Below are 72,089 nucleotides of genomic sequence, written 5' to 3'. Positions count from 1 at the left end.
CACCTGGGTTGGTGGTTTAATGTCTTATTCACCATGCAATAGACCTGTGGATTGAAATTTGAAAAAAAGGATGCTGAAGATTTGAAACAAAAGTGAAAATTGCTGGAGAAACTCAACATATCTGGGGACATCCATGGAGATAAAGTAGAGTGTACCTTTTAAGTTCTTTCTTCAGGAGCCAAGAAGGGCCACTGGACCCAAAATGTTAACTCTGATTTCTCTCCACAGATGCTTCCAGACCTGTTGAATTACTTCAGCAAATTTTGCTTGTGTTTCAGACATTGCATTGCGAGGGTATCTGGAGTTCTCGCTCAGAACCCTGGAAACTGACTTCAATGCCCAACCTTCTGACATTGAGATGAGGGCTCCGAAGGCCAGCTACATGTGACACTGTTCTGCACTTTGATTCTGTAATACAGGACCCAGTAATATCACCCATTTCAAGCATTACTCATGAGACTGAAACCAGTTATGTTCACAAACGTCATTGAGATTCCTCCAAACAAAACATTGCTTCTTGCAAGGCTGGAAAGCGTTCCTAATGTGCAGTACTTTTAAATCATGAAGTAGTTTTTAAAATTTAAGCTGACACTGAGCTGTATTGGATTGAAATGAATTAGAATTATATTTATTGTCATGTGCACTCAAATGAGTGCAGTGAAAAGTTTATCGTGTTGCCACCTATAGTGCCAGCTTGAGTATAGGAGACTGTGATACACTTAAGTATTTGGTACAAAATTGAAAGAATAATAAATACAAGTCCAGCATAAGAATAAAAAGGAAAAGAAAGTACTCAATTTACAGCCCTTTTACGCCAGTGAGTGCCAGCACCAATCCCCCTGACTGCACCAGGCCAAGTTTCCAGGCCTCATAAGTCTTCAAAACTCGAGGCCTCAGCTCCCTGCTACCGTGTATGGACTCACCTCCCCTCGCCGGCCTCCAGCCTGGGACTGGCCTCCTCTATTCCCCTCTGAGTAAGTTTAAAAAGTTAAAAGTTTTTAAAAAAACCTTTAAGCAAGAGAAGTAAAAAGAGAGAATGAGAAAGAATGGGCGGAGCAGAGCAGCTCCAGCTGGAGTGAACACAGTGTGGAGCTGGGTGAACACAGCAGGCCTGGCAGCATCAGAGGAGCAGGAAAGCTGACGTTTCGGGTCGGGACCCTTCTTCAGATTTCTGCTGTGTTATCCACACCGTGTTATCTCAGACTCCAGCATCAGCAGTTCTTACTCTCTCCAGCTGGAGTGTCCTATTCTGCCACCAAGTTGAAGTGTTTTGATTCTGTAATACAGGACCCAATAATATCGCACATTTCAAACACTGCCCCTGAGACTGAAAATAATTATGTTCACAGAGCTCATCGAAATTCCTCAGAACAAGCATTGCTTCTTGCAAGGCCAGAAAGAATTCCAGCCATGTAGTACTTCTAAATGATAAATTAGTTTTTAAAATGTACATGCTTTCGGAAATGTGTGTGTCATTGACTGGGCCAGCATGCATTACATATTTGCCCATGTGGTGAGCTGCGTTCTTGAACCACTGCAGTCCATGGAGTGTGCAATGCTGCTTGTTTCAGGATTTTGTGCGAGCAACAGTAAAGGAGTAGCAATATATTTCCAAGTTTGGAATGGTCAGTAGCTTGCAGGGCAATGTACAAGTGGGGTGGTCCTATGTATTTACTCCTATTGACTTTCGAAGTATTAGTGTGTGTGAGTTTGACAGGCACAGTTGAAGAGGCTTGGTGAGTTGAGGCAATGCCTCAATGGTACATAGGGCTGCCATTGTGCTGGAGGGAGTCAGACTTTGTGAGTGTATAAGACGATGAGGAGATGCGTAGATGCATCTGCACTAGGTACAGTTAGTTCTTGGCTAACATGCTACTGTGTTCTGAGGAAAGGTCACCAGACCCGAAACGTTAACTTTTGTTTTTCCCTTCACAGATGCTGCCGGACCTGCTGAGCTTTTCCAGCAACTTTGTTTTTGTTCCAGGCTATTGTGTTAGCAGATGCATGAATCTTTTCCTGTTAAGTGTACAAGCTCACCTTTGTTATTGATTATATGTTATACTCTGGACATTACCATTTACCAGTGATTATGCCAATTCCTTTGTTTTCTTTAAGATATATATTACAAAGAACTCAGTTCCACTTTTTCTCTGGTTCCCATGCCTGTCAGTACTAATCCAGCACCTAAACTACCGTACTGGTATTATGCTGCACCTCTCTGTGTTTGGAAACTGATTAAATTCCACATAATCCTTGTACTGTTATTAACTCAGGGTGAATGAGCTACTGCACTTAGTTTACTAAAACTTGCCTTTGCCTATATCTCAAATCAATAGATGACACATGTTGAGGTAGCAATAAGTATTCCAACAAGCTGTAACATAACTTTATATAAATTCCATTCCTGTCCCCTGTTCAGGTGCAATCAAGTGTAGCAGCTGGGAAGAAAAGCCAAAGGGGCAATGTGACTGCATTCAAGACTGAGACAATGAATTAGTGGTAATAACTCCCTCAGCTTCTCCTTTTTGTTAGATGTTTTTCTGCAGCATTAAAGCAGATTGCGAGTAGATCAGAAATTTACCTGAATGTTGAAGTCCTAGTTATTATGGTTAGTCTAAAATCATTGGGAGGTAATCCCCAGTTTATGAACATTCAACTTATGAATGCACATACTTATGGATGAGATCACACACAGGGATTAGATTCCCTACACTGTGGAAACAGGCACTTCGGCCCAAAAAGTCCACACTGCCCCTTGAAGCATCCCAGCTAGGTCCATTCCCCCTATAACCCACACACCCCTGAACACTACGGGCAATTTAGTATGGCCGATCCACCCAACCTGCACACCTTTGGACTGTGGGAGGAAACCAGAGCACCTGGAGGAAACCCACGCAGACATGGGGAGAATGTGCAAGCTCCACACAGATAGTGACAGAAGGGTGGAATCGAACCCAAGTCCCTGGTGCTGTGAGGCTGCAGTGCTAACCACTAAGCCACCGTGCCACCCAAGTTGTCAATTATTAATTTAAGTTAATTAAGTTAATTTAGTAATAATTTTAAACATCTGACCAGCGAATGTTCCCTGATAGTTACAAGTAGCTACTGGACAGTGCACACCCCTTCCCATGACCACCATCTGCCCAGTGTAACACAGCCTGCTGTAGCCATATCAGGCACACTACAGACTCACACTGAGCGTGTAAGTGAATCGTTCTTGTCTGTGAGGGACCACCGATAGTGATGCTGCTAGTATTGCGTGTTGTGATCTGAGCCGTGTATACAATCTGATTTGTGAACAGAGCTCAGAATGGAGCTAGTTCACAACCCAGGGACCACCTTCACCAGGAAATGTGTACTTCAACAGAAACAGGCTAGAAATAAAATATCCTTTATGGATAGAGGGATGCCAGCTAAACTGTTCTTGGGGACAAAGCTGCTTTCTAACTCATGCCACATTATGTAATCTGTCTGATGAACAGGGTGGTGATCAGTAGCTGTGCTGATTTGCTTCAGTTAATAAGGTATCTACAATGTGAACTTCAATATAGGGCAGACCCAGAATCATTAAACATCTTCCGGCCCATCAAATCAACACTGATCCTCGGAAGACTATCTGACCCAGACCCAACCCCACCCTGCAACTGTGCATTTGCCATGGCTAATCCACCTAGCTAACCCATCCCTGAGCACTACAGGGCAATTTACCCTGCCCAGTCCCCCTAACCCTGCACATCTTTGGACTGTGGGAGGCTACCGGGGCACCCGAAGGAAACCCACACAAACATGGGGAGAATGTGCAAACTCCAACAGACAGGTGTTTGAGGCCGAATCAAACCTGGTCCCTGTGAGGCACTAAGCCACTCCTATTCTAGACATAGTTTAGTTTAAATGCATTTCATTTCCAGAACCTGAGAGATTTTGACAGCAGATGTTCTTACAATGTTCTAGGAACTCTAACAGAATGTCAGGCATTTTAAGGTCACGTGTCATGGTGATGGTAAATACTGGGCAAGTCAGGCCCCAGAGTCAAACCTGTCTTCGTAAACCGTAAGTTTAGTTTTTTCTTTTTTTGTTTATGTTGACGTGTGTTACAGAGTCTATTCACAAGATGCTGTCAATGGACTCTTTACAAAAGAACATACAAGTTTTCCACACAAGAGAAAAATACAAATCACTTTACACAAATACCCTTACAGGCACTCAACCCTCAATGAAATGTCCATCTTTCCTCCACCCTAAATATTCTTGTTCTGCTGTCATGGCTGTAACTGGTTTCCTTACACATTCACTTACTGCTATTTTCTTCAGTTAATGTGTCTCCCCACAACCTTTAAAGCAAGCTGCTATCTCAGCTCACTATGCCTTAACATGGGTTCCCTAGACTCATGTCTACAATGGCATTGTGGTATGACTCTGTTTCTGACATCTCCACGGCCTTCTGCTTCTGGAACTTTCTTCTCAGTGACTTCTAAGAACCACACAACTTCTTCTGAGCCCCGATTGCATGGTGCCCACTAATAGCAGCACTTTTGCGGCTATGGGCCTCCTCGCTCTACCTGTATCTGCTCTGGCTCCTCCTCCTCTCTCTCTCTCTCTGTGTCTCTCTCGAAGCCAGAGTTGGCAAACACCAGCAAGGATCTCCCCAGGTGTTTTGCTGATCATTTAGCCGACTTCTTGTCAATTGCTGGTTTGATTTCCATGTACAAAGTTACTTCCTGCTCTTCTTTTTAAAAAAAGGTCAGATCTTCACAAAACTGGAAACAAAACAAACATTTTTCCTCCATTTTATAATGCAACTTCTCAAATAAGGATGATGCATTGTGATCCTTCACAACACAAATCATACAATGGCCATTCATGTATCAATGAATTTACCTCCCACTGAAACCAGCTTCCTGTCTCCTGTTTAATTCCTTCTCCATGTAAAATTCAATGTCTGGCATTGAAACTGCTATCATATTAGTTGCTCCTTCCTGGGGGGATGATGCATGAAAATTCTGAAATTATTTGTTAACTGTAAAATGGAACTTGTGTGCCCCACTCTGTCTAAGCACCCTATGATCTGTCTGTACTGCTTGCAAAACAAAGCTTATCACTGTGCTTAGGTACACATGACTACAATAAATCAAGTTGAACGGTTTTATAGCTCATTCAGAGAGTCTGGGTTATAGTGGTTGTTTTCATGTTGTGGTCTGAAGTGGTAGCTAGTGATAATACAGGCTCTTGTGCTCTCTTTATTACATAAACGCTTACTGCTGAGGCATGTGTTTGGCTAGATTACAAACATGCCTGCCCTGCCCCTAAAGTCTTAGAGTGGGACTTGGACCTGGAGTTGCTGACTCAGAGGCAGGGACACCACCCACTAAAATGATAAACCCATTCATGGTTCAGGATGTCTCTCGTTGGCTGGCTGAGTTTGTCTCACCACTCCACTGAATCTACAGACCAGAGGCTGTGTGTGCGGTTTGAGAGGTATGTTAATGGAGTTGAGGCTTTTGGATAGAGTTTAAGTTTCAAAACTCCATAGAACAGACATCTGACATTTGAAAAAAAAATACACTTGCAACTTCAAAACTGCACCAAGGAGAAACGGCCCATAATAAACATCTTTGACCAATGCTTCTTAATTTGTTTAATTTAACCTATTTTTCTAATCAACTTTTCTAATTTTCCATTCAATGTTTGCATGGATATGGGCCAAGCGCAAGCAGGAGGGACTAGTTTAGTTTGGGATGATGATCAGCATAGACTGTTGGACTGAAGGATCTGTTTCTATGCTGTATTGCTCTGTAATTCTTCAGTAGCTCCACAAAGGCTGGTATCCTGTCACCAAGTCGCTCTTTATTTATGCGTGCATATTAAGTGACAGTGACCCAACCAGCTCAGAGCTGGCTCCCAGATCGAATAAAATCCCTGGCATTCCTGTTTATTACTGTCAGCCAGGGCTCCCTGATTGGACCAGATTGACAGCCCCAATCAGAGAACTCACATTCTGTAAGGTTCACCTGCTAACCTCATTACAAATGCTACAAACTCTATAATCAGTTCAGAGATGTTTTTACACACCTCTGGAGCAGGTCAGCCTTGAACCTGTGCCTCCCAGTCTAGGGGGAGGGACATGCCATCATACCACTCTCCAGGTGACAGAGTAAATTAACCACATCTGTATTGCATTGGATTTTTGAATGACATGGAGTTGGAGGTGAAGTGCACTAGTACAGAAAGCTCACAAAGATGAGGTGTGAGAATAACTTTTGAGCCAAATTCTGCAGGAGTGAAGGCTGATGCATGGAAGACAACTGGACATTTGGGCAATTTACTGTTGTACACCAGGTTTTGCTACAACCACATGAGCTCCAATGTTATGATATGTAAATAGATGCCTTGGAGCAGTAGCCAAACATCACATGGAATACAGAGAATAGGAGATGTTTGAAGGAGGGATGGTGGGCAAACTGATCAATGTTAATATTTTCAAACTCTCAGCTTTCATGGGGGTAGGTTCCTTATCAAATGAAGGGTAGTAGCTAGGATCTGAAACTCCGAGGGTCAGACAGAGAACCTTTAGCATCAGAGGCGCAATGGGTCCTTAGCTGTGTATCTGAGGGATTTAAATGATTAAGGTGTAAACATTTCTGTAGCTATAGAGGTTTCTTTTGAAACAATTTGGGAGAGCTAGTCTCCAAGAACTTAGTTTGGGATTATGGTCAGCAAGGACTGGTTAGACTGAAGGGTCTGTTTCTGTGCTGTATGACTCTATGACTTTGACTCTATAACTAACTGATTCTTATTTACATTGAGGGAGTTTAAGTCAGAATAAAGTACATAGTGTAGTACATTCGGCTTTCTGATGGAAGATTCTGAATTTTTTTGTTTAAACTTGGGAAACAACTATAGCTTGGAAATAAACCTTTCTGATTTAGTTTCATTTAGGGCAATTCTTCAGGGACTTTAGCTGAAGACAGATATGTAAGTGGGTTGCTCCTGAGAAAGGGAGACGATAGTTTTGATTTGTTAAGAAATAAATTATTGTGGAGTTAGGAAATTTAAAAATTCCAGATCAGAGGTGTTTGGGTAAAACCATGATGGAGTTATTTGAAGCTAAGAAAGTTTATGCTGAGGCATAGGAAGGCTTCAGATAGAGGTTATTAGATTGCCCAGACTGGGGTGGGGGGGCGGGGGTAGAGAAGGAGATTCTGTCTGGTGTGAGTACTATCCAGAAGTACTTTTAGAAGCTGTAAAAGAATGTTTTTGCGATTAATGTGATTGTATATGTCATGTTTCTAAATCTCTAAAAATCATGTTTTATGTAAATAGTTTGGTTTATTCTATTTTATTTTAATTTTTTTATTGTAGTAAGTATCTGAATGTCCAGTGATGAAATCAGCTGGGATCATAACACTTCTTATCTGGCTATGTTAATAAATTGAGGCTGGATGAACACAGCAGGCCAAGCAGCATCTCAGGAGCACAAAAGCTGACGTTTCGGGCCTAGGCCCGAAACGTCAGCTTTTGTGCTCCTGAGATGCTGCTTGGCCTGCTGTGTTCATCCAGCCTCAATTTATTATCTTGGAATCTCCAGCATCTGCAGTTCCCATTATCTCTTATCTGGCTATGTGTTCAGTTTTATTTGATAACATTGCTGTGAAACACTAAGATATTATTCTAAATTACAGGCTGTATATACATGTAACTTGTTAGTTTAAAACATCTGTGATATCGTAAAATTCCCACAGTGTGGAAACAGGCAGGTCAGCTCATTGAAGAACATCCCACCCAGATACACTGTCCCTACCCTATCCCATCCCTGTAAGCCTGCATTTCCCATGGCTAATCCACCTATCCTGCACATCCCTGGGCACTATGGGCAATTTAGCATGGCCGATCCACTTAACCTGCACATCCTTGGGATGTGGGAGGAAACCAGAGCACCCAGAGAAAACTCATGCAGACACAGGGAGAGTGTGCAATTTCCACACAGTCGCCGAAGGGTGGAATCGAACTTGGGCCCCTGGGGCTATGAGTCACCAGTATTAACAATTGACTCACTGTGCCACCTCATGTGAGTTCATGCCTCAATAAAGCATTTTTCTTTACCAAATGAATCATGCTTACCCTACCTTTGCATGTTCTGTGTTTTAATAGGCAGCAGTCATTGAATGGAAGCCCAGTTTTCAAGGAGATCAATTTCGATGGTTTCAATGTGTCTTTATGTCATCATTTCAAGACAATGCAATCAGAACAAACGAATGTTCAATGGTTTCTAAACAAATCAAATAAAGATCACTAGTACAACTGTAGTTAAGCCCTATTCTAGTCTGAATCTGATGGTGATTGCATTTCTTTAGACGGTAGCTGTGACATGCTGTGGGGGAACAATAGCTAATCACTGGTTTCTGATTTTTTTTGATCAAAAATTGTAATCATTCCATGCTTGTGCTGTTATCTGATAATAGAACCCGGCTTTCTTCCTCGTACTTCCAGAATGTGGACAAACCTGGCACGATCACATGGGAAGGAGTAGGCAATTCAGCCCATTGAGTATGTTCTGCCATCTCATACAATCAAGGCTGGTTGAATATTTTAGTGCGTTTTCCCCACACTATTCCTGTATAACCTTTTGTATCTTTAATAATCAGGAATTAGTTATTCACCTCCATTTTAATTGCACTCAAAGACTGACCTTCTACAGCCCTCTGGGTTGCAGCATTACAAAGATTCCCCATTCGCTAATTTAAAAATTTCCCCTCATTTTGACCCTAACTAGCATCCTGCTTATTTTTTAAGTTGAGACCCTGGTTCTACACTCCCCAGACATTTTACTTCGTTGTACCCTGCCGAACACTTTTAAGTATTTTATGGGGTTTCAATGAGATTGTGTCTCATTCTTTCAATCTGGAGAGAGTACAGATCCAGTTAAAACTCTGCATTGTGTCTGTGATAGATTCCCCATTGATCACATGCTGTAAAAAAAATTCCCTAACCAATCTATTCAGAGACACTGCAACATACCTCAGGAATTAGTGGGATTTGAATCCTGGATTAGAAGTAGGGACACTACATCATACCAGCCACAATTCTCAATCAATCAAATGTTCCTTCCTTCCTAAATGGCTTTTGTTGGATTTTTGAGTTTTAACAAATGTAAAGTCACCCCACCAGTGGTGTCCTTCCTTCCTAAATGGCTTTTGTTGGATTTTTGGGTTTTAACAAATGTAAAGTCACCCCACCAGTGGTGTCCTTCCTTCCTAAATGGCTTTTGTTGGATTTTTGGGTTTTAACAAATGTAAAGTCACCCCACCAGTGGTGTTGATCTCCATGTCCATTAATAGAAACACTAGCGATGGGACACAGCAAAGACAAAGGAGGGATAGTGCAAAGCTGGGAGAGCTGTCTTATATTCTAGTCAAGCAACAGCCTGATATATTCATAGTCATGGAATCATATCTGTCAGATAATGTCGCAGACCATCTCTGGATGTTACCATCCTCCCTCATCTGATGAATCAATATGCCTCCATGTTGAATAACATTTGGAGGAAGCACTGAGGATAGGCAGGGCACAAGGTATACTCTGGGTGGGGGATTTCAATGTCACCACCAAGAGTGGCTCGGCAGCAGTACTACTGATTGAGCTAGTCGGGTCCTACAGGGCATAGCTGCTAGACTAGGTTTGCAACTCGTGGTGAGGGAACCAACAGTGGGGAAAAACATACCTAATCTCATGCTCACTAATCTGCCAGATGCAGCTGCATCTGACCATGACTATATCGGTAAGAGTGACCATCGCACATCCTTGTGGAGACAAAGTCCTCCTTCACATTGAGAACACCTTCCATCATGTTGTGTGGCACTATCACCGTGCTATATGGGACAGACTTTGCACAGATCTAGCAACTCAAGGCTGGGCATCCATGAGGCTCTGTGGGCCATTAACAGCAGCAGGATTGTACTCCAGTGCAATCTGTAACCTCATGGCCCCCACTCAACCATTACCATCAAGCCAGGGAACTAACCCTGATTCAATGGAGAATGGAGGATGGAATAGCAGGAGCAGCACCAGGCATACCTGAAGATGAGGTATCAACCTGATGAAGTCACCAACCAGGACAGCTTGCACACCAAACAGTGAAAGCAGCAAGTGATAGGCAGAGTTAAGTGATCCCACAAACAACAGATCAGATCTAAGCTGCACAGTCCTGCCACACCCAGTCATAAATGGTGGTGGACAATTAAACAACTCACTGGAGGAGAAGTCTCTGCAAATATCCCCATCCTCAATGATGGAAGAGCCCAGCACATCAAAAAGTTTCACAGCAATCTTCAGCCAGAAGTGCTGAGTCGATGATCCATCTTGGCCTCCTCCAGTGGTCCCCAGCATCACAGATGCCAGTCTTCAGCCAATTTGATTCACTCCATGTGATTTCAGAAATGGCTGAAGGTGTACTAAAGTTAATGGGCCCTGATAACATCCCAGCAATAGTACTGAAGACTAGTGCTCCAGAACTTGCTACTCCCCTAGCCAAGCTACAACAGTACAGTTACAACACTGGCATTGACCCAACAACGTGGGAAATTGTTTCAGAGATGGTAGGAACTGCAGATGCTGGAGAATCTGAGATAACAAGGCGTAGAGCTGGATGAACACAGCAGGCCAAGCATTGTCCAGGTAGACCCAGTGCACAAAATGCAGTGCATGAAAAATCTCCTTTCATCTCTCCCTTATTGTTTCAATCTTGAAAGAATCTTCCAGTAAAGATTTATCAATAAAAAGTTTCATTTCTTTGCCTTTTACGGACGTTGCTTATCCTGGTTTTTAATGCTGTCCACGTATGAAGGATCTATACCATCTCTTACCAGTTGGCTAGTTCTAGTGTTCCTGCTGGAATGAACATGTGACTTTCATACCTAAGTGTGATGTTGCTATATATCTGATCAGGCCATCAGGCCTTAGGGTTTAGACTAAATTAAGAGCTTACATGTATTTCTCAATCAAACCTTCATTTCTGGCCAAATATTGTTACAGCTTCTTTGGATGTTTATTGCATAAATTTGTGGGCCTCAAAGAATGAACATAGAATCTTTAGAATAGTCACACCACTGAGCTATTAATGACTTTCTGGAGGGAATTAATCAGCTCTAAGGTGGTTTTAAGCTAGTTGGTTTTAATTTAGTCGGATCTACTGATACACCCATATAACATACACCATGTCACTATCTATCGTGAGATAACAATGTCCCTATTGATGTAGCTAACCAGACTTGAGCAAATGTAACTAGTTTTTGTAGTGACTGCAATGAGGTCTGCCAAGTGGGCCTCATAGAGTATGAGTCCCCTGGTTGAGGCTGTTAATCTGGCCCAATCAGGGAGCCCTGGCTGATGGGTAAGAACAGGGCTTTTAGACTTGCTGTTCACTCTGAGAGCTGGCTCTGAGGTATCTGGATGAGTGTCAAGCTCTCTCCATGTGTAAATAAAGGGTGGCTTGTTGATAGAATACTGGCCTCTGTGGAGTCATCTGTTGACTGCATCAATACTTCGCACTACCCCATCAAAGCAACCAACATAATCAAAGACCTCTCCCACCCCAGTTATACTCTCTTTCACCCTCTTCCATCGGGCAGAAGATGCAAAAGTTTGAAAACATGTACGATCTAATTCAAGATCAGCTTCTTCCTTGTTATCATCAGGCTTTTGAATGGACCTCTCAAATGTTAATGTTGATCTCTCTCTCTCTGTCTCTGCACATTCGCTGTGACAGTAATGCTGTATTCTGTACTCTGTTCTGCTGCCCTGATGCACTTTGTATGATACGGCCTGCCTGTATAGTATGCAAAACAACATTTTTCCCTGTATCTTGGGACATGAGACAATAATAACTCAAATTAAATCAAATCAAGACAAATCAATTCAAGTGCTTCTCGTTAATCAAGGTGGGCGCTTCTTCTGACTAATTACTGATTAATCTTTCACCGTTTAACATGATTAAGCTCCATGGAAGAAAATTACAGGAATGTTTAGTGCAAGTCGAGAAGCACAGAATCCCTACAGTGCAGAAAGAGGCCATTGGGCCCACTGAGTTTGCACTGGCCCTCCAAAGACCAGTGAGGCCTTGACACTGTTTCTCCCTGCTGTCCATCAAAGGTATCGGTACATTTACCACAAGCAGTCATTCCATTGAGAAACTGCTGTGGCACATTGGCAGCTCAATCAGAACATCAACATGTGATCATAATTTCCACACGCCCTCTCTATTAATTGTAGACATCGTCGTAACAATACAATCAGTATCACACTAATAACCACAGCACAGGGACTGATTTTACTCTTAACATGTTCCACAGGAACTGGCTGGTAGCTGATTGGCAGTCTGTGTTCCAGTCGGTGAAATAATTGAAAGGGAAATTGGGTGGAATATAAACACATTCAGGAGGACAGATAGTGTAACAGACAAGAACTGAAATGGGTGGGGTATATAAAATGAGCAGTGGATAAAAGGGGCAGGGTGTGAGTGAAGAGGTAGAATGTAAAAGGGGGCAGAGTGTAAAGTGGGCATTGTGTTATGGGGGACAGTGCATGATTGGAACAATGTGTAAATTGAGAACCTGTTTAAAACTGGCAGAGAGCAAAAATGAGCAGCTGAATGTTCCTGTTGGCATCTCAGTGATTAAGTTAGTCTAGGATTACCCCACAAAACACAATATCTTGCATGAAGCCAAGTCTTGGGTACCTAAGCCCAGAATTGTTGTGTAAACAAAGCCTTAAACCATTTGGCAGATTAAAGTACAGGTGAAATAATAAAACCAGAAGGATTTGGCATAGCTTCAGGTCTTTTCGAGCTGTTCAGTGAAGTTTCCAGTTCTCTTTGTCTCAGAGATGTGCAATGGCTTTTACTGACCCTTGTACAAATTAACATATAGGTGTGGAGATATTTGGGTGGGGTTTAGACATGCAAGGAAGGATAGTTTTGGAACCATACACCAGGTTAAAGACAGGCTTTGTTTTTCCAACATTTGCTGAAACACGCAGAGCTCAATTTTATCAGAAAGTGTCAATTTCAGGGGGTTTTGTGGAGGCTTCTGTCCATGAGCTCCAGCAAGATTTTTTACGCTATTTTCCTCATTAACAACGCAATGCACCCCTATGATGCCTCATGTGTGTAGCACTGGCAGAAGTGTACACCACTGCTGGGACATCCTACGACTCAAAGCACTGGCTCCATGTTTAAAACCCAGGATGTGCACCAGGCCAAATGTGACCATCATGAATTATCCTTCACTGTGCGCGCTGTGAGAGGCTATATAGGTGGCATACTTGGCACCTGTAGGAGCATGCAGTGAGCTGGCATGACCAAGTAACCATTCTGAACCTCGCGTTGGGAATTGTCACTGGAAACCACATATCAATGAAGTCAGCAGAGGTGCTAATGGCATGCAAATAAACCTCTTGTTGCTTACAATTGGGATTCTCATCTCACTGTTCAAAACCTGGTTGCAGAATTGAAGAGAGATAATGGGAACTGCAGATGCTGGAGAATCCAAGATAATAAAAATGTGAGGCTGGATGAACATAGCAGGCCCAGCAGCATCTCAGGAGCACAAAAGCTGACGTTTCGGGCCTAGACCCTTCATCAGAGAGGGGGATGGGCTGAGGGTTCTGGAATAAATAGGAGGCTTGGGGACCGCTTTGCAGAACACCTCCGCTCGGTTCGCAACAAACAACTGCACCTCCCAGTCGCAAACCATTTCCACTCCCCCTTCCATTCTTTAGATGACATATCCATCATGGGCTTCCTGCAGTGCCACAATGATGCCACCCAAAGGTTGCAGGAACAGCAACTCATATTCCGCTTGGGAACCCTGCAGCCTAATGGTATCAATGTGGACTTCACCAGCTTCAAAATCTCCCCTTCCCCCACTGCATCCCTAAACCAGCCCAGTTCGTCCCCTCCCCCCACTGCACCACACAACCAGCCCAGCCCATCCCCTCCACCCACTGCATCCCAAAACCAGTCCAACCTGTCTCTGCCTCCCTAACCTGTTGTTCCTCTCACCCATGCCTTCCTCCCATCCCAAGCCGCACCCCCATCTCCTACCTACTAACCTCATCCCACCTCCTTGACCTGTCCGTCTTCCCTGGACTGACCTATCCCCTCCCTACCTCCCCACCTATACTCTCTCCACCTATCTTCTTTTCTCTCCATCTTCGGTCCACCTCCCCCTCTCTCCCTATTTATTCCAGAACCCTCACCCCATCCCCCTCTCTGATGAAGGGTCTAGGCCCGAAACGTCAGCCTTTATGCTCCTGAGATGCTGCTTGGCCTGCTGTGTTCATCCAGCCTCACATTTTTATTATGCAGAATTGAAGTTTTACTTCTTAAAGTGAAAAATCTGATTTCTGCCAACCACATCATGTTTTCTCAATTGACTCGCCATTGATCATGCTGTGGAGGAAGTTGAGGGGCCATCTTATAGAAGTGTATAAAATCATGAGGATGCTTCGGGCCTAGACCCTTCAGAAAATCTGAAGAAGGGTCTCGGCTTGAAACGTAAGCTTTCCTGCTCCTCTGATGCTGCTTGGCCTGCTGTGTTCATCCAGCTCTACACCTTGTTATGTCAGATTCTCCAGCATCTGCAGTTCCTACTATCACTTAAATAGTTAGAATCTTTACAGCCATATATATAGCTTTCAGAGATAATAGGAACTGCAGATGCTGGAGAATCCAAGATAACAAAATGTGAAGCTGGATGAACACAGCAGGCCAAGCAGCATCTTAGGAGCAGGAAAGCTGATGTTTTGGACCTAGACCCTTCATCAGAAATGGGGAGTGGAAGGGGTTCTATAGCTTGCAGCTTTTTTTGTCTTCTTTCCTATAATAAACTTATGTTTTATTGCTAAAGAACCCCTGTAACCTCATGTAAATATGTTTGAGTTACTAACCATAAGAGTAGCCAGTGATAAATGTCAAGCATACAATGTATGTGAAGAAGGGTCCCGACCTGAAACATCAGCTTTCCTGTTCCTCTGACGCTGCCTGGCCTGCTGTGTTCATTCAGCTCCACACTGTGTTATCTCTTATGCATGATCTGTCTGGGTAATATTCCTTCTGGGATCTGACTTCTCCAGTATTACCATTAGCTGGAATGATAGCAAAGTGTAGCTCATGTCGGTCAGAGCTCATTGAATTTAAGAGTGGTCTGTATCTCTTTAAAAGGAATGGTTTTGCGGATGTTTTAGCGGCTGGGTCAATAAGTGTATTGAGATAGACACATGTTTAATCAATAAAAGAATCAAGGGCATAGAGAAAAGGAGGAAGTGAAGTTGAGGATTATTAGATGAGCCATGATCTCACTGAATGGCAGAGTAGCCTTGAAGGACTGAATGACCTACTTCTGCTCCTGTTTCTGATGGTCTTACAATTTCATGTCTTCCAAGCTCAACATTTGTTTCATTCGCCCTGCCCCATCTACCTGATGCAGCGCAGCCCTTTTTACATTCTGCTCCTAGGATCTTAATTTGTACGCATTTTATTCATCTCATTACAGTGCTTCGCGTACCCCTGACATTAAATTCAAAAGCCTTATTTTCATTTACAGACTGGGTTTTATCTCACCTCACTTTTCCTTTGAAACTGGAATAGAAAGATTAACTCTTGGCATTGTTGGTTTGTGGAATACTTTCAAAATGATAAAAGGACCAATTTTTAAGTCTCTGGCTGTCCAGCTCTGAATTTTGAAGAGTAATCACTGTTCTAATGAGGGGTACAAAGTAGCCAGCTGTCAGCTATATGTCCAGGTAGTTTACTTTGGTGGTATTAATTGAGGTTTGGATGTTCACTAGAACATTTGGAAGGATGTTCCATGCTTCCTGAATATGATGGGATCTTTAATATTCATCTGAGAGGCCAGTCAAGGGCTTAGTTTGAAAAGCATTGTTACTGGACCACACTGAAATGTTAGCCTGGGTTCTGTGCTGTCCAGTGGCGCTTCAGTGTACAATCTGAATCAAAGCTATCAATGAACCAAGGTAATTTTGTAACAAAAGGTAAGTTCTATTGCTGAGAGAGTGATCCATCTCATCTTCATTTCTTCATTTTGACTGTATATTCTGGGGATGTGGTGAGTGATTAATGGAAAAATTAATAAGTTTGCCTAAGGAACAGGAGGAAACGCTGCCTGACCACTCCCATCATGTCTCTCGGTGCTCAGCTTCCACTTGTTCCCAGTCACCTCTTTGAATTACAACTTCATCACTCAAAATTAGCCCCGGCCCTCCAGCTCAGTCATTCGGCTACATTGTCCTCCCTCCCTCTCTTTGATTGTGACTGTTATAAAAAATGCTAGAGAAACACAACTGGTCTGTGGAGAGAGAAAGCAAGTTCATGTTTGGAGCCTGGAATGTCTCCCTTTGTATCCAAAGTGTCTCCAAAGCTTTATAGTCCTGCATTTGTTGCTCATCCCTGATTGCAGTTGAAATAATTGGTTTACTAGGTCATTTCAGAAGTCAGTTAGAGTCAGCCATGTCACTGATGGTTTGGAGTTACATGTAGGCCAGACCAGGTAAGGACAATAGATATTACTTCGGTAGTCACCGTGATTGAGACTAACTTTCAATTCCAGATTTTAAGCGTCACTTGTCTTGTGGTGGGATTTGAACCCATGTCCCAGGGCCTCTGCTTTACTAGCCCAATGACATTATCACTTTGCCATTATCATGCAGGGATCCCTAGCAGCAGTGTGGAGATTCTTGGGTGCAGATCAAGCTGGGTGGAAGACCTTCCTCAAAGCTCCATCACTGTGCTGAGGTGTTTTAAAGAACTCAAACCCAAACCCTATCAAATGGCTCCAGGCCTCGGAACCCTCTCTCCCACACCCTTCCCATGTCAATCCATACCTCTACTGCCCTCTATAACCCCTTATACTCTCTGTGCCAACCTATGCCCTCCACCTAACTCCATTGCCTTTTATACCTATGTACCATGCGCTTTACTATGAACAGATCTCAGGAGCCCAGGCTGAGCTCTGATGAAATACCATTTCAATCTTTGAAGATTTCATTGTTTATGAAACACATGCATTGACAAAAGCCCGTTTAGTACATTTAACCTCCTCTAACCTCAATAAAGCAAGCGTTGGAATTCATAGTCCCACTTCAAAGAGCCTGTGACTATTTGGCACAGTGAAATGGCACATTAAATGGACAGTTGTGAAATTAGTCAGACTTGCACTAAGCCTGTAATGATAACCACACCCCAGACATATGTCAACTGACAGATTTATTTCTTCCTTTTCCAATAAATCTGATTTGTAAGTTGGTGGACTGTGGAGCCCAAGATTTGTCAAGGTCCCAGATGCTCTGTTGTTTTTGCAGTAAAGTTATTACTCCATGCTTGCAGTAATTACACAGGCACAACCACTTTGAACTGAGATGTGTGGAAACTATTGTGGTCCATTGTCTGCCCAATATTTATAATTTGTGATTTTGCATATTAGAAATGAATCCTTTTCCAAGCCATTACATTATAAAATAATTCTGGAGGTTTGTGTTGCTTTTCTGCTTCCATTGGCAGTGTTTGTTTGGAAACAGTTCATACAAGAGTCAACACAGTTATTGAGAACTTACAGTTCTTCCACCCTTGGCAGAATTAGAGATGTAATGGCTGGAGGCACAGAATAGTTGGTAAGCTAAATCAGAAATGTTTGTCTTTAATATGCATAATTGATCACTTGATTCTGAGCCAGCTAACATAGCATCGTAGACTCACACAATGTCCTGTACAACTGCAACATGATGTCCCAACTCCTATAACTCAACGCTCTGAGCAATGAAGGCAAGTGTGCCAAATGCTTTCTTCGCCACCCTGTCTACTTGCAACGCTGTCTTGGATCACAGCGTGTATCCAAGCGGTTCTTTCCAGATTCGGATAAATATAATTAAGAGAAGGCTCGACAACAGCAATTTGCTGAAGTATGAATGTCTTTTAAGTAATAATAACAATGATAGTGGTAAAATGAATGGAAAAGAAAAGCGAAAAAGCCACAAGTCTCATGCCGTGCTGCCCGTTGAGGATCCCTCAACCGATGGCTGGCCTGGAGGCATAGGTTCGTTCATAGCACCGTTTACCATTCTGAGCCGAGACAAAGCCCAGCGACTTTGGAGAGAAAGTCACCCTCTCTTATATAGTGTAACAAACAGCCAGCACAGATACAGAAAGACCAAACTCCTGGCTGGTTCAGTAAACACAGGATGGGAAAACAAGCTCAGTGTGTCGCCTTCGGCTCGTAAAGCAATGTTCACAGGACTCATTCAAGGCTATGCAGCTTGTTGAGAAGCATCAACTACTTTAGCCCTTCGGCCCATCCTGTACAATCTATTCTCTCATGCAGCTGTCGAATATCGCCGTTAATCTTTAGCCCTTCAGGCCATTTCTGTATGGATGCCACTTTCAATGAACTATGTACCCGAACAACCTAGATCTTTCTGTTCGACAACACTCCCCAGGGCTCTACCATTAACTGTATAAGTCATCTTATCAAAACGCAATACCTCACATTTATCTGAATTCAACTCCACCTGCGTCTCCTTGGCCCATTGGCCTAATTGATCAAGACCTTAGATAACCCTCGTCATTGTCGACGATCCCACCAATTTTTGTGTCATCAGCTAATTTACTAACCATGCCTCCTACACTGTCATCCAAATTGTTATAAATGACAATCAGCTGTGGAACTAGCACTGATCCCTGTACTAGGCCTCCTGTCTGATAAACAACTGTCCACCAATACCCTCTGTCTCCCAGCATCAAGCCAACTTTGTATCCAATTGACCAGTTCTCCCCTGGCTCTGATGTGACCTAACTTTACTAACATTTGCTTCCTTATTTATAAACCTTGATGTCTTTCTCTAGATTCACAAAACCCATCAGAGGCAAGGGATTGTCGTGATGTCAGTGAATGTGTGAGCTCATCTTTGCACAGTAAGATCCCAAAACTATCGCTAACATACCTGACGAATACCAGTGATGCATATCTCAAATCCACCAAGAGACGTTCATGCATTCATAGATATAATAAAACTGGAACACAGGCAAGAATTTAAGCAGAATAGTATCTGCAGATAGAAGATGCACCAAAGAAATAAGAACAAGATCACAATGGGAAGTCAGTATTAAGGAAGAAGAAATGACTAATAACTAGAAAGTTGAATAAACAGGTGTAAAAGTGACTGAGGAAAAGGTTTGATTTGGAGTGTTCTTTTGTATGTATAGAAGACATGAATCTTAGGGAAGAAACCAACATATTTTGGACACTTGATATCAAAGTTTTCTAAAAAGAGGCCAACACGTTGATGAAATGAGAGGACACAAAACATTTAGCAATGAGAGAAGGTGGAAAGCATTCCTCAAATATTGTCTTCAGTAACCTAGTTGATAATGAATGTACCATTTCCCAATAAACTATCCTGAATTGTGCCCAAATCTGTTAATGAGCCTGGACCAGATTATCAAAATTACATTCCAATCTGGCTAGGGACTAGCGTTCAATGCTAGAACAGTCCAATGCTGTACAACACTTGCACAAATTATATTCTAACACCCAGAATTAACATGTAATTGAAAACACACCAATTAGTAAATGGAATCCAGTCAAGTCACAAGGATTTGCCAGCAACTCCCCCCCACCCTGAGATGTTAATCAAATTGTGGCTTGTCAAATCTTCAGTAAACTTCGCAAGGAATTACAGTTCTTCATTTTCACTGATCTGATTCTGAAACAGGCATTCTGTTATAGATTACCTCAATGACTGTACACTGTGTGATTACTCAGCACACTTCACTGCAGAAACTTCACTCCCTGTACCTATTCAAATACACAGCTGACATCTAGCTTCACCAATCTAGAACTACTCTTGAGTCTTCTCCTGAGCTCTAATTTCACTCAGTCACATCAAGGAAACACCACTTGTGGGCTTCTCATTCCCCATTCTCAGCAAAGTGAGCGATTTAAAGTGGTGAATCTGTGGACCTCACAGTGCAGAAAGCTGTGGAGGACAAATCATGAGTGCATTTAAGAAGAAGACAGATAGATTCTTGAACAGTAAGGGGATCAAGGGTTACGGGAAGAATATAGGAGAATCGGGTTGGGAAACAGTTCAGTCATGATCGAATGGTGGAGCTGACTTGATGGCCGAATTCTGTTGCTATATCTCATGGTCTTTTGGTCTGTGGTCTGTCGGTGGCAAACAGCTGCTTTTGATTCCTCAGTTCCAAAAGTTTATCCCAAAGCCTGCTGCCAACACTTAGTTACCTAATCACACATAGGTCTTCCTGGATTCTAACGCGTGGGTACGTCTGAGATTTCTCACTGAGTTCACAACAATAAAACTTTTCCAATCCACTACAAAGAAGTTTAGGACTGTTGCAGTGAGTACCTCCTGACTCCACCCGGCCTATTGGTCATCTCCAAGCAACAAGTCAGAAGTGTGATGGAATACTCCCCACTTGCCTGGATGGATGCAACTCCAACAACACTCAAGAAGCTTGACACCATTCAGGATAAAGCAGCCCCCTTGATTGGCACCATATCCATAAACATTCGCTCCCTCCACCATTGATGCTCAATAGAAGCAGTGCATACAATCTACAAGATGCGTTGAAGAAATTCACCAAAGATCCTTAGACAGTACCTTTCAAAGCCACAGCCACTTCCATCCAGAAGGTCATGGGCAATAGTTACATGGGAATGCCACCACCTGCCAGCTCCCCTCTGAGCCACTCATCATCCTGACTTGGAAATATTTCACCGTTCCATCAGTGGGGCTGGGCCAAAATCCTGGAACTCGCTCTCTAAGGGAATCGTGGGTCTATGTACGGTACATGGACTGCAGCCGCTCAAGAAGGCAGCTCACCACTGCTTTCTCAATGAGCAACTAGGGACAGGCAAGAAATGGTGGCTCAGCCAGTGACATCCACATACCATGAGAGAATGTATTGTTCTGAGGAAGGGTCACCAACCCAAAACATTAACTCTTTTTTCCTCCACAGATGCTGAGCTTTTCCAGCAACTTTGCTTTTGTTCCTGATTCATGGGGCCCGCAGTTCTTTTGGTTTTTAGTAGAAAAAAGACATATTGTTCAGTTGTCTTTATAGCAGTACAGCTCACAGCAGCCTAACACTATATTTTTATGTGTGTGACTCTCTCTCTCACATACTCGCTGACTTCCCCAGTGCCTGTAACCTTTGACTTTATCTATTAAAGACTTTGCAACTAGTCCTCGCCTTACTTCTAGGCAGAATTGTATCTAAATAATATAAATCTGAATAGTCAAGTTAAATGTATTTGAATGTGTTTTCTATTTTCTCACAGAGTTCTGGCATCAGTAGCACAGGAAAAGAAAATGCTTACAAAGAGAAGGATATGTTCACAATGAACAGTTATGCCTAGTATAAGAATAAAGTTGCCAAGTGAGCTGTCCTTGTCGGTTGTCTATGAAAATATTCTGAACTTCATTCTATTACAGCAATGAGGTCAAAGCGATGCCAGGTGAAGTGAATAAGTTCAAACATGTCTCAGCAGTGACACTGCTCTGCCAAAAGTGTTGCCTTAGTATCAAGAGTAGCATCATATTTCACCAACAGCATGTGCGTTGCTATTCTGGAGGTGCATATTAGTTTATTCCTTAAATTTTGTTGCAAATTTTATTCTCAAAGTTTGAAGATCCCTTTGGAGGTTGTTACAATCCTAGTCCAGACCACCAACCTTTCTATGATGATCCAGGATGAGATCACCAAATTAGATTGCAATTTGGTCAGAAATCTTTATTTATAAAGTAGATGAAAGGTGAATTCCTGGGATTGTACTAAGAGAATGAAAACCACAAGATTTCATGGAATTGTTTGAACAAAAATAAAACTTCCTATATAATGACAGAACTGTATGACAGCTAAAAATCTTTGTACAACTTATTTCGGGCGTTAAGATTTAAATAATATGAGATTGTCATTGAACACCTTAATTTTAAAATTCAAATTTCACAGACGTAAACAAGACATATCCTGCCAATTTCTCAACAGCTTTTCCCAAATGTGCCTGTTATCAAATCTCATTAAACTGCTTAAGGGATTATAGTTCTTCACTTTTGAACGTCTGATCTTGAAAATCCCTTCATGATTGCTCTTATTCTGGTCAAGCATCCTTCTGTCCTGAGTCTATACTCCCCTGGACTCCGAAACTAGACTCCAGTCCTCATTCACTAACACAACTCCAATTGTTCAGCTAGCTTCACTCAGCTGTAATAAAACAAGGAACTGTGAATGCTAGCTATCTGAAACAAAAGAAACTACTGGGTAATCTCCACTGGACTCCTCTGATGAAGAGACACCAGACTCAAAACCTTAACTCTGCTTTCTTCCCATGGAGGCTCCCAGACCTGCTGAGTTTCTCCAGCAATTTCTGTTTTAGTTTCACTAAGCATGTAACCTGCTCTTGGGTTTTCCCTGAGCTCCAAGCTTATCAGGTATATGAAGCAAATAATGTTCCTTCAACTTCCACTGTTTCAGCTGTAAATGAAGCATTAGTGTTTGCAGCCTTATCCCAAGGTCCTCACAGTTTTCCCCAATACAAAGCCAATGGCCTTCTCACTTTTGCAGCTCCTCAGAGTCCTGACTCCAATTCTTAGCTGTTTGCTCATTCTTAGATCTTCTTCAAGAGATCATTCTAACAGTACAGAGCCACCCAATTCTCTGACAGCTTCTGTACAGGACAGCAAAAAAAAGGTAGGCCTAATGCAGAATCTGAGATAACAAGGTGTAGAGCTGGATGAACACAGCAGGCCAAGCAGCATCAGAGGAGCAGGAAAGCTGATGATTCGGGCCTAGACCCTTATTCAGTAAAAGAATTTTTCTGAAGTGTGTTTTTCTGTGTTCATCCAGCTCTACACCTTGTTATCTCAGATTCTCCAGCATCTGCAGTTCCTCCTATCTCTAATGCAGAATCTGCCCTCTCTCTATCCCTTGATTGAATTCTGTCAACCTCAGAACTGTTTCTCAGTGACTGATTATAAACCTTGCAATGAGAAACCTTCCCCTTTTGCAGGACAGAATTGAATGTTCTAGAACATTCTGCACCCCTGAATTTCATGATGCTGCAATACCCACAGCATTCAGTTGTGGGCTGTGGGCATCGCTAGCTGTGTCAGCATTTATTGTCTGCCCCCAGTGGTCTCTGAAAAGGGTGGGGGTGTGAACTGCTTTCTTGAACTGTTTGGTCCTACTGCTGTAGGTAGACCCACAGTGCCCTTGGCCTGCAGACTGAAACTTAAGGCATAAATTCCTCTTTAAAAATGGCTTTGGGCCTCTCAGTCGATCTTATTGTGTTGACTATTGCACACAACTGACCAGACCTGCATTCAAGACTCACCTTCTCCACTACTGGACAATTGGAGATTGATTGGCATCAAGGGCTGTGTACAACATGAGATTCAGCTAGCAACAGGTTGCCAATTGGTCTGTGGAGTTGTGACCAACCGATGGATGACAAAGACCATCAACCTCACAACAAATATCTGATTGGCTCCTGGATAGCTAAACAGTTTGTGGGTGAGAACGATATGAGTAGAAGCCTTAGGACTGCTGAAAGGATTCGTGGTGTCTCCTTCTCTTGAGTAAAATACCTAAAGCCTGAAGAAAGCCAGTTTATTTTCCTCTACCAATTCCTGAAAGTAGCAGTCTTTAACCAGTAACTAAAATTTTTTACAGGTAGTACACTGATGACCTGTGCCATTCCTCTCATCTGTTTTTTTGCTCTTTCCCAGTAACCTCCGATTCTTCTAACTGATCCAGATCTATCTCTCTTGGCCTACACAGCCTGGGGCAAGGAGTTCCAAAGACTCCCAACCCCCTGAGAGAAAAAATTCATCCTCAGCTCAGTCTTAAATTGGTGCCACTTTATTCCGAGACTATGCCCTGTGGCCCTAGACTCTCCCACGAGGGGAAACACCCTCTCAGCATTTACCCTGTCAAACCTGTTAAAAATCTGTGTCTCAATGACATCACCCCTCGTTCTTCCCAACCTGTTTAGCCTTTGTTCATAAGACAATCCGCCCCTACCAGGGATCATCCTATGCCAATGGCTGGTGGTAAGAGAAGGAGGGGTTCCTGGTCATAGTGAGATGAAATTGTCGTCAATGCCATCACTATCCATCACCCCAAATAACAACTTAAAATGTTGAAGTGTATTTTGCCACGGAAACACCAGACTCCCAGTGTTTGACTCAATTAGCTGACTAGCTTTTAAAATATGTATCCGATCCGTAAGGTCAGTTCAGGGGCAATGGAGATTCAGAAATACAAAAGCTACATCATGACATCAGAGTGACTGCAAGGAGATAATGGATATGAGAAGGCTTGTGTTTTGAACAGACTGGGGAGAATAATGCCCAAAATTTCTCAACACATGATCATTATTGTGCAGACATGTTAATGAGATTAACTAGATGTTGTTCAAACATGTTTAAATAATGGCATTACATTAGAGAACATAATCAAACGATTACAGATAGACACTGGGTCTCCTCGTGAACTCTCTGTTCTGGTCTTGTTGAATCTGGTAGAAGCAAACTAGACAGCACAGTTTCTGTTTTTTTTTCTGTGTTTTGCTACCTACATTTCCAATCACTGTAAGTGAAGGAATGTGTTTTGTCCTCCCTTAATAACTCCACATAGATGTGTATCAATGTGTAAAACTGTTGCAAATACATTCCGGTATGAGGTCTTTGAATTTGGACGTAAAATATATTGAACAGGATACATCCTGAATGGTGAGAATTGGAAAATACTGGCAGTTCAAGGAGTCTTGAAGGTTGAGGTACATTTGATTGCAAAATCAAGAGGCTACGGAAAATAATCCAAAAGACTAATGGAATGAATGTAAATATTGTGTTTAGGTTCTGGATTAAACATTAAACAGCTGAGGACCTGAAACTGCACCAGTGTAAATTATTAACTAGTAATTTCTAATTTACACCATTTACAGAGACAATAATCAGCAGGATATTGTCTGACATCTCTCTAGCACTGAGCGGAACAGTTATTAATCCCTTAAACTACATGTCCCTCCTCAAGACTTTCTCTCCACCCATAAATCATTCGCTATCATAAACTCTTTACATTTTGATTCTGTTCCATTTGACCCACTGTATGTCCTCTGAAGGGACAGAAGGGACAATGATACAGTGATTCCATTAATCTGCCCCTCCTTCTCTTCATTTCTCTTGGAGAAGCTAAGGGAAAAGATGGATCCTGTGTAGTAGAATGTCAGTAGCCCATTGATGTGTCAAGAAAGCTTCGCTTTTATCTGGGAGCCAATGCAGATGACACGTGGTCAGTCTATTGCATTGAGGATTCTGAGATCAACGTTGACAAAATGAGAATGAGCATGAACCGAAAGGGCTGTAAATTCAGCCAAGTTGGTTCTGGTTCCAAAGGCAGAAGGAATCCGAGGGACAGAGTGCTCTCTTTTTTGTACATTCTGTTGGTCTGCCCTGTATGATACAGAGCCTTCCTCTGCTTGACCTTAGCCAAGTCATCTCTATGATACCTGGCCAGAGTGTGTGCAGGAGTCTGGGAAACTGAGTTCATAACCTCTTACCCATTAGGAGCTCTGAAGGAGCCACTATGTAAAGTTATGGGCATGTAACAAAGCAAAGCCAGGTTAATAACAAAGTCAGAAGTTGCTGGAAAAGCTCAGCTGGTCTGGCAGCACCTGTGAAGGAAAAATCAGAGTTAATGTTTCGGGGGATGGGATAGGGAGTAAAAGATCGGATAAAGACCGAAAATAGAGAAGAGCAGTTGGATTGGCTGTTAGTGACTAATGATAGGTAATGCATAATGGCAGGCTATGTGGTAATGAGGCCTGCTTTGTGGGGCAGGGGCCTGGAACATGGGAGAGTTTAGGCCCTGAAATTATTGAATTCAATATTGAGTCAGGAGGGCTGTAGGGACCCCAAGTGGAAAATGAGGTGTTGTTCCTCCACCTTTGTGCTTCATTGGAGTGCTGCAGCAAGCCAGAGACAGAGATGTTGGCCAGGGAGCATGGTGGTGTGTTAAAGTGGCAGGCTAAAATTGTGATCAGAGATAATGGGAACTGCAGATGCTGGAGAATCCAAGATAATAAAGTGTGAAGCTGGATGAACACAGCAGGCCAAGCAGCATCTCAGGAGCACAAAAGCTGATGTTTCGGGCCTAGATCCTTCATCAGAGAGGGGAATGGCGAGAGGGTTCTGAAATAAATAGGGAGAGAGGGGGAGGTGGACTGAAGATGGATAGAGGAGAAGATAGGTGGAGAGGAGAATATAGGTGGGGAGGTGGGGAGGGGATCGGTCCGTCCGGGGAGGACGGACAGGTCAAGGGGGCGGGATGAGGTTAGTAGGTAGGAAATGGAGGTGCGGCTTGAGGTGGAAGGAGGGGATAGGTGAGAGGAAGAACAGGTTAGGGAGGCGGGGATGAGTTGGGCTGGTTTTGGGATGCATTGGGGGAAGGGGAGATTTTGAAGCTGGTGAAGTCCACATTGATACCATTGGGCAGCAGGGTTCCCAAGCAGAATATGAGTTGCTGTTCCTGCAACCTTCGGGTGGCATCATTATGGCACTTCAGGAGGCACAGGATGGACATGTTGTCTAAGGAATGTGAGGGGGAGTTGAAATGGTTTGCGACTGGGAGGTGCAGTTGTTTATTGCGAACCGAGCGGAGGTGTTCTGCAAAGTGGTCCCCAAGCCTCCACTTTGTTGCTGAGAAATACCCAATGAACACAGTCCGCCAATTTCTCAGCAACAAACCCAAACAAACAGACAAAACGGGCCCAGAAACCATAACCACTCTCCCCTACATCAAAGACATTTCCGAAATGACTGCCAGACTACTCGGACGTCTTGGTATCAGGGTAGCCCACAAACCCACCAACACGCTAAAACAGCAGCTAATGAACTTAAAAGACCCTATACATACAACAAGCAAAACGAACATCATCTACAGAATACCTTGCAAGAACTGTGACAAACACGACATTGGACAAACAGGCAGAAAGCTAGCCACCTGGATACATGAACATCAACTAGCCACAAAACGACATGACCCACTATCACTCATATCCTTACATACAGATGAGGAAGGACACCACTTTGATTGGGACAACACATCCATCCTAGGACAAGCCAAACAGAGACACGCACGAGAATTCCTAGAAGCATGGCATTCCAACTGGAACTCCATCAACAAACACATTGATTTGGAGCCAATCTACCATCCTCTGAGAAAAAGAACAGGAAATGACATCACCAACCCAAGGAAACCTAAACAGATAAATAGAAAGTGGGACATAACACCAGCGCTTCTTCAGAGGCTCACTGATGATGTTACCTAGAATGGTGACGAAACGTCTGCAAACTAACCTTCCAGCTCAGCGAGCAAACTCACATCCATGGAAGTCATCTTCGGGCCTGGGATGGGCCTGAGGGAGGAGGTGTGGGGGCAAATGTAGCGGTTGCAGGGGAAGGTGCCGGGTGTGGTGGGGTTGGAGGGGAGTGTGGAGTGGACAAGGGAGTCCCGGAGAGAGTGTCTCTCCGGAAGGCAGAAAAGGGAGGGGATAGAAAAATGACTTGGGTGGTGGGGTCGGATTGTAGATGGTGGAAGTGTTGGAGGATGCGCTGACCTATACCCTCCTCCCACCTCAAGCCGCACCTCCATTTCCTACCTATTAACCTCATCCCGCCTCCTTGACCTGTCCGTCCTCCCTGGACTGGCCTATCCCCTCCCTACCTCCCCACTTACACTCACCTTTACTGGCTCCATCCCTGCCTTCTTGACCTGTCTGCCTCCTCTCCACCTATCTTCTCCTCTATCCATCTTCAGTCCGCCTCCCCCTCTCTCCCTATTTATTTCAGAACCCTCTCCCCATCCCCCTTTTCTGATGAAGGATCTAGGCCTGAAACGTCAGCTTTTGTGCTCCTGAGATGCTGCTTGGCCTGCTGTGTTCATCCAGCTCCACACTTTGTTATCTTGGATTCTCCAGCATCTGCAGTTCCCATTATCTCTGATCACAATTTTAGCCTGATGTCAGTGGTGGGTAACTCATTGGAAGGAATCCTGAGAGATTGGATTTACATGTATTTGGAGAGGCAAGGACTGATTAGGGATCGTCAACATAGCTTTGCGCGTGGGAAATCATGTCGCATTAACCTGTTTGAGTTATTCTGAAGAGTTGAGCAAGAAAATTGATGCAGACAACGCAATAGATGCTGTCTAAATGGACTTCAGAAAAGCATTCACCAAGATTTCACATGGTAGACTGACTAGCCAAGTTGGATCATATGGAATCCAGGAGGAGCTAGCCAATTGGGTACAAAATTGGCTTGAAGGTAAGTAACAGAAAGTGATGGTGGAAGATTGTATTTTGGATTGAAGGCCTGTGAACAGCGGTGTGTCACAAGGATCGGTGCTGGGCCCACTGCTTTATGTCATTTATATGAATGATTTGGATGGGAATACAGGAAGCAAGGATGGCACCAGACTTGTTGGTGTAGTCGAGAGTGAGGAAGATTATCTCAGAGTACAACAGGCACCTTAATGAGATGGGCCAACAAGTCAAGGAGTTACACTTGGAGTTTGGATAAATTTGAGATGTTGCATTTTGGTAAGGCAAACTAAGGCAGGACCTGTGCAGTTCATGGTAGGGCCCTGGGCAATGTTGCTGAACGAAAAGCATTCAAAAAAAATTTACAAGGATGGTGCTAGGCCTGGAAGGTTTGAACTATAGGAAGAGGCCAAATAGACTGGGGCTATTTTCACTGGGGCTTCAGAGGATGAGGGCTGACATTACAGAGGTTTATAAAATTACGAGGGGCATGGGTTGGGTGAATAAGCAAGGTCTTTTTTTCAGGGTAAGGGGGTCTAAAACTAGAGGCTATAGGTTTAAGGTGAGAGAGAAAAGATTTAAAAGTGGCAAGTTTTTGACACAGAGGGTGATGCGTGAGGGAGTGGCGATGGCCTAGTTGTATTATCGCTGGACTGTTAATCCAGAGACCCAGGTAATGTTCTGGGGATCTAGGTTTGAATTCCACTGCAGCAGATGATAGAATTTGAATTCAATAAATATCTGCAATTAACAATCTAATGATGGCTATGAATCCATTCTTGATTGTCAGAAATACCCAACTGGTTCACTAATGTCCTTTAGGGAAGGAAACTGCCATCCTTGCCTGGTCTGGCCTACATGTGACTCCAGACCCACAGCAATGTAGTTGACCCTTAACTACCCTCTGGGCAATTAGAGATAGGCAATAAACGCTGTCTAGCCAGCAACGCCCTCATCCCATGAATGAATAAAGTGAAAAAATAGGAAAGGTTTAGGGGGATGACAAAGTGTGGAGCTGGATGAACACAGCAGGCCAAGCAGCATCTTAGGACCACAAAAGCTGATGTTTCGGGCCTAGGCCCTTCATCAGAAAAAGGTTTGGGGGTTATGGGCCAAATGCTGGCAAATGGGACTAGGTTAATTTAGGACCCACATGGGCCCCAACTATGCCTGCCTCTTTGTAGGTTACGTGGAACAGTCCCTCTTCTGCACCTACACAGGCCCCAAACCCCACCTCTTCCTCCGTTCCATTAATGACTGTATTGGCGCCGCCTCTTGCTCCCCAGAGGAGCTCGAACAGTTCATCCACTTCACCAACACCTTCCACCCCAACCTCAAGTTCACCTGGGCCATCTCCAACACATCCCTCAGCTTCCTGGACCTCTCAGTCTCCATCTCAGGCAACCAGCTTGTAACTGATGTCCATTTCAAGCCCACCGACTTCCACAGCTACCTAGAATACACCTCCTCCCACCCACCCTCCTGCAAAAATTCCATCCCCTATTCCCAATTCCTCCGCCTCCGCTGCATCTGCTCCCACGATGAGGCATTCCACTCCGCACATCCCAGATGTCCAAGTTCTTCAAGGACTGCAACTTTCCCCCCACAGTGGTCGAGAACGCCCTTGACCGCGTCTCCTGCATTTCCCTCACACCCCGCCCCCGCCACAACCGCCCAAAGAGGATCCCTCTCGTTCTCACACACCACCCCACCATTCTCCAGATACAACGCATCATCCTCTGACACTTCCACCATCTACAATCCGACCCCACCACCCAAGACATTTTTCCATCCCCACCCTTGTCTGCGTTCCGGAGAGACAACTCTCTCCGTGACTCCCTTGTTCGCTCCACACTGCGCTCCACCCCCACCACACCCGGCACCTTCCCTTGAAAGTGCAGGAGGTGCTACACTTGCCCCCACACCTCCTCCCTCACCCCTATCCCAGGCCCCAAGATGACTCTCCATATTAAGCAGAGGTTCACCTGCACATCTGCCAATGTGGTATACTGTATCCATTGTAACTGGTGTGGCTTCCACTACATTGGGGAAACCAAGCGGAGGTTTGGGGACTGCTTTGCAGAACACCTCCGCTTGGTTTGCAATAAACAAGTGCACCTCCCTGTCACAAACCATTTCAACTCCCCCCCTCATTCTTTAGATGACATGCCCATCATGGGCCTCCTGCAGTGCCACAATGATGCCACCCGAAGTTTGCAGGAACAGCAACTCATATTCCGCTTGGGAACCCTGCAGCCCAATGGTATCAATGTGGACTTCACCAGCTTCAAAATCTCCCCTGCCCCCACCGCATCCCAAAACCAGCCCAGCTCGTCCCCTCCCCCCACTGCATCCCAAAACCAGCCAAGCCTGTCTCTGCCTCCCTAACCTGTTCTTCCTCGCACCCATCCCTTCCTCCCAACCCAAGCCGCACCCCCATCTACCTACTAACCTCATCCCACCTCCTTGACCTGTCCGTCTTCCCTGGACTGACCTATCCCCTCCCTACCTCCCCACCTATACTCTCTCCACCTATCTTCTTTTCTCTCCATCTTCGGTCCGCCTCCCCCTCTCTCCCTATTTATTCCAGCACCCTCACCCCATCCCCCTCTCTGATGAAGGGTCTAGGCCCAAAACGTCAGCTTTTGTGCTCCTGGGATGCTGCTTGGCCTGCTGTGTTCATCCAGCCTCACATTTTATTATCCTAAACATTTTGACCCTTGTTTTAAGTTGTTTCTTTTCTTCAATAACCATTTCTGGTTTTGATGTGAGGTTCCCTTTGACCCTTCTTGGGGTACGCTTGAAGGTCTTGATTGCTACAAGATGACGGAAACCTTTGGAAATCCTATCATTGGAATGCCAACACTTTTCACCAAGCCAAATATTTAAAACCAGCAACTGAGGTCCTGTTTACACAAACCAAGGATTCCACTTTCACCCTTGTAAGGATGATAGCAACATAAGAAGGTTGTTTACAAATTGGCTGAAATTTTGCCACCCCAGGAGAGCAGAGATTGTACACACTGTCCCTCTGCCCTCTCTCTTATAATGCCATCACCTGGATTATTAGGAATGTTTGCAACCATTGCCATCGCAATAAGTTGGCATCATTGCTATGTTTCAGTCACCAGTGCCTAGCCCATCTGATGGATTGTATCAATGTTAGTGGGCACACATCCAAGGGAGCACAACAGCAGAAAATAGATTGTACAATGTCTACTTCAATCAGCATGGTTTTTGATCTCTTACTCAACTGTGTGAGGGAGATTGCCACTTCTAATAAAAATGAATCAATTGATACCTATTGGGGATGGCTTTATTCTGTTGATTTAGAGGTTTTCGGGCAGAGTTCTGAATTGGGCTATAGGCTAGGATCAATCCAAACTCACCACACAACATAATGCATTTGTCGGTATTGCTAAGTGCATTGTTTGAGTTTGTCAGGCTGGAATTTTCCGGTTAGGTTCAACTTGTAGTAACACATTTTCACCGTCATGCTCAAGGTCAGGCAAATTATAGTTTACTTGCCTTTCAATTTACAATTCTGCTGTTTTTCTTTCAGTGCCGAGGCATTAAAGGTATACAATTGGTTTCAGAATATGGTATTGGAGATACATGGCTACCTTCTAAAACTTCATTGATAGCAATTTCACCCTGAACCTGTTACCAATAATTTTCACTGAGCAACACATGATTGACTTCACTGGTTAGAAATTTACAGCAGAACAGCCTATGTCCTCTGGTTTTGGACTGAAGAGCGGCTAGTCTAATCAGTGAGGCAATAATAATGCCAGAGACCTTTAAAAGTATACACAGCAAGACAAAACTGGTGAGGCTGCTATGATCGATATAGCTATGACCTCCTTGTGATTTTTGTGTAATCATGTTGGGGCTCACGATAGATGTATCCACACTGTTGTCAGCAAGCACCCTGTGGTGATTGGAACCGTGGCCAGAGGAATCAAGGAGTCAATGAGATCAGCCTGGCCATGGTTCCAATCATTACAATCCACAGATTTAATGGGTGGTGTAACGGTGGTACAAGTAGTCCAGCAGGGCCAGGCTTTGTCCCGTATGTGTTCCAGTCCCACTGTGGAAGCTGATGGAATGTACTTGCAATCAATGAAATCAAGATTTAAAAACTGGAGTAGACAAACAGGAGGCTGGAAGAACACAGCAAGCCAGGTAGCATCAGGAGGGAAGGAACATTCAATGTTTCAGACTGCTCCTTTCCTCCTGATGCTGCCTGGCTTGCTCTGTTCTTCCAGCCTCCTGTTTGTTTACCTTGGATTCCAGCATCTGCAGTTTTTTTTGCTTCTAATCAAAAATAGACTTGATGGTGACCATGACAACTATTGGTCATTATTCATCTTGCAATTCTATGTTTTATTGTGTTTTGAATTCAAATTCTACCAGCTGCCTTGGTGGGATTTGAAACTGCAGCCCCACAGCATTGCCTGGACCATTCGATTAACAGTCCAGCGGCAATGAATACCAGTGGGCCATCACCTCCCCTCAACTTCTTTAGGGATGGCCATAACTAGAGGCATCAAATAAAACAGTCAGCATGAAATTCAAGCAGGGAATTTAGATGTAACAATTTCAAGTGAGTGGTGGGAATGTGGAATAGTCAAAGTAATGGTGTGATTGTATTTAAACAGATGCTAGGGAAGCATATGAGGGCAAAGGATTAGAAGGTTACAATGTTGATGAAGAAAATGGAAGATGTAGTGATTGTAATGAGATCAGCCCAGTTGACCTCAGAGAATAACAGTTCCCTGATTTGGGGTTGTTAATTTGGTCCAGTCGGGGAGCCCTGGCTGACAGGAATGTCAGAGAGTCTGTTCACTCTAGGAGCTGGCTCTGAGCTAACTGGGTCAGTGCCATGCACTATGTATGTGTAAATAAAGGGTGGTTTGTTGTCCCGGCCTCTATGGAGTTATCTCATCCTGAGCAGAGCACAAATACAATAATGGGACTGGACTGTCTCCAATCCATTTCCGAGTTTGTGTGAGCGGGACTCTGTGCTGCTGTCAGACTGCTGTATCTGCCCAGAAACCCATGAAATCTGGCAAGTGACAACTCCATGAACGCAGGTAAAATAGACTCATACAATATGGCCCACTCTGGGCACCCATTTTCTCCACTTACCCTCTTTCTGCTGGCTGACTTCAAGCAGTTGATCAACCATTGTCTGTCTTCATCAAAGTAAGAATTCAGGGTGACAATGTTTGAAGGAGTAAGGTTTCTGTGTTACCGAGAAGGTTCAGTCAGAGGAATTCCTGGGAATCAGCAACAGAGGATCCTAATGATGTTTAGCAACATTCTCCAGGTCAGGAATAGAGGAGTTAGAAAGAAAGTACAGTCTTACCCTGTTTTCCCTTGCTTTGAACAGAAACTACTATTTCCCTGAAATATCCAGAAGGAAGCTTGTGAATCCCCATTCCTCCTCCATCGTTCAGCTTCATGTGAAGGCAAAACTTACTGGTATGTTACCTCTTCACATTCTCAGCAACTCTACTTTCTCACACTTGGGAGTGCTGCACTGTTATTCATAGAATTCCTACAGTGCGGATGGCCATTCAGCACTTTGAGTCCATACTGGCCCTCCAAAGATTATTCCACCAAGACCCATCCCCCTACATTTCCCATGGTTAATGAACCTAATCTAAACATCCCTGAACACTACGGGTGATTTAGCATGCCCAATCCACCTAACCTGCACACCTTTGGACCGAGGAAAGAAACCAGACCACCTGGTGGAAACCCACACAGCCAGTACCCCAAAGTTGGAATTGAACCCGCGTGCCTGGCACCATGAGATGGCAGTGCTAACCACTGAGCCTCCATGCCACTGCTTTTTGATGGCAACCCTGAGTTGGAAGTTAATCTCAGTGATGGTGAGCATGAAATGATCATACATTATTGTAAAAGCCATCTGATTCACTTATGCCCTTTAGAGAAGGAAATCTGCCATCCTTACCCAGTCCAGCCTACCTGCATCTGTATCTGCTTTCCAGAGGGACCGCTATCTCCATGACTCTCTTATGCGCTCCACACTCCCCACTAGCTCCACCACACCTGGCACTTTTCTCTGCAACTGCAGGAAGTGCTACAGCTGCACCCACACCTCCCCCCATCTCCATCCCAGGCACCAAAAGCATTCCACATCAGACAGATGTTCACCTGTGGTATACTGTATCCGCTGTTCCCGATGTGGCCTCCTCTACATCAGGGAAACCAAGCAGAAGTTCAGAGACCTATTTGTGGAACACCTATGTTCTGTTCAAGACAAACAACTGCACCTCCCAGTCGTGAACCACTTCAACTCCCCCTCCCACTCCTTGGACGACATGTCCATCCTGGGCCTCCCGCAGTGCCACAACGATGCCACCCAAAGGTTGCCAGAACAGTACCTCATTTTTCGCTTGGGAACCCTGCAGCCCAATGGTATCAATGTGGACTTCACAAGCTTCAAAATCTCCCCTTCCCCGACCTCATCCCAAGACCAGCCCCTCTCATCCCTGCCTCCTTGATCTGTCTGTCTTTCCTCCCCCCTACCCACCCCTCCCTCCTCACTGACCAACCCCCATCCCAACTCCCTACCTACACTCACCTGTACTGGCTTCAACCCTGCCTGCTTGACTTGTCCGTCTTCTCTACTCCCGTCTGCTCCTCTGTCCACCCTCCATCATCGCCCCCACCCCCGCTATTTATTTCAGAGCCTCCTACCCCTCCCCCATTTCTGAAGAAGGGTCTAGGCCCGAAATGTCAGTTTTTCTGCTCCTCTGATGCTGCTTGGCCTGCTGTGTTCATCCAGCCCCACACCTTGTTATTCTCAGACTCCAGCATCTGCAGTTCCTACTATCTTCGGCTAAACTTTCTGTTTTTGCTCCTGACCAAACAAAGCTTCCATATATTAACATCACTCACAAAATCAACATTAAAACATCAACATTCCTCCTAAAATTGAAGGAAAAACACACAATAAATAATCGAAATGCAATGCAGGGAGGTATACACATCACTGTTATAATTTATTTACAGTTTATATCCTGGGACATCGCAGTAGGCCGTGGTATTTAAGTTTTTTTCTGGTTTATTAAGAGAGACTGTTAGACAGGTGCTGGTTAAAACAAAGTTTGCTGTGGGTTCTGAAACACATCTTTGAATGTTTGCATCTCTCTCGACCCATCTGCGAACCTAATTTGTCAGTTCACTTCAGTGCCTCAGTTTTAATGTCCTCATAGTTGCCTTTTTTTAAGTTTAAAATATTTGTTTAAAATATTAAACACTAAAATACCACACACGCATAAAAGAGTGGTTTTTCTGTCTATTTTGAATATATAGCTGTGGAAATAATCTCAGCATAAACATATTAAGGAATGGTCAGGAGCTGCTGACAAGGTAGATTAGGGCCAGAAAAGGGCAGCCAGGGGTTGAAGTGGCATTTGTGCATCCACGCAGATGTAGCATTGCTGTTCCCTTATCAAACTCACAGGTATTGCACCCAACCTCTGCTCTGTTTTATAGGGCAAGATTCTGCCACTCAGAGGTGGCCTGTTAATATTGCAATTAAACTGGGAGCTGGCAACATCAGCTGCGAGAAACTCAAAATGTAAATAAAATCCATAAGTGTATTGAACTCATCAGTTCTAAATATGCATACCTCTCTGGCAGCTATTCCTAGGCAAAGTATTGCTTGGTGGCTTTACTGGTGGGTTAACCTGCTTGAACAGTTATCAGCTTCTGAGATTATTTTGTGACCAAATTTAACATTAACTTAGAAAAAGAAGACTTTCATTTACAAAGCACCTTTTATGGCCACAAGTGCTGTCTCTGTACTGACGATGAAGCATAAAGAAACAGAAGCAAAACAGCTTCTGCTGTTTTTATTTTATTTATGTACTTTATTGGTTATATAACACACAGTTGGAAACATGGTAGCATAATGCAACAGGAAGTTTAGTACTTCAATACCAGATGAACCTTGGTGGCATAGGAGAAAGCTGGTTGTCACAATATATGAGGAAATATAACATAGAAGGAAGCTCAGTTCTGTCATTTGTGAGGAAGATTGACATTGTAATACAGCAGGAAGCTTGACGCTGTAATATAGGACGTTCAGAGCTACAATATTTCATAGGGAACAAAAAAAACTCATTAAAAATACTGGGAGGAAGATGTTTGGTCATATTGCTAGAGTCCAGTTGGTGACACACACCAGTTTTATAGATTTTGTTTTTCCTTCTGCGATAGGAAAAACCTTGGTGATATAACATAGGAAGAAGGTCAATATATCAATACAGGAGGAATTCTGAGGAATGTAGCTCTGAGGAAGGGTCATTTGACCTGATATGTTAACTCTAATTTCTCTCCACAGACCTGCTGACCTCTTCCAGCAATTTCTATGTTGTAATGTATGAATGAATCTTGGTGCTATAATATATGGGGAAGGTGAATGTTGCAATAAAGGAGGTTGCTCAATACTGTAATGTACAAGGAAACTTAGGAAGTAAGTCAGTGCTGTGATATAGAATGCTTGATGCTGTATTATAAGAGGAAGCTCAGTACTGTAATGTCGGAGAATACTTTCTGTTGCAAAATAGGAAGAAACTGAATATGCTACTATTGGAGGAAGCTTAGGATTAAAATTCAGCAATAGTTTCACAATCATCTTTGAATTTAATCAATCGTGAAAGAGTGAAGATGCAAAACCCTGCTGTTTCTGCTCTGTAGTAAATGGTGTGTATGGATTAAATGTGTCTGTCCCCACACAGCAGGCACTTAGTTTTGGTTTTCACTTTGTCTATGCCCAGCTGACTGAGTTCTTCCTTAAAAACTGAAATCAACCGTCTCTCCTCGGTGTAATTGTAGAGTGCATCTTGGCACAACCTGGGAAAGTAGGCAGATGCTGGACCACTTACTGCTGTGGAACTCGCTGGGAAAAGAACATAGAGAGCATTAGGAAGTTTATTCATACTGAGCTCTATGAGTTAATTGTATCACTGGTTGGATCTCCAAAGAAAATTTATCAAAGATTGTCCCCAGGTAGACTATTGTATAGGGCAATGGTTTCTGAAGGGATTGGAATTTGCATTGAGCTCTATCCAGTTTGATGATGCTATGAGGGCTTGAATTGGGAGAAGCTAGAGCAGCTCACAATCTCGGGGACTGAAGGCCTGTATTGTAGCTCTCTTGATCGTCTTAGTAACAACATTTATATCGTTAATGTAATTAGTCCCTGATTCTGACATGCAATAAACTTTAAGATGAGATCCTCTTCTCCTTAAGAATCACTTGGTGGCAACAAACGACCCTAGACATCCAAAACAAGCATAATATCTGTGGTGAAGAATGAAATTTGATTTAGTGGCACTATGCAACAACGTGACAATGAAAATTTTAGTATCTCCAGGAGCAGTAGAGTCACAGAGTCATAGAGACGTACAGCACAGAAACAGACCTTTCAGTCCAACTCGTCCATGCTGATCAGATTTCCTAAATTAATCTAATCCCATTTGCGAGCATTTGGTCCATATATCTCTAAATGCTGACTCAAAACAGAAGTTGCTGGATAAGCTCAGCAGATCTGGCAGCATCTGTGGAGCGAAATCAGAGTTCATGTTTCGGGTCAAGTGACCCTTCCTCCAAACTCTTCTAAACCCTTCCCATTCACATACTCATCCAGATGCCTTTTCTAATTGTACCAGCCTCCACTACTTCCCCTGGCAGCTCATTCCAGACATGCTCACACATGCTCTGTGTGAAAAAGTTGTTCCTTACATTGCCTTTAAATGTTTCCCCACATAACTTGAACCTATACTCTCTCGTTTTGGACTCCTGTGCCTTGGGGAAAAGACCTTGACTATTCACCCTATATATGCCCTTATATACTGAATGTTTACAGCTTTATGGCTTTAAGGCCATACTGATAGCTGTAGTTGATGAACAATAAAGCAGTTCAGCAGTTACATCATCTACAGAGAAAAGATCGACAAAGAGGAAACAGCATTTCATGGTGAAACCTTTCACTCATGACATGGAAGGAAGACCAGAAGGAGCTAGAAGCAAGTCACCTCTGCCAATTAGAGATTTGTTGGAGTGAGAATCTGTAGGATTCAGGAAGCGAATGGACATTGGGCTCTATGAGAAAAACTAAACATCCCAACAGAGTAAAACTAAACTTGAAATTATTGGAGTGGAGTGGGGAATAAGGCTAGAAGTTAAAGAAGGCGTACTTACAGCTCACAATGTGTGCCATCACAGTGAGTGAACATCACAATTCACGGCTACAGTAACAAGATCAAGGGCCATGGAAGTAATTTCAACAAGGGTCACAGAAATGTTAACATTATGAAGCCAGAATTAAGATGACAAAGAGATATTCAAAGCCTGAAAAAGGCAAAGTCTAAGAAAAGAACATAGTAAAAGGTCTACTGAAGCTGCAGGAGAAATGAAATTCTTTCTTAGGCCATGGTTGGCATGAAATCATCGATTTTGTCTGCAAGAAAGTGAAAGCTTCCAATTCACCTGTGAAAGTCAGGAAACACACATAAAGCAATAGAGATGTTAAATTAAGGGGTTTAAATGTATGTAAGACAAGAAAAATGTAACAGTCTTGTTGTAATGAGCAAGTCAGAATCTTACTTGGAGAAAGAGAAAACAATCTTGAGACACTCTGAATTGAAAAGTTTTAAATGAGAAGAATTCATAATTACAACAGAAAGATACGACAAAAAAGTAATATCGTCCAGCAAATTTAATTTCAGACATCTGCCATGTAGAGCACAAGTTTTGACATAGAGTCATAAAGTCATACAGCACAGGAAACAGACCCTTTGGCCCAACCAGTCCATGCTGACTATAATCCCAAATTAATCCCACATGCCTGCTCCTGGCACATATCCACTAAAACTGCTGCTGTTCATGTAATTATGCAAATGTATTTTAAACTCTGTAATTGTACCCACATCCACCACTTCCTCAGGAAGGTCATTCCACACGTGAACCACCCTCTGTGTAAAATATTTGCCTGTTATGTCCTTTTTAAATCTCTCTCCTCTCACCTTAAAAACATGCCCCTTGTCTTGAAATCCCCCATCCGAGGGAAAAGACAACTCCCATTAACTCTATCTATACTCCATTGATTTTATAAACCTCTGTAAGGTTGGCTCTCAATCTCTTATGCTCCAGTGAAAAAAGTCCCATTCTATCCAGCCTTTCTTTACAACTCAAACCTTCTATACTTGGGGACATCCTGGTAAATCTCTTTTGTACCCTCTCAAGTTTAATAATATCCTTCCTATAACTGGGCGACCAGAACTGATCACTGCACTATGGAAGAAGCCTCCCCAATGTCCTGTACAACCTCAACATGCCTTCCCAACTCCTACGATTGAGCAATGAAGGAAAGCATGCCAAATGCCTATTTAACCTCCCTGTCTATATGTGACACAAACTTCAAAGCATTATACACCTGAACTGTTAGGTCCATCTGTTCTAGAACACTGTCCAAGGCCCTACCATTAATTGTATAAGCACTCCTCTTGTTTGTTGTACCAAAATGCAATACCTTGCATCTTGGAAAAAACAATTCCTAAGATAAAGAATTTCTTCCAAGCTCAACACTAAGTCACAAGCTGAACAAGCTAATAATGGAGGGTTAATGGAGAGTTCAATGGTACAGCATTTGATTGCAGATCAAGAGGTTCCCTGGATCAAATTTGGGCGTCCCCCTCAATGAACTTCAATGGGACGGTATGGTGGCTCAGTGGTTAGCACTGCTGCGTCAGTGCAGGGGACCTGAGTTCAATTCCACCCTCAGGTGACTGTCTGTGTGGGGTTTGGACATTCTCCCCGTGGCTGTGCGGATTTCCTCCAGGTGCCTTGGATTCCTGTCGTAGTCCAAAGATGTGCAGGCTAGGTGGATTGGCCATGCTAAACTGCCTGTAGTGTTCAGGGATGTGTAAATTAGGGGATGGGTCTGGGTGGGATGCTCTGAGGTTGGTATGGACTCGTTGGGCCAAAGGGCCTGTTTCCACACTGTAGGGATTCTATTTAAAAAAATCCAATGAACCTTTAGATTATAGAATCCCTACAATGTGGAGCAGTCCATTTGGCCCATTGAGTCCACACTGACCCTCTGAAAAGAATTCCAGACTCACCCCAACCCAGTAAATCCATATTTCCTTTGGCTAACCCACCCTATCCTGAACACTACGGCGATTTATCATGGCCAATCCAAATAGCCTGCATATCTTTGAACTATGGGAGGAAACAGGAGCACCTCCAGGAAACCCATACAGACATGGGGAGGTGATGGCCTAGTGGTATTATCACTAGACTATCTGGGGACCAAGGTTCAAATCCTGCCACAGTAGATGGTGGAATTTGAATTCAACAAAATATCTGGAATTAAGAATCTAATGATGTTGGAACAACCCATCTGGCTCACTAATGCCCTTTAGGGAAGGAAAATGCCATCCTTACCTGGCCTGGACTACATGTGACTCCAGGCTCACAGCAACGTGGTTGACTCTCAACTGCACACTGGGCAATTAGGGATGGGTCCTAAATGCTACCTAGCCAGCAATGTCCTCATCACGTGAATGAATAAAGAAAAAATAAATGTGCATAGAGACAGGGGGGCACGGTGGCTCAGTGGTTAGCACTGCTGCCTCACAGTGCCAGGGGCCCAGGTTCCATTTCAGTCTCAGGCGACTGTCTGTGTGAAGTTTGCACATTCTCCCTGCGTCTGTGTGGGTTTCCTCCCACAGTCCAAAGATGTACAGTTTAGGTGGATCGGCCATGCTAAATTGGGAGGTATAGATTAGGTGGGATATAGGGGAATGGGTCTGGGTGGGATGCTCTGAGGTTTGGTGTGGACTTGTTGGGCCGAAGGGCCTGTTTCCACACTGTAGGGATTCTATGATATTCCTCACGAGGCTGGAATTGAACCTGGGTCTTGAGCTGTGAGGCAGCAGTGTTAACCATTGAGCAGTTGATGGCATTATAAGTTGTTAAAAGATAAAAATAATTTTGATGAGGTTCTACAAGTTATTGCAATTCAGAATTCTTAGGTGGCAGAATTGTCGTTGGAATTATCAATGATGTATTTTTTAATTAGGTTTATACTGTCCAAAGAAGGTTTGACTTTGAAGAAAGCCATTCGTTGTGCGATGGAAGCAGTGTCGTGGAAGAATAAATTCTCACAAATTGTGCTCAACTTACATATAAAAACACTTGCACATGCAAAACAATGGTTACTTGCAATGTACAGAAGTAGGGCACATTTCAGTCCAGCAAAAAGTCAAATGGTTACAAATACCCAAAGTTGACGCTGTAGAGCCACCAGCAATAGAATAGATACCCAATACATGCTAAGGGCAGTAGGTGTTCCAACCAATGGAAACTATTCATGTTAATGGACATCTCATGAATTTTAAGCTTGATACTTGGGAGGGTGTCACTGTCTTATCAAATAGAAGTAACAGAGATGCAACTACATGGCTCATATGGAACAGCTATCAATGAAAGCTATTTAAGAGAAACTTTGCAACTCAAAGGATGTAAGGTAGTTGAGGATGTATCCATAATTCATAATGAAAGAACTTCCCTTGTGTATGTATATTAGTCTTAACCTCAAAATGTTTGAAATTCAACTCGTTACAATGTAAAGCAAAACTAGTCAACAGAATCTGTTCAGTGGAAGGGTCACCAGACCCAAAATGGTAACTCTGTTTTTGCCTTCATAGATGCTGCCAGATGTGTTTTGCTTTTCCAGCAACTTTGTTTTTGTTCCTGATTTATAGGACCTGCAGTTCTTTCAGTTCTGTTTTGAAGAGAGTCCACCTTACGTCAAGTTTGTCCAAAAACTGATCAGTTAGAGATCAATTGTTCTAAGAACAGATTAAACAATTGGCTCAGAGTGATTGTGTAGAACTTTTAATTGGGTTGCTGTGGAGGAGCCCAAAAAGAAGAAAAATTGTCCTGGTATTGTGCTACAGGGTATACACATCAGTGCAGTGGATGAGGATATATACTTTAAGCATTGGCAGTTTTTCACACGGGCCACTTACAAATGCGTGACAAAAGATTGGTTATTCCATTGGTATGATGTTCTGGAAATGATACATGGAAATGATACTTAGTAATTGCCATGTGCACATCCAGATTCAACCAACAATGTGGTAAACACAATATCACATAACTCATTGTGAAATCTGAGATCACTGGAAAATATTCCCATCATTATTGAAGAAAATTCAATTGGTAGATACCAGCAAAGTTTGCAAGAAGACATAAACAAACATGAAAAGAATGAGCAGTATTACCCATTTGATCTCATTGCTCAATTGCTTCACTGCAATGTCTCAGGCGCCAGAACAGCCTGGTGAATGGACTGTTATAGCAGATTTAAGTTTGAAATTGGAGATGGTACGATACAAGATCAAGAGGAATATTTCAATAATTCTTTCTCCATTTGTTTTCAGTCCAAATGACACAGCTAATTAAGCAGCAATCCTCAATTAGCATGACTGAGGAAATGAGCATGCTGGGTTCACTAGTCAAAAAACCACAGAGACTACATGGAAACTTCAACCTTCGCCACTTCTAAAATGAAACCCCTGCGTACTTCAATAGAGATGTATCAGCACTTTACAATGAAGATTTCCTTGCTCATGGACGGAACATGATCCCAGGGAGCCCACATTGCAGTGCAATGATCAACATCCTCAGATTCAGGAGATAATAAAGAATGAACTATCAGACACAGAAATATACGTTATTGTCTGAATATATTGCCTGGCTTAGACATCCAGAATGCTGCAAAGAAAGAGAATATCTGTTTCATCAGGCCACCATCTTCCACGAAATGCATTCAAGAAATTAAAGGTCCCTGTGATGGCAATAAAGGGCAAGCACCTGATTCAGAAGAGAACAGTTCCCCTGAGACAGAAATTCCAGAGATTAAGGTTCCTGAAGAGAAGCTGGTGCTTAACTATCTGGCTTAGAATGGGTTTTTTTTCATTCACAGGATGAGAGGGTCACTGGCTATGTCAACATTTATTGCCCATCCCTAATTGCTCAGAGGGCAGTTAATAGTCAAACACGTTGCTGTGGGCCTGGAGTCACCTGTAGGCTGGGCCAGGTAAGGACGGCAGTTTCCTTTCCTAAAGGGCATTAATGAACCAGATGGATTTTTCCAACAAATGACAATGGATTTGCGGTTATCATCAGATTCTAAGGTCCAGATTTTTTTTAAAAACTGAATTCAAATTCCACTATCTGCTCTGGCAGGATATGAATCCAGATCCCGGAACATCACCCGAGTTTGTGGATTAATGGTCTAGTGATAATACCACCAGGCCAAAACCTCCCCAAGGTCGTCAACATTATGTTGAAGACCAGAGCCTTTTCCCATTAACACTCACTTTAGTGACATTGAAAGCTGCCAGAGGCTGGCATCATAAATTAAACTCAACGTCAGCTCCTGGGCCTTTACTGATTGAGGGAATTAAACATGGGGCTGGTAGCTAGAGTTCGGCATGAAATTAGTCTTTTTTTCTCTCTGTTTTGATGCACTTCCTGTCAGGCAAGGACCCACAACCACAAAACGGTCCCAATCTGTATCACATTGTCAATCTGATTCATTAACAGACATATGTCAGCTGTAGCATATTGGTCCTGATGTGAGGCTGAAGCACTTCAGTGCTGCTTCAGTCTGCAGTTAAATTTTAACCAAAGTTGTTCATCATTGGTCTATGGTACAAGGTTTTTTTCAAATGCAGCAAAGACCATTGATTCTTACAAAGGGCCAGGGGTTTCCTCGATCTTTGAGGCCTCCCTTACTGATCTCCTGAGGACCTTAATTCTCCTTCCTTTATGGCCTCATTACAGTCTCCCTCAAAGGCCTGAATACTCCCTTAGTTGAGAGTCTCTGCTTCCCTCCTTGAGGACCTCAATACCCCACTCTCCAAAAGCCTCGATCCTTGCTCAGCCAATAACAGCCCTTTCCCTGAGGTCTCCACACACCCATGGAGGTCTCATTGCTCCCTCTTCTGACGGCTCAGTCCCCTGTGGATTTATTTCACCAACAGCTCCATTACCACAACAAATGCCATGGCACAAAACAGTGACTTGGTGCCAAAGACAAAAAGACAACACGGGCTGGGAAGTACACACCAGCCTTGCCAAGGATGCTCACACTGAGACAGTCAAAACAAAAGGCATGTTGCGCAGGTAATTGCAACTGACATCCCTGGTTGTAATACTGGACGTGGGCACTAATTCCACCCTTTTACAAATAATCCCAGTTAAAATTTAAAATGCTGGCAGCGTGCACAGGAAATGCTTTTTTACACTTTTCAACTTTGCCTGTAAGTATTTCACTCTTCACATTATTCATGTGTATAATGGCTGTTGGTTTAGGCCAACTCAGCCAGCGAGGTACACCTCAACACTGGCATGTGCTGATGGCCAGAACTGGGAGTTATGGGCATTTCTATTGTGTAAAAGGAATAACAATGTCTTCATTCTGCATCGAAAGTTTGTGTTGAAGACCAGTGCAGAACATGCTTGAGCTTGTAGGTTTTACTGGGTCTCCCTTCTATGAAAAAGACATAGTCCCAGAACAAACTCAGGGGGAATGATTGAAATGTTGTAGATTAATTCAAACAAGAGCTTTATAATCTATAAGCATTGGATAGGCCTACGTGTGGACAGTTCAGAAAACTGCCCTTTAGGTTAGTCATTGGCTTACGTTTACTGAATGTTTCCCCCATGAACACCCAGGACTCCAGCCTCTTCTCTCTCCCACACCCTAATGCCCCCAGACATACCCCACCCAACACCCACTCCTCCATCCCTGACTCACTCAAGCCCCCAGCCTCCATGTGATCTGTCCATGACCTGCTGCCCTCTTGCAGAATTTAGCCCAGTCCCCTGGCAACGACCACACACAACACTTTCAAACGATTGCAAACTGTCTGCTACAAGGGTCCTGAAGACAGATGGTAATCACAGGGAGCTTTATACGAAGGAGCATGCATCGCTCATAAATTATTACACACGGGAACCCGCCACATGACGCGGTGAAACTCAACAAGATGCTGACATAATCTTTTCACCTCAAACCACCAATGGTAAACCAGTATTTCACTTCCCACCCCATTCAGCCACCATGAGTTACTCATAGAATCATGCTACATAGAAATAGACCCTTTGGTGCAACCAGTCCATGCCGACCGTAATCCCAAACCAAACTGCTCCCACCTGCCTTCGCTTGACCCATATCCTTCCAGACATTCCTTATCCAAACGTCTTTTTAATTTTGTAACTGTACCTACATGCACCACTTCCTCAGGAAGTTCATTCCATGCATGAACCACTCTCTGTGTAAACAAATTGCCCCTCGTGTCTTTTTAAAATCTTTATCCTTTCACTTTTCCCCAGTCTTGAAATCCCCCACCCCAGGGAAAAGCTGTTCACCTTATCTGTACCCCTCATTATTTTATAAACCTCTGTAAGGTCACACCTCAACCTCTGATGCTCCCAGCCTATCTAACCTCTCCTTATAACTGAAACCCTTCATTCCTGGTAACATCCTGGTAAATCCTTCAGCTTCCACAATATCCAGAATCTACCTGCACTCCCCTTCTCCCAACCCATGGCCTCTTAAGGTCTGGTTGATGTTGAGAAGTTTTATCGTGCTGTGAATTGTGGGTGTTTCTTTGCTCAAGCGCCTCTTCTTCACTAGCAACTCTTCAAGGGGAATTAGTCTGTAATATTGTGTTGAGGGGCGTTTAGAAACACAGCCCAGGGCTGGGGTGTTGCCATGGAATTCAAAGACACACACACACACACACACAGACACGCACAGACACAAACACACACATACAGACACACAAACACACACGCAAACACACACATATACAGACACACACACAAATACACACACATATACAGACACACACAAACACGCACATACAGACACACACACAAGCGCACACACATACAGACACACACACAAACACACATACACACACACGCAAACACACACATACAGACGCACACACACAAACACACACACATATACAGACACACACAAACACACACACATACAGACACACACACAAACACACACACACAAACACACACACATATACAGACACGCACACAGACACATACATATACAGACAGATACACACACACTCACACACACAAACACAAACACACACACACACACACGCACACAAAGTTACACATACAGACAAATATACACACACATAAATATGGACAGATACACACGGATACACAAACACACATACATGCACACAGCTGCACACACATAGATACACATACAGACAAATGTACTCACACATATATTCAGACAGATACACACACACAGATACACAAACACACACACACAGCTGCACATACACAGACACAGAAATACACATACACAGACACACACATGCACATGGACACACACACACACACACACATACACATACACAGACACACACAGACACATGCACACACACACACAGCTGTGCACACACAGACACACACATGCACATACACAGACGCATGCACACACACACACAGCTGCGCACACACAGACACACACATGCACATACACAGACACACACAGACGCATGCACACACACACACCAAGTTTGCGACACTGTAACAGAAAGACGTACCTGAGCAGACAGCCAGCCTATTTCCTCCAATGTACTGCGTGCTCCAGCTATAACCATTGCTTTCTCCACACGTTTCATACAGTCGTGTTCTTCTTAAGAAATCAAAATCATAACCCTGTACAAGCACGGTGAGTATATTTCAGCATGGGTTTGACTTCCACTTTGCAAAGAAAAAACTTTTACAGCCTGGGCCTGTGAAATTTTACAGCCTGCAAGCCTGAACTCAAGTGGTTTCAGAACTGTCAGGCTGCAAAATTGGCCATAATGTCCCAGATTCATCAAGCTATCTCTCAAATGTAAATGGCAACAATATAAGGAAATCCTCACATTTTCTTATCACTGACCAATTCCCAATGGAGACAGACGTATTGTCTCTGGCTCCTGATAAGTTTGTAATTACACCTAACTGGTCAATGTAAATTGTCTCTACTGCTGTTTTGTAATAAACCATATCTTGCTGTGTAAACCAAGTGCCTCTTCTTGTTAAGGTTCATTTGTGCATTATTATGTACCACTACCAATCAGATCATAGGATCCCTGCAGTGTTGAAGCAGGCCAATGAAACCATACCAAACATCAAAACAACATCCCACCCTGACCCATACCTCATTCATGTAACTCTGCATTTCCCATGGCAAATCCACCCAACCTGCACATTGTCAGACTGTTGGAGGAAACCAGAGCACCCAGAGGAAACCCACACACACAGAGGGAGGATGTGCAAACTCCACACAGACAGCCACCGGGGTAGAATTCACCCTGGGTCCCTGGGGCTGTGAGGCAGCAGTGCTAATCACTGAGCCACCATACTTTGACAAAGCTGTAAAAGGAGTAATGAGCGCCATGGGGACTAGAATGCCGCATCATCTAACAAAATGACTTTTAATTTAAAATTCTGTAACATTCCTTTGTGCAATTTTGTTACAATGCGCTTAGGAGCTGTTGATCCTAATTTGGTCCAATGTGGTTTAATTTGATCAAATGTTTCACTGGAAGGGGAGATGTTAAGGCAATGACCTAGTAGCATTATCCCGGACTGTTAATGCAGAGACCCAGATAATGTCCTGGGGACCTGGGTTCAAATCCCACCATGGCAGATGACGGAGTTAGAATCCAATTTTTAAAAAATCTGGAATTAAGAATCTAATGATGACCACGAATCCATTGTCAATTATCGGGAAAAACCTATCTGGTTCACTCATGCCCTTTAGGGAAGGAAGCTGCCATCCTTACCTGGTCTGGTCCATATATAACTCCAGACTCACAGCAATGTGGTTGACTCTTAACTGCTGTCTGGGCATTTGGGGATGGGCAATAAACGGTGCTGACCCAGTGACACCCTCATCCCAAGAATGAATAAAAGAAAATTTTACATACCAGAATCTAGGTTTGGTGATGGCTACCTATCCCAAACATAAGTTTTGGGACTTCACAATATAACACATCTGTTTGCGTTGGAACATACAATGGAATTACACTTCTGTGTGCATGCACTGTGTGTGTATGTTCCTCAGAACGTTATTTCAGATATTCTCTCCTGGGATGTGAGAGTTGCTGTGGAGAAAACAGTTCCAGGACTATGACCCAATGGCAGTGAAGGAATAACGGTATATTTCCAGGTCAGGATGGTAAGCGGCTCGGAGGGGAACTTGTAAGGGGTGGTGTTCCCATGTAGCTGCTGTCCTTGTCCTTCCCAGGTTTCTAAGATGATATTGAAGGTGCCTTTGTAAGTGATTGCAATTTATCTTATAAATGGTACTCACTGCTGCCACCTAGTGGCGAAGGGACTAATATTGAAAGTGGGGGGTAGGGTGCCAATCAAACGGGCTGCTTGACCTCAGTGGTACCAAGCTTCTTGAGTGTTGTTGGAGCTGCTTATGACCAAGAAAGTGAGGAGTATTCCATTACGCTCTTGACTGGTGCCATTAGAGATGGTGGACCGGCTTTTAGGGGTTAGGAGGTAAGTTATTTGCTGTCAGATTGAGAGCCTCTGATCCTGCTATAGGAGCAACAATATTTACATGGCTAATCCAATTCAGTTCCTGCTCTGTGCTAATCCCCAGGCTGTTGATAGAGATGGAAAAGTTTTTAAAAGTCAAAGGCCGGTGCTTGGATTGCTTCTCTTGGAAGATGGTCACTGCCTGGCACTTGTGTGGTGGGACCGTTGATTGTCCCAATCCAAGCTGATAATGTGTGGAATGTTTCGGTACAGATCAGCGTCCTATGTATGTGAATGTTATCTCAGGCTACTGCAGGCAAGCTCCGAGTTTTATTTAATTAATTTATCAATGTTTTTCACACGAAGGGTGGTGAGTTTGTGGCACACGTTGCCAGAGTCAGTGGTGGAAGCAGACACAATAGCAGCTTTCACAAATCTCCTGAATGAGCACTTGAAAAGGAAGGGAATAAAGGGATATGGACACTGTGAAAGGAGACTATTTTAGTGTGGAAGGGCAAAATGTGTCAACACAGGCTTTGGACGGCTGAATGGTCTGTTCCTGTGCTGTATTGTTCCTTGTTCTTTGTTCATTCATGGGACGTGTGCATTGGCATCTGGCCAGAATTCATTGCATAATTATCCGGGGGCAGTTAAGGGTCAGCCACATTGCTGTGGATCTGGAGTCACATGTAGGCTAGTCATGTGTAGCAGACTTCCTTCTTTAAAGGACACTAGTGAACCAGATGTATGTTTCCTGACAGTTAACTAAGGTTAGATGAATGACAAAATGTTGGTTTGCAGGTGCAGCAGGTGATTAAGAAGGCAAGTGGAATATTGTCCTTCATTGCTAGGGGTGTGGAGTTTAAAAGCAGGAAGGTTATATTGTCCTGTATAAGGAGCTGGTGAGGCCATACCTGGAGTATTGTGTACAGTTTTGGTCTCCTTACTTGAGAAAGAATGTACTGGTACTGGAGGACCTGCAGAGGAGGTTCACGAGGTTGATTCCAGACTTGAGAGGGTTGGCTTATGAGGAGAGATTATGAGTAAATTGAGACTATACTCATTGGAATTTAGAAGAATGATGGGGGTGGGATCTTATAGGAACAAATAAAATTACGAAGGAAATAGATAAGATAGAAGCAGGGAGGTTGTTTCCACTGGCAGATGAAACTAGAACCAGGGGGTATGTCCTCAAAATAAGGGGGAGCAGATTTAGGACTGAGTTGAAGAGAAACTTCTTCACCCAAAGGGTTGTGAATCTGTGGAATTCCCTGCCCAATGAAGCAGTGAGGCTACATCTTTAAATGTTTTAAAGGAAAAGATTTTTGAACAGCAAAGGAATTAAGGGTTATGGTGATCAGGTGGGTAAGTGGAGCCGGGTCCACAAAAAAGTCAGGCATGATCTTATTGAAGACAGAGCAAACTCGATGGGCCAGATGGCCTGTTCCTGCTCCTATTTCTTATGTAACTATTGGACCACCTTTTAAAAAAAAATTCCAGATTTTCATTCAAATCTGCCGCAGTGAGATTCAAACCCATGCTCCCAGAATATTAGCTTTAGATTTTAGGTTAAACATTTAGTATGCTGACCATCTCCACCGATGCTGCTACCCTGCTGTAACTTGTCACCTCTTCACTCGGTCCTGTAACCATCTTGGTGCTGTACTTCTGTTTGTCTGACCTTGAACCTTGAATTAACTAACCACATTATCCAACTAAACATCAACCAGATTCCTGTGGGAAAGTCTGCACCAGTGCATTCCAAGTGGTTTGACAATGATCAGTTTAAGTTATAAATAGCCAAACTCTAATTTGACTATGATTGTAAGGGAGTGGATGAATCTTGAGCTGAGCCGTACTCCTGGAATGGCTATTTGCTTTCTCCACAGACTGCGAGATTACCTCAGAACCATCAATGTTAACATTTGGCTCCCATGTAGTGGATCAGTCATGAACTAGTCTCTATTGTGGTAGCTGCTGATATCTACAGAAAAGTCATTGGGATACCAAGTGCAAGGAAGATGAGGAATGAAGAAGATTGGAAATGTTTCTGAGAGGTCAAAGATTGGTGTTGCAAAACTGTGAGTTTGTACCTGGTTACACATTGGCTTGCAATAGCGGGTTTTATCATGAGTCATACATATCAGGCCTCCATTTACAGGGATCTGTGGAAAGCTGCAGTTCTTGGGATGAACATTCTGGCAGGCTGTAACAAAAAGAGACACAAGAGAACTTTACACCTTCGCCAGCATAGACTGAAAACAACAGCTCACCTTTCTCAGCAGCCATTCAGAACATCAGCATTACCCAAAGCAATTTTCTGAAAAACTTTCGCAGTGCAGTCATCATTGTAAAGCAGGAAACACAGCCAAATTCCGCACAGCAAGATACCACAACCAGTAAAATGATGGTGATCATTAATATGTTTTAATGATGTTAGTTGAGGGGTACATAATGGCTCAGATCACTGGGGACACCTCTCCTATTTGTTTCTAAAGTGTGAAGGGATCTCCAATATTCACTTGACTTTAACCTGCAATAACAACAGAAAACATTCATCTCTCTCCCTGCAGTGTAAAAAAGGTTTTTATCATTTTTCATTTTACCCATCCTAGATGTCACACTCTTCATCTCAGTTGTATTGACTTCAAAACACCGCCGCCCCCTTCTCTTAACTCAGTCATACAGCATGGAAGCAGACCCTACTGTCCAACGTGTCTATGCTGACCAGATATCCCAATCTGACCGAGCCTCATTGCCAGCATTGGTCCATATCCCTCTAAACCCTTCCTATCCATGTACCCATCAGATGCCTCTTAAATTTTGGAGATAGTAAGTACTGCCGATGCTGGAGTCAGAGGTAACACGGTGTGGAGCTGGAGGAACACAGCAGGCCAGGCAGCATGAGAGGAGCAGGAGAGTTGACATTTTGGGTCAGGATGGTTCTTCAGAAATTAGCAAGGTTCCCTACTAGAAATGTCAGCTTCCTGCTCCTCTGATGCTGCCTGGCCTCCTGTGTTCCTCCGGCTCCACACCATGTTATCTCTGCCTTTTAAATGTTATAATTGTACCAGCCTCCCCAACTTTCTCTGGCAGCTCATTCCATACATGCACCATCCTCTGCACGAAAATGCTGCCCCTTAGGTCCTTTTTAAATCTTTCCCTTCTCACCTTAAACCTATGCCCCTCTCGTTTTGGACTACCCCCACCATTGGCAAAAGACCTTGGCTCTTCACCCTATCCATGCCCCTCATGATTTTATAAACCTCTATAAGGTCACCCTTCAGCCTCTGACGCTCCAGGGAAATAAGCCCCAGGTGGTTCAGCCTTTGCCTGTAACTGAAACCCTCCAATCCTAGCAACTTGCTTGTAAATCTTTTCTGCAACCTCGAAAGTTTAACAAGATTCTTCCTATGGAAGAGTGATCAGATTTGCATGTAATTTTCTAAAGGTGGCTTCAACAATGTCCTGTGCAGCTGCAGTATGACATCCCACCTCCGATGCTCAATGTTCTGACCAATGAACGCAGGCATGCCAAACGCCTTCTTCACCACCCGGTCGACCTGCATCTCTACTTTCAAGGAACTATGCACCTGCACCCAGAGGTGTCTTTGTCCGGCAACACTCCCCAGGCCCCTAACATTGACTATGCAAGTCCTGCCTGGTTGGCCTTTCCAAAATGCAGCATCTCATATTTATCTAAATTAAACTCCATTTGCCACTCCTTGGCCCATTGCCCCTCTGATCAAGATCCCATTGTACTCTCAGTTAATCTTCTTCACTGTCTACTGCACCTCCTATTTTGGTGTCATCTGCAAATGTACTAAACCATACCCCCTAAGTTCACATCCAAATCATTTGTATAAATGACAAAAAGCAGTGGACCCAACACCAATCCTCATGGCACACCGTTGGTCACAGGCCTCCAGTCTGAAAAGCAACCATTTCACAATCTTCAAAATTTCCCCCTCCCCTACCGCATCCCAAAACCAGCCAAACTTGTCCCCGCCTCCCTAACCTGTTCTTCCTCTCACCTATCCCCTCCTCCCACCTCAAGCTGCACCCCCATTTCCTACCTACTAACCTCATCCCACCCCCTTGACCTGTCCGTCCTCCCTGGACTGACCTATCCCCTCTCTACCTCCCCACCTACACTCACCTTTACTGGCTCCATCCCCGGCTCCTTGACCTGTCTGTCTCCTTTCCACCTATCTTCTCCTCTATCCATCTTCAATCTGCCTCCCCCTCTCTCCCTATTTATTTCAGAACCCTCTTCCCCTCCCCCATTTCTGATGAAGGATCTAGGCCCGAAACATCAGCTTTCCTACTCTTTAGATGCTGCTTGGCCTGCTGTGTTCATCCAGCTCCACACCTTGTTACCTCCACCACCACCCTCTGCCTCCTACCTCCAAGTACAGAAACATAGGAGCAGTAGGCAATTCAGTCCTTCGAGTTTGTACCACTATTCAATGAGATGATGGCTGATCTGTGCCATAACTCCATACACTTGCCTTTGGCCCATATTCCTTTATACATTTGCTGAATAAAAATATGTCTATGCCAGATTTAAAGCTATCAATGGATCCAACATCCACTGCAGTTTGTGGGATACAGATCCAAACATCTACCATCCTTTGTATGTAGGAGTGCTCTGAACATCTCCCCATGAATGGCCTGGTCCTAATTCTTGGACTACATCTTTTAGTTCTAGAATCCCCAACTAGTGGAAATGGTTTATCTTGATCTTTATCTACCCTGTCGTTCCCTGTTAATATCTTGAAGACTTCAATCAGATCACCCCTTAACCGTCTAAACACTCAAGAAAATAGGCCTAATTTGTGTAATCTCTCCTCATAACCCCTGAAATCCAGGTATCATTCTTGTAAACTATACTGTACTCCCTCTAAGGCCAATATAATCCTTCCTAAGGTGTGGTGCCCAGATCTGCTCCATGTGGGACCTAACCAGGGTTTTGTATAACAGTAGCATAACTTCTACATCCTTGTTCTCCAGTCCTTTAGATATCCCTCCACCATTAACGCTCAGCAGCAGCAGTGTGTACTATCTACAAGATGCACTGCAGAAATTCACCAAAGAGCCTCAGACAGAACCTACTAAACCCACAGACACTTCCATCTAGAAGGACAAGGGAATCAGACATGTGGTAACATCACCACCTCCAATTTCCCCTCCAAGTCACTAGCCATCCTGACTTGGAAATATATCGCCGTTCCTCACTGTCACTGGGTCAAAATCCTGGAATTTCCTCCCTAAGGGCATTGTGGGTCAACCCACAGCAGGAGGACTGCAGTGGCTCAAGAAGGCAGCTCACCACCACCATCTCAAGGGGGAAACAAGGGATGGGCAAGAAATGCTGGCCAGCTGGCAACGCCCACATCCCACAAATGAATCAACAGCAAAAATAAAGGCCAGCATTACATTAGCTTTCTTAATTATTTTCTCCACCTGTTTGTGGTATTTTAAAGATCTATACAGCTAAACCCTCAAGCCTCTTGTATTTGACTTCATAAAATCTAGAAAGTACCCTAATCTGTGCTTTTTTGGTCTGAAATGGATAACAACACAGTTACTTAACGTGAACTCCATCTGCCACTGTTTTTCCAATTCTCTTCGCCTATGAATATATTTTTGTACTTTTATGCCATTATCTACACTAGATATAATGCAAAGCTCCCCTTCAAGACATCAATCGACAGTTTAATCAGATTTTGAATGATCTGAGTTTGCTGAGCTTTCATTTTGTACCTCTCTGGGAATTACAATGTGCCTCAGCTGTGAGTTGAAAACTGGAAACAGTACACCAAATTTCCTGATGCTGATACACAGTGGATTTAATATTCTCCCACTCCTTCAAATTCGTTGCCTATCCCCAACTTTGTGCCGTCTCTATGAAGCCTACCTCACTAAATGAGATACCATGGTGAGGGAAGCATCCAATGTTGCCTCAAAACCCAACCCACAATTCTGGAGAATTGCTAAGCCTTTTCAGTGTTTGGACGTAATATGTATGCCAAGAAAAATTTCCAGTATCTTAGCTGAAGGTATCTTGACATTTTAGATGTTAACTTCTGCCAAGTCATTCCCATAACCCCAGCACGCTCAGTTGTCGATTTGCACTGATAATCTTCAGGGTGCTTTGCCAAGCTTGACTTCATCTTGTTACCTCCTCATCTTCACACTCAATTCAAATTCTCATGCCCCGAGAGAAAGGTCAATCACTGTAACAAAGACAGAGGTTGGGAATTCTGTGTTGAGTAACTAACTCGTCTCCTGACTTCCCCAAAGCCTGTCCACCATCTACCAAGCACAAGTCTGGAGTGCGAAGGAATACTCCCCACTTGCCTGGATGAGTACCGCTCAAATAACTCTTGAGAAGCTTGACACCAGCCAGGACAAAGCAGCCCGCTTGATTGACATTGTATCCATCACCCGCTGCACATTCCATACTCCATCACTCATACACAGTGACTGCAGTTCCTTTGACAGTACCTTCCAAACCATAGCCTCAATCAAAACATAGGGCAAGGGCAAGAAAAATAGGAACACCATCGTCTGCAAATTCGCCTTGAAGCCACACGCTACCTTGACTTGGACCTATATCACTGGTTTTTCACTGTCGTATAAAAATTCTGGAACTGTCTCCCTGACAGTACATACCTCTACACACTAAGGACTGCAGTAATTCTGGGGGCGGTGGGGTGGGGGGTCATTACCACCAAGGGAATTAGCGATGGACAATGTATCTACTCTGTACATTCTGAAATATCCCTGTAAATGGCTGTCATTGCATCTCTGTTGACCTATCAGTTAACATATTTTAAGACCCAGAAACCATAAGACAGAGGAGCAGAAATTAGGCCTTTCAGCCCATCAAGTCTGCTCTGCTGTTCATTTATGGCTGATAAGTTTTTCAATCCCATTCTCCTGTTTTCTCCCCATAACCCTTGATCCCCTTGACAATCAAGAACCTATCTATACCCGTGTTAGGTATACTCAATGACGTGGTCTCCACAGCCTTCTGTGGCAGTGAATTCCATCGATTCACCACTCTCTGGCTGAAGGAGTTTTTCCTCATCTTCTTATACGTAAAATTCAGTTACATTATGGTCATTGCTACCCGGGGCCAATCTTGTTTGAAGCTTTTGCATTTATCAATTTGAATTGAGTTTGAGTGGCGATTTGAACAAAAGATTAAGGTGAAAATGTGAGGACCATTTTGAAGTGCAATTTGAAATTCTTTTAAATAAATTATTGGTTATTTGTATTCATGGAATGTAAGCTTTGCTGACTGGGCCAGCATGCCCTTGGGAAGGGGTTGGCAAGCTAACTCTTTGAAATCCTATAGCTTGTTTGTTGTGGGTATACCCAAAGTTCTGTCGGGGGTGAAATTCCAGGATATTCTAATCTGGAATGTTTCAATAAGGGAACAGCTTAAGGTATGGTCCATCTTGAACATCCAAACTGACAAAATCCAACAGGCCAATAATATAAATACAAACAGCAGTGAGTTCCTAAGGTTGTGAGAGCCTGGTTACCAGGTTACCAAGGATGAGGACCAAAACTAAGAAGAGGTTCCATAGATTGAGAAAGTTCATACCTTTTACACGCAGAAATTTCAATTGGTCAGCAGCATTTTGCAGTAGCCCCAGAAATTCACTTTGTTCCTCAACAGTCAAATGCTCTGTAAAATTGCCAGGACATTTGGCCAGTGCCTGATGACAAAGTGGAAAAGAGATTTGAAGAAGTGGCCGTTGAGTGCCCACATGACAGAAGCTAACTTAGGTCTTTCTCCCTGTCTCCTTCTCTCTGCTCAGCTCTTTAAATATCAAAATGCTTCTGTGAGCAATTGTACAGCAGATGTTTGGCGGAGTTTGAGTTGGTGAAAGATTGAGGGATATCTGTGTATTGCTCAGTTCATTACATATTCAGCCTGTGGTATTTCTACATGTCACTGAATACCAGTGCAATAGTGCACAGTGAATAAGATGTTACTGTGTCTCTGCCTTTGTGTTCAGGGATTGGCAGTTAGTACTGGTCATAAAGAATTGATCCCATGAGCAGGCTTTATTCCCTTCTAGTCAGGCTGTTCCCTGATGACATGAAAGCATATGAAGAGGAGAAGGTTCATCAATGGCGGCACGGTGGCTCAGTGGTTAGCACTGCAGCCTCACAACGCCAGAGACCCAGGTTCAATTCCAGCCTCAGGCTGTGTGGAGTTTGCACATTCTCCCTGTGTCTGCGTGGGTTTCCTCCCACAGTCCAAAGATGTGCAGGCTAGGTGGATTGGCCATGTTAAATTGCCCGTAGTGTTCAGGGGTATGTGGGTTATAGGGGAATGGGTCTGGGTGGGATGCTTCAAGGGATGGTGTGGACTTGTTGGGCCAAAGGGCCTGTTTCCCCACTGTAGGGAATCTAATCTAATCTAACCCTCTCATACCTGCTCTGCCATTCAACAAAATCATGGCAATCACATCTTGAGTCCAGTTCTTCAAAGAGTCAAACTGACACCTGCTAGATTTCTTCAATATTTCTTTTTTCCTTCCTTGACAACAGTTACGAGGTACAATTACTGAGACCTGCTTTCAATTCCAGATTTATTGATTTGATTTAAGCTTTTCCAGGCACTATGATAAGATTTGTCCCAACATTCCCATGGCATTAGCCTTGATTATTGGTCCAGAGACATTACCATTATGCCAACATCTCCCCCATCTACTTTGATAACCAAACATCTGTCTTGCTTGGCCTTTAAGGTATTCAATGACATAGTTTCTACTGCTGTCTGTGGGGCAGAATTCCAAAGGGTAACAACCTACTGGACATCTCCATCTTAAATGGGGAATGTCTTACTTTGAAACTGAGGTTCCTCAGCTTTAGATTTCTCCACAAGACAGACATGTTTTCAGCATCTGTTCTCTGAAGCTCTCTCAGAGTTTGCACCTCACGTTCTTATAAACTTCATCACAAACAGACTCAACATGTTCGATCTTTCCTCATTAGATGCTCCTTTAGTCTCAGTAATCAGCTCAGAGAATTGTCTGAACTGCCGTTGATCCCTCCTTAGGTAAAGCTGTTGAAATCTGCCCACAGCTTTTCCTTTGCAGTTTCAGTAGTGTCCCATGCAGTTGTGGAACAAGCCACACTCTCAACTGCTGGAAATCCGGGAGCTGCCTCAGGATGTTGGCCATTCCCGACTCAGGTCAGGCTGAAATCAGGAATGTGACCTCCTGAAACAGGCCTGAGGCAGAAGCCAAGGTGTGCAGCTGGCAATGCATGCTGGGTATTACATTGTTTCTATTCACTAGGACATTGACCCAACATGTACACAGTTGTTAGGTCTTCTTGGTCTCAGGCCTTAATTTCTTGACTCGCGTCGACACCCACGCCCCCTCATACACCCACTGTCTCCCATGTCCATATTCTTCCATTCCCCTTCTATTACCCACTGGGTCTACTCGGAGGGCTGTTTGGACTCGATGAGTTGAATGGCCTGCTTCCACATTGTAGGGATTCCACAAAGTGGTGAAATGAGCATTGAGAGAGGAGACATTTAAATGAATGGACCAGTCACTGAATTAAAAACCGAAAGAATGGTGGATGCTGTAAATCAGGAACAAAAACAAAAGTTGCTGGAAAAGCTCAGCAGGACTGGCTATATCTGTGAAGGAAAAAACAGAGTTAACATTTCAGGTCTGGTGACCCTTCCTCAGAATGAAGCAACTAAATAAATTGCATTCCCAGATCAGAATCTGGTACACATTTGTAGCGAATCAGTGGGAGATAGGAAGTTGGGGCTGCAATTAAAACCTGAATTGAAAGGCCAGTGTTTCTCACATGAATGCTGAATCCCTACAGTGTGAAAACAGGCCTTTTGGCCCAACAAGTCCACACTGACCCTCAGAGAATCCCACCCAGACCCACACCCCAAACCCACCTCGGCTACACATCCCTGAACACTATGGGCAATTTAGCATGGCCAATCCACCTAGACTGCACATCCTTGGACTGTGGGAGGAAACCGGAGCACCCAGAGGAAACCCACACAGACACGGGAAGAACGTGCAAACTCCGCACAGTCACCCAAGGGTGGAATTGAACCCAGGTCCCTGGTGCTGTGAGGCAGCAGTGCTGACCACTGAGCCACCGCACTGCCCCATATTTGCACTCACTGTAGCCTGTTCAACTGGGGAGCGTTGATGCTGTAAACATCAGTCCAGCTGACACGCAAAGCTTGAAACACAGTTCCTGGTCCGAACAATATTCTCTCTACATGAGATCGAGGAGACAATCTTAATACTCACAGTGGAGTTAGGATAGTCAAAGTGGAATTATGATTGTGTTACCTTTAACATGCTGCTAAAGTTCTGGTGGTTGCCCTCATGAAATGTAGTCTGACAGGTATCGGCCTCCTCAGTTAGGTCCACCCCTAAAGGGAAAAAATAATTTAACTCAAAAACTATGAATATTCAGTCAAAGATTTTACTAATCTGATTTCTGCAAAATTTCTGCATTCATCTCACATAATCCAAACTGTTTCCATTCTGCATAACAGAAGCTTCTTGTATCCTCCATAATGTGCATGTCTGTATACACAATGGTTTCTCTACCTCTAACCAAATCTCATGTTTCTCTAAGTCACATGGACACCAAGGTTATAGTCCAACAGGTTTATTTGGAGTCACACAAGCTTTTGGAGCGCAACCCCTTCGTCAGGTGCAGTGAGAGAGCAGGGCACACAGACACCGACATTATAGGCAGAGAGATCAAGGGCAGAGAGGTCTAAAGATCATACAACTGGTGAGAGTGGAGCGTCAGATGATGTGTCTGTATGTGACCAAGAGTGTTCGACAGTGTGTAAAGTGTTTATAATGTCATGTCAGTGCTGCGCTGTCATGACAATCAGGCAGAGCCATAAGAACATACAGAAGGTGACACCTCAGGTCACACGCTGATTGTAGATGTGGGGCTTTGTTCAGAATCTGTCTCAGAGTTTTAACCCGGAGTCAGGCTGGTTTTATTCCAAAAGCCGGAATTTATAAGATGCCACACCAACTGACTGTGACTACAAATAGGGTGCTTTTTAAACAAAATAGAATGTACATGCAAAATAAACAACACCTTGGATGAAATAATTCACCGATAGATGAGTGTGTGTGTGTAAGAGAGTGTGTGTGTGTATATGTACAAGAGGCTGTGTGTGTGTGTGTGTGTGTGTGTGTGTCTGTGTGTGTGTGTGTGTGTAAGAGAGGCTGTGTGTGTGTGTCTGTATACACAATGGTTTCTCTACCTCTAACCAAATCTCACACACTCAAACACATTCTCACATACACACTGACACACACACACACACACACACACTCACACACACAGTTACACGCAAACACACACACACTCTCACATACACACTGTCACACATCACATACACACTGTCACACACGTACACACACTCGCACACAGATGCACACACACACTCTCACATACACACACAGTCTCCTGTGCACATTCTTCCACACACACACAGTCTCTAACACAAACACTGTCATATGCACATAATCACACAGACCGTCTCTCACACACATACACTCTCTCACACTCGCGCACACATTCAGACATGACACGCGCGCGCACACACACACACACACACACACACACACACTCTCTCTCACACACACACACATATATACACACACACACACACACACACACACACACACACACACACACAGATTGGCGTTGACATTATAAACACTTTATTCACTGTCTAACATTCTTGGTCCCCTGCGAAGACTTATTATCTGACGGTCCACTAACACCAATTATATGATCTTATGATCTCTCTCCACGTGATCTCTCTGTCTATAAACTCTATGTCAGTGTGCCCTCCTCTCTCACTGCACCTAACAAAGGCCTGAGTTTTCAAATAAACCTGTTTGACGATAACCTGGTGTCATGTGACCCCTGACTTTGTCCACCCCTGTCCAACACCGGCACCTCCACATCATCACTGATTTCTGGTTTTAGACGCTCTCTACTTTCTCGGTCAGTTGATTCTTGATGGCATTACATACAAACATACAAATAAGGAACAAGAGTAGGCCACTCAGCCCTTCAAGCCTGTTCTGCCCTTCAATAAGGTCATGGTTCTACTGAATTTAACCTCATCTACATTCCTGCATCTCCCTTATAACCTTTCATCTCCTTTGTCATCAAGAATCCATCTACCCTCTGCCTTAAAATTTTTTAAAGATTCAGCATCCACTGCCTTTTGAGGACGGGAAGTCCAAAGATTGACAACCCTCTGAAAATAAAACACATTTCCTCATCCCTGCCCTAGAAAGTTGACCCCTTATATTTAAATTATCGTCCCTAGTTCTAGATTCTCCCACTCAAGAAGAATCATTCTTTTGACATCTCAAAGTCCCCTCAGGATCTTACATCTTTCAACCATGTCACCTCTGTAGCGTTCCGGTTTGCGATCAGTAATCTGCTGATGTTAGGTGGTTCAAATCACCCCCAGATCTTTGGTTCTGAGACTGGACTTATTTAGGGAATGTTAAATGAAGAAGGCAAATAGACAGACATTTCAGGGCAAAAGGATATCTGCGTTTATTAAATACAAAAGGGAAATATATTTCAATAAATAAAAGGCAAATACAATAAGCAGTGAAATTGATGCTATCAATTGTACAGAGGACAGTACTTAAATACATTATTAAATCAAAAACGTCTGAAGCACTATTAGAACTAAATAGGGTTTTAATCACAGAAATGTTTAGTCAGGCTTGGGGTCTCCACACTGTCACTACCCAACTTCCTGCTAGCTTGGTTGGAAACTTTGGGGTCCCGGGAGTTTTAAGCTCAATAGTGGGGATAGACACGGTTTTGAAATACAGTTGGCCGTTCCTGCTTGCCGTACCTGGTGCCTTGATGAAGACTTTGGACGGCGTAGGCCTTCAGCCTGGGTTGAGTCTGTGGTTGGACGTGTAGTGAGTACTTGGTTTTCCTTACTTTCTGTTGGATTATGCGCGCCGGCTTTCACCCCAGGATGTGCTTGAGGCCTTGTGGTGTTGGTCGGGTCAGTGGTTTTCGGAGGTTGTTGGTTCTTCGGTCTGCAGGTTGTGTTTGGTTGCTGTTGGCTCCCTTGGTACAGAACAGGCCTGTGTTGGGAGTTTTTTGGGGTTGCTGTCGGGATCCCTCTTCCGGAGATAGCGGTGCAGATACTTCTTGGGGAGAATTACCCCCAGGTGAGGTCGAGGCCTGCAATTGTACTAATTGTGGGTTTCTTATCTTCGTGCTAATCCTGTGCTTGACATTGTGTCACTGGTGCTCACTTTGAGGCAGTTGGTTCCCTGACTGGAGTAGGTGTGAATGTATTTTGATTAAATGAAATGTCCAGTATCTCTGTGTATGAATGTTGATCAAAGTTGAATAGAACATAGAACAGTACAGGCCCTTCAGCCCACAGTGTTGTGCCGACCTATTATCTGGCTCTAAGATCAAACTACTCTGCAAACCCTACATTTTATTATCGTCCCTCTACCTGTCCAAGAGTCGCTTAAATGTCCCTCAATTATCTGACTCTACTATCACTACCTGCAGCACATTCCACACACCCACCGCTCTCTGTGTGAAGAACCTACCTCAGACATCTTCCCTACACCTTTCTCCAACCACCTTAAAATTATGCCCCTTCGTAATAGTCATTTCCACCCTGGGAAAAAGACTCTGGGTACCCACTCTTTCTATGCTTCTCATTGTCTTGTACACCTCTATTAAGTCACCTCTCATCATTCTTCACTCCAATGAAAAAAGCCTAAGCTCCCTCAACCTGCCCTCCAGTCCAAGCAGCATCCTGGCAAATCTCTCCTGCACCCTCTCTAAAGCTTCCATATCCTTCCTGTAATGAGGTGACCAGAACGGAACACAATATCCCAAATGTGGTCTAAGCCTGGTTTTATGGAGCTGCAGCAAAACCTCGCAGCTATTAAACTCAATTTCTCTGCCAAAGAAAGCCAATACACCATATGCCTTCTTAACAACCCTATCAACTTGGGTGGCAATTTGAGGGATCTATGGACGTGGACCCCAAGATCACTCTGTTCCTCCACACTGCTGAGAATTCTGTCATTAACCCGATATTCTGCATTCAAATTCGACCTTCCAAAATGAATCACTTCACACTTTTCCGAGTTGAATTCTCTCTGTCACTTCTTTGCCCGGCTCTGCATCCTGTCAATGTCCCGATGCAACCTACAACAGCCCTCCACGCTGTCCACAACTCCACCAACCTTCGTGTCATCGGCAAACTTACTAACTCACCCTTCCACTTCCTCAAGATCACAAGAGGTCCCAGAGTAGATCCCTGCAGAACACCACTGATCACCGAATTCCAGGCTGGATACTTTCCATCTACTACCACCCTCTGTCTTCTATTGGACAGCCAGTTTTGTATCCAGACAGATAAATTTCCTTGGATCGCATGCCTCCTTACCTTCTGAATGAGCCCAGCGTGAGGAACCTTATCAAATGCCTTGCTAAAATCTAGATACACCACATCCATTGCTCTACCTTCATCAATGTGTTTTATCACATCCTCAAAGAATTCAATGAGGCTTGTGAAGCATGACCTGCCCCTTACAAAACCATGCTGACTATTTCTAATCAAACTGTGCTTTTCCAAATAATCATAAACACTATCTCTCAGAATCCTCTCCAATAATTTGCCCACCACAGAAGTAAGACTGACTGGTCTGTAATTCCCAGGATTATCCCTATTCCCTTTCCTGAACAAGGGAATGACATTTGTCACCCTCCAATCATCTGGTACTACTCCAGTGGACAGTGAGGACGCAAAGATCATTGCCAAAGGGGCAGCAATCTCTTCCCTCACTTCCTGTAGTAACCTTGGGTATATTCCATCTGGCCCAGGTGACTCATCTATCCTCATGTTTTTCAAAATTTCTAGCACATCCTCCTTCCTAACATCAACCTGTTCGAGCATATCTGCCTGTTTCATGCTGTCCTCACAAACCACAAGGTCCCTCACTGGTGAATACTGAAGCAAAGTATTTACTAAGGACATCTCCTACCTCTTCTGGCTCCATAAGCAAGTTCCCTCCACTATCCCTGACTGGCCCTACCCTCACTCTGGCCATCCTCTAGTTCCTCACATAAGTATAGAATGCCTTGGGGTTTTCCTTAATCCTACCCACCAAGGCTTTTTCATAACCCCTTCTATGTCTCCTAAGTCCATTCTTCAGTTCCTTCCTGGATACCTTGTAGACCTCTAGAGACCTGTCCAATCCTCGCTTCCTCAAACTTAGGTAAGCTTCCTTCTTCCTCTTGACTAGGTGTTCCTCATGCCTTGTCATCCAGGTTTCCTCCACCTTACCATCCCTTCCTTGCCTCAGTGGCACAAACCTATCCAGTACTCGTAGCAACTACTCCCTCAACAACCTCCACATTTCTGCCATGCATTTCCCTGAGAACATCTGCTCCCAATTTATGCTCCGCACTTCCTGCCTAATAGCATTGTAATTTCCTCTCCCCTAATTAAATACTTTCCTATACCGTCTGCTCCTGTCCCTCTCCATGACGATCATAAAGGTCAGGGAGTTGTGATCACTGTCACCGAAATGTTCTCCCACCAAGAGATCTGACACCCAGCCTGGTTCATTGCCAGGCACCAAATCCAATATGGCGTCCCCTCCAGTCGGCCTGTCTACATATTGAGTCAGGAATCCTTCCTGGGCACACCTGACAAAATCTACTCTATCCAAACTATTTGGACTTAGGAGATTCCAGTCTATATTAGGGAAGTTGAAGTCATCCATGACAGCAGCCCTATTATTTCTGCACCTTTCCACAATCTGCCTCCCAATCTGTTCCTCAGTGTCTATTGGGTGGATCTATAGAAAACTCCCAGTAAAGTGACGGCTCCTTTCCTGTTTCTGACTTCTGCCCACACTGACTGAGTAGACAAACCCTCCTCCATGACCTCCCTTTCTGCAGCTGTGATACCATCCTTGATTAGCAATGCCATACCCCCACCTTGTTTACCTTCCTTCCTTATTTCTTTTGAAACATCTAAAGCCCAGAACATCCGGCAACCATTCCTGCTCCTGTGATATTCAAGTCTCTGTTATGGCCACAACATCTGGTATCAGAATGTCTGGTGTCTGCACAGGCCCCATTCAGTTGGGATCAGAGATAATGGGAACTGCAGATGCTGGAGAATCCGAGATAACAAAGTGTGAAGCTGGATGAACACAGCAGGCCAAGCAGCATCTCAGGAGCACAAAAGCTGATGTTTCGGGCCTAGACCCTTCATCAGAAAAGGGGGATGAGGAGAGGGTTCTGAAATAAATTGGGAGAGAGGGGGAGGCGGACTGAAGATGGATACAGGAGCAGATAGGTGGAGGGGAGAGTATGGGTGGGGAGGTAAGGAGGGGATAGGTCAGTCCGGGGAGGACGGACAGGCCAAGGAGGCGGGATGAGGTTAGTAGGTGGGAAATGGAAGTGCGGCTTGAGGTGGGAGGAGGGGATAGGTGAGAGGAAGAACAGGTTAGGGAGGCAGGGACAAGCTGGGCTGGTTTTGGGATGCAGTGGGGGGAGGGGACATTTTGAAGCTTGTGAAGTCCGCATTCATACCATTGGGCTGCAGGGTTCCCAAGCGGAATATGAGTTGATCCATTGTACCCGTTGTGGCGTCCTCTACATTGGGGAAACCAAGCGGAGGTTTGGGGACCACTTTGCAGAACACCTCCGCTCAGTTCGCAACAAACAACTGCACCTCCCAGTCGTGAACCATTTTAACTCCCCCTCCCATTCCTCAGACGACATGTCCACCATGGGCCTCCTGCAGTGCCACAATGATGCCACCCAAAGGTTGCAGGAACAGCAACTCATATTGACTATTCCCTATTCACGGCATTCTTCCACCGAGGTCAATCTCACCTTCCTGTTTAGCCACTTGAAATGATTCTGTAACCAACTATCAAATTCCCTTCATTTAAGGAGATTACTTAAAGATTTAGCGTCTAACCCTTATATCGCCTGTAGGTGGTGGTTATTTCACTCCTTAACTTAGTCAATACTTCTTTCTTTTCACTCCATTTTGACCCTTTTTTCATGGGTCTTTAGTGCACACTGCTGGTTACAAAGATTCATCTTAAATGCGCCTACCTGGGACCAGAGTGCACATTACAGTGCCCAATACAAAAGCTGTTTGCAGTCTGTGATCCATGTCTGCTTGCTTCAGCTCTGCTCAGCAATGGCCGCTTTAACGTGCCTTTGGAGTGTGGGTTTATATTGCAATCAGTGAAGGGGGAGAGGACAAGCAGAAATTATATTTGGTGAATCATTAAACAAACTGAAGTGCCCCCTGATCTATCTGATTGTTTCGTGCAGGGAAACGCATTTAGAAAAACCAGCAAGATCTCTCAGCTGATCTGCTTTCTCAAGGTTGACAGTTCCAGTTCTGAATGACTACAAAGTCACACAAATAGCTCATTTTGAAATATATCCTTAGAAACAACTTTTTATTATTAACAGGAATGTGTGGGGAGGACAAAGGAGGATGACAGCTGAGACAAGTACATGGAAAGGACTTTGTAGTTTTGAAGTGCAACATCAAATTCTACAAGTATTGGAAAGAAAGTTTCAGGAAGAAAGGAAAGTTTTGCATTTACATACCACCTTTCATCAAATCAAGAAACCTCAAAGCAGGAGTTAGGACTTTTCGGAGAAAATGTTGGCCACTCAGCCCTTGGGGCATCATAATGTAAATAATGCCAGGAATAACTCGACGGAGTTTGGTGTCCCATCTCCAAGTCACCCTTTTTTTGTCCATGCACAGTACTCAGGCTCTGACCAAGCAGCTCAGAGCCAGTCCCTATAGTGAGGAATATTCCTGAGTCTCCTGTCTATAGCTGTCAGCCAGGACTCTCTGAGTGGCCCAGGTTAACAGCCCTATTTGGGTATCTCATATTCAATGAGATCCACTTACACAACCTCACTCCAATCATTACAATGCAGAAATGAATTTTGCACACAAACAGCAATGTAACAAATTGGAAAATATCTACCTGATCTTCCTTTCGCTAATCCATGTATCACAGATGACATCGGTGGTAGGACGAACCATCACACAGTCTCATCTTCATGCTCTGGACAGTCTCTGCCATTTTACTCTTATAACAACTACCACGCTGACTGGGATAGATTGAGAACATACCGAGCAGAGTGAAATTAGGCTTCCAGGGAATGGCCTGAGCTCATTATCACCGGAAGAATTGTACTCACTGACAATGTGTGATCTCAGGGATCAATATTCCCCCATTCTCATTGAGGTGGAAGATCTACTCCGGTTCAATGAAGAGTGCAGGAGGGCAGGAGGAGCACCAGATGTGCCTGAAAATGAGCTTTCAGCCTGGTGAAGCTACAACACAAGTTTACTTGTGTGCCAAGAACGAGTATGCAATTAACATGATGAAACCATCCCACCACCAATGGATTAGATCGAAGCCATGCAGTCCTGCCACATCCAGTTGTGAATGGTGGTGGACAATTAAGCAACTCCATGGAGGAACAGACTCCACAAATATCCCCATCCTCAATGATGGGAAGGTCCAGCACATCCACATAAAATGTAAGGCTGAAGCATTCACAGCAATCGTCAGACAGAAGTGCCCAAGTGGATGATCTATCTGAGCTTGTGCTAAGGTCTCTACTATGCTAGTCTTTAGACATTTCGACTAACTACACATGATATGAAGAGATGGCTGAAAGCACTGTGCACTGCAAAGGCTATGGTCCTGAAAAGCTCCCTTTTGTGGTACTGAAGACTTCTGCTCCACAACTTGCCACATCCCTAAGCCAAGCTGTTCCAACAGAGGCGCAGACAGCGACGGACAATGGGAAAAGTTGCTCAGGTATATCCTAAGCACAAAAAGCAGCACAAATCTAACCTGACTGATTACTGCCCCAACTGTCTGGTCTTGCTCATCAGTAAACTGATGGAAGTAGTCAACAACATGACCATCAAATGACACTTGCAAAGCATCAGGCTGCTTACTGATAGTTAGTTTGGGTTCCACAGGATGGTCCAGTTTCCAACCTCCTTTTAGTCTTTGTCCAAACATTGACAAAAGAACACAACTCCAGATGTTATTTGAGAATGACTACTTTTGAAATCAAGGCAGCATAATGACCAAGTGTGGCATTAAGAGCCTAAGCAATATTGGAGTCAATGAGAATCAGGTGAAATCTCTCCACTGGTTGGAGTAACACTGAGCAGAAAGGAAGCTACTTATGGTTGGTGGAGGCTAATCACCTGAGTCCGAGGCCAGTATGAAAGGAGGAGGACAGGCAGTGGTGTAGTGACTATGTCACTGGACTAGGAGTGCCCAAAGGGCAAGGGTTGAATTTCCACTATGGCCAGTTGTGGGAATTGAATTCAACCTTTTGAAATAAAAACCTGGATATAATCCTAGGTATAATCCTTCATTTTCGCGAGGAGAGCAAGAGCCAGACAGAGAGAGCACCAGGACGCTGCCGGGAAGATAAGGTTTTCTTTTCCCACATTAAAAAGCTTACCTCGAGCGGGAGCGGTCTTCATTTATTTGGGCAGCGGCTGAACCCGAGTACTTCACGTGTAGTGTTTCCCACCTGCCCTCCTCCTCTAACCAAAAAAAAAGACTCGGTGGTGTGTAGATAAGGTAAGGCTTTTTCTATTTCACGTTTCTTTATATATATCATGTGATTGCTAAAAACTTTTTGGTTCCTTTTTCATTTATCTAAGTTAAGATTAATAATGTCAGGAGATCTCACACCCGTGTTGTGCTCCTCTTGCTCAATGTGGGAGCTCAGGGACTGGGCTGATGTCCCTGACTCCTTCACGTGCAGGAAGTGTGTTCAGCTGCAGCTCTTGTTAGACTGCATGACGGCTCTGGAGCTGCGGATGGACTCGCTTTGGAGCATAAGCGATGCTGAGGGGGTTGTGGATAGCATGTTTAGCAAGTTGGTCACGTCGCAGATTAGGATTGCTGAGGGACATAGCGAATGGGTGACCAAAAGGCGCAGGAAGGCAGTGCAGGTGTTCCCTGCGGTCATCTCCCTCCAAAACAGGTATTCCGTTTTGGATACTGTTGGGGGGGGGATGGCTCATCAGGGGAAGGCAGCAGTAGCCAGCTTCATGGCACCGTGGCTGGCTACTGCTGCACAGAAGGGTGGGAAAAAGAGTGGAAGGGTGATAGTCACTGGGGATTCAATTGTTAAGGGGAGTAGACAGGCGGTTCTGTGGTCGAAAATGAGACTCCGGCATGATGAAGGGTCTAGGCCCGAAACGTCAGCTTTTGTGCTCTTGACATGCTGCTGGGCCTGCTGTGTTCATCCAGCCTCACATTTTATTATCTCCCGAATGGTATGTTGCCTCCCAGGTGCATGGGTCAGGGATGTCTCCGATCAGCTGCAGCACATTCTGAAGGGGGAGGGTGAACAGCCAGTTGTTGTGGTGTGTATAGGCACCAATGATATAGGCAGAAAACGGGATGAGGTCCTACAAGCAGAATTGAGGGAGTTAGGTGCCAAGTTTAAAAAGTAGGACCTCAGAGGTAGTAATCTCAGGATTGCTACCAGTGCCACGTGCTAGTCAGTGCAGAAATGAAAGAATAGCCAGGATGAATGCATGGCTTGAGATGGTGTAGGCAGGAGGGGTTCAGATTTTTGGGACATTGGAACCAGTTCTGGGGAAGGTGGGACTATTACAAATTGGACGGTCTACACCTGAGCCGGACCTGAACCAATGTCCTTGGGGGTGCTTTTGCTAATGCTGTGGGGGACGGTTTAAACTAATGTGGCAGGGGGATGGGAACCAAATATTGGACAGAAAAGAGGTAGTAATGAAAGCCTGTAGGAACTAGATAATGGAGTCAGTGTGACTAAAGGGAATAGTAGTCAGGGAGCAGATGAACACAAGGACAGGTAGTCTGAGGTGCGTTTGTTTTAATGCAAGAAGTGTCGTCAATAAGGCAGATGAGCTTAGGGCTCGGATCGGTACCTGGAAGTATGATGTTGTTGTTACTGAGACTTGGTTGAGGGAAGGGCATGACTGGCAACTAGTTGTCCCAGGATATCGATGCTTCAGGCAGGATAGGGAGGGAAAAGGGGTGGAGGAGTTGCAGTACTGGTCAAAGACGATATCACAGCCGCACTGAAGGAGGGGCCCATGGAGGACTCAAGCAGTGAGGCAATATGGGTAGAACTCAGAAATAGGAAGGATGCAGTAACAATGTTCAGGCTGTGCTACAGGCCTCCCAACAGCAAGCGTGAGATAGAGGTACAAATATGTAAACAGATAATGGAAAGGTGTAGGACAAACAGGGTGGTGGTAATGGGAGATTTTAATTTTCCCAACATTGACTGGGATTCCCTCAGTGTTAGGAGTCAAGACGGAGCAGAATTTGTAAGGTGTCCAGAAGGGTTTTCTAGAGCAGTATGTATGTAGTCCAACTCGGGGCCATACTGGACCTGATGTTGGGGAATGAACCCGGCCAGGTGGTTGATATTACAGTAGGGGACTACTTTGGAAATAGTGACCACAATTCTAAGTTTTACAATACTCATGGACAAGGATGGGAGTGGTCCTAACGGAAGAGTACTAAACTGGGGAAGGCTGACTATACCAAGATTCAGCAGGATCTGAGGAATGTAGATTGGGAGAAACTGTTTGAAGGTAAATCCACATTTGATATGTGAGCGGCTTTTAAGGAGAGGTTGATTAGTGTGCAGGAGAGACATTTCCCTGTGAAAATGAGGAATAGAAATGGAAAGATTAAGGAACCATGGATGACAGGTGAAATTGTGAGACTAGCCAAGAGGAAAAAGGAAGCATACATGAGGTCTAGGTCACTGAGGACAGGCGAAGCTTTGCAAGAATATTGGGAGTGTAGAGCAAATCTGAAACAAGGGATTAAGAGGACATGAGATATTGCTGGCAAACATGGTTAAGGAAAATCCCAAAACCTTTTCATATATAAAGAGCAAGGGGTAACTAGAGACAGGATTGGCCCACTTAAGGACAAAGAAGGAAAGTTATGCGCTGAGTCAGAGAATGGGTGACATTCTTAACGAGTACTTTGCATCGGTATTCACCAAGGAGAGGGACATGACGGATGTTGGGGTTAGGGATAGATGTTTGCTTACTCTAGGTCAAGTTGACATAAGGAAGGAGGAAGTGTTGGGTATCCTAAAAGACATTAAGGTGGACAAGTCCCCAGGTCCGGATGGGATCTATCCCATGTTACTGAGGGAAGCGAGAGAGGAAATAGCCGGGGCCTTAACAGATATCTTTGCGGCATCCTTAGACACGGGTGAGGTCCCAGAGGATTGGAGACTTGCTAATGTTGTCCCCTTGTTTAAGAAGGGCAGCAAGGATAATCCAGGTAATTATCGACTGGTGAGCCTGACGTCAGTGGTGGGGAAAGCTACTGGAGAAGATACTGAGAGATAGGATCTATTCCCATTTGGAAGAAAATGGACATCTCAGTGATAGGCAACATGGTTTTTACAGACAAGGTCATGCCTTACCAACTTAATAGAATTCTTTGAGGATGTGACAAAGTTGATTGGGGGAAAGGCAGTAGTTGTCATATACATGGACTTCAGTAAGGCGTTTGATAAGGTTCCCCATGGCAGGCTGATGGAGAAAGTGAAGTCACATGGGGTCCAGGGTGTGCTGGCTAGATGGATAAAAAACTGGCTGGGCAACAGGAGACAGAGGGTAGTAGTAGAAGGGAGTTTCTCAAATTGGAGACCTGTGACCAGTGGTGTTCCACAGGGATCTGTGCTGGGATCACTGTTTGTGATTTTCTGTAAATAATTTGGGGGAAGGTGTAGGTGGTCTGATCAGCAAGTTTGCAGATGTCACTGAGATTGGTGGAGTAGCAGATAGTGATGGGGACTGTCAGAGATTACAGCAGAATATAGATAGACTAGAGAGTTGCGCAGATAAAT

At 44.0% G+C, this 72,089-nt stretch overlaps 1 protein-coding gene across 2 annotated transcripts; it reads right to left on the bottom strand.

Annotated features, from left to right (window-relative positions):
* Positions 1 to 35,466: 35,466 nt before the first annotated feature.
* On the bottom strand, positions 35,467 to 66,395 carry si:ch1073-126c3.2 (uncharacterized protein LOC555816 homolog). Of its 2 annotated transcripts, XM_048563245.2 has the most exons (6): positions 66,261 to 66,395; positions 59,420 to 59,502; positions 56,674 to 56,788; positions 51,149 to 51,261; positions 47,117 to 47,231; positions 35,467 to 37,347 (listed from the first exon to the last, which is right to left on the bottom strand). In XM_048563245.2, exons 1-6 carry the CDS (start codon positions 66,319 to 66,321, stop codon positions 37,163 to 37,165), a joined length of 672 nt encoding a protein of 223 aa, XP_048419202.1. In that variant the 5' UTR covers positions 66,322 to 66,395; the 3' UTR covers positions 35,467 to 37,162. The 2 variants fall into 2 exon arrangements, with proteins under 2 accessions (XP_048419202.1, XP_048419203.1); XM_048563246.2 differs by lacking the exon at positions 47,117 to 47,231 and having other exon boundaries at positions 37,203 to 37,347.
* Positions 66,396 to 72,089: the final 5,694 nt, after the last annotated feature.

The sequence above is a fragment of the Stegostoma tigrinum genome, chromosome 37, assembly GCF_030684315.1.
Source record: "Stegostoma tigrinum isolate sSteTig4 chromosome 37, sSteTig4.hap1, whole genome shotgun sequence".
NCBI lineage: Eukaryota > Metazoa > Chordata > Chondrichthyes > Orectolobiformes > Stegostomatidae > Stegostoma > Stegostoma tigrinum.
The sequence above is the reverse complement of the archived record's forward strand: the minus strand, read 5'-3'. Positions and strand labels throughout refer to the sequence as shown.

Coding starts and splice junctions, on each gene's coding strand:
- si:ch1073-126c3.2 (XM_048563245.2), bottom strand. CDS start 66,321: ATGGATCACAGACTGCAAACAGCTTTTGTATTGGGCACTGTAATGTGC. Junction 59,503..66,260: donor AATGTGCACTCTGGTCCCAG/GTAGGCGCATTT, acceptor TTTTCCCTTTAG/GGGTGGACCTAACTGAGGAG. Junction 47,232..51,148: donor GCAAGCCAATGTGTAACCAG/GTACAAACTCAC, acceptor GTGCTTGTACAG/GGTTATGATTTTGATTTCTT.